This window comes from Cnephaeus nilssonii (assembly GCF_951640355.1).
Source record: "Cnephaeus nilssonii genome assembly, chromosome: 3".
In the NCBI taxonomy this organism is placed as follows: Eukaryota; Metazoa; Chordata; class Mammalia; order Chiroptera; family Vespertilionidae; genus Cnephaeus; species Cnephaeus nilssonii.
The window spans coordinates 17843300-17915388 of NC_137074.1; the positions used below are offsets into that span (position 1 = coordinate 17843300).

The window sequence follows — 72089 nt, forward strand, 5'->3', positions numbered from 1 at the left end:
TTTATTGTATTATGAAATGAGAATGCCAAAAGTTAATATTTATTCATCTCCCCTAAATGACTTAGCCACTGCCTAATCATACTAAACAGTGAAGCCCATTACTTGACAAACAGATTGTTTGTTTTAAAGCACGTTACTATTAAAATAAACAGAAAGAAAGGACATTTGAAAATCGAGGACATATTTCAAAAAGAAAAACAGACTAATATACAAAAGAAGAAAATCAAAAGGGAGAGATAAGGCATGGAGCAGGAAAAAGCTTTTCCAATCTATAATCAATAAATTCATTTCTATAAAAAAACTAACATCAGTAAAACAAGAACAGGACAACATGAACAGAAAGCAAGAAAAAAAATCTTGAAAAATAAATATATGGTAGCATAAGTAAAAATTTTAATAGAAATATTAGAATACAAAGGCACATAAATCTCATAAATATAGATACAGTAAAAAAGATAAGTAGAGAATAGGAGATAAAGACAAGATAACTTGAAGATCTGAATTCTGGAGTTTCAAGATCTGAATAAAAGCAACTACAAGAAAAAAAAGTAAATGGAGATATATTTGTTTGCTGGGGCTGCACAAAGTATAGCAGACTGGGTGGCTAACACAGCAGAAACTTATTTTCTCACAGTTATGAAGGTCTAACAGGTGTGAAATAAAGGTATTGACAGATTTGGTTTCTTCGGCAGCTTCTCTCCTTGGCTTGTAAACGGTTGTCTTTTGTCTGTGTCTTCATAAGGTCTTCCCTTTGTACCTGTGTGTCTTAATCTTTTCTTTTTATAAGATCAACAGTCATACTGGATTATGGCTTATCCTAAAAACTTCCTTTAACTTAATTTCCTCTTTGAAGACCCTATCTCCAAAGATAGTCACATTCTGAGGTCTTAAAGGTTAAGACGATAACATATGAATTCTAACTTCCATTATGTTCCCTCTAGACATAAAGCCTAATTCCCTTCACTCCTCACTCACCCTCTTCTGGTTAGCACAGTTGGTTCTTCACCCCGTTTATGCAATCACCAGGAGAAACCCAGGACTCCCCATCTACACACACTTCAGACTCATCCACTCAGAGCTCTGAGTGTTCCCTCATCTTATCACTCCTCCCTTCTTCCCCTTCTGTCCCTCTTGATTGTTTCCTCCAGAAATCAGGCCTGATCACTAGCAAAATCTCCTTACTTCAAATCTCAAACTCTGTTCTAAAAGTTTATTTTCTTGCTCAAACCAAAACCTCTGAAGGGAGATAAGGGGGCAGTTTCTTTGTAGATCTGCATTGTCTCTCTCAGGCCACTCTCCCTCCCTCTTCTTTAAAATCCCCAGTATGGAAGTTCCTGCCTCCAAACTTCAGTCACCCTCGTCCCCTCCTTATGGTTGTCATCTATAGATTTCTGAGCCATTACCGATTTTTCCTTGCAGACTTCCACTTGTGGGTTGCTGATAATTCTATCCACACAGTCCAGTCAGAGCTGACATTACAATATCCACCTAAACGGTCCATTCAACACTCTTTCAACTCAGGTTTGGTGTTTTTTTTTTGTTTTTTGTTTTTGTCATCCTCTCTTACTATGTTATTTTCTATACCATATCCCAGGTGCTCATTCCTGTAGTAGGTTATATCATAGATTTTGTCATTACCAATAATTGCATTTTCTTCATAAACTCAGTTTTTGATATTCCACTATCTGACCATTCTTTCTTATCTTTCAGATCATTGATATCTAACTTCAACAACTTTTCAAACTTACAAGGATATTTGAGCCATGAGAATCTATTAAAATTATTACCTATTTTTTCTGTCTCTCGCCTGCTTCATGCCTTTACATCTTGGCTTTCCCAGCTTAGATTCTATTGTAGTCCTTCTCTTTTAGGAACTCTAAATTACTTCCCTCTCACTCTCACTCCCACACTTAGTTGGCACAACCTTAATCATAGTTAAATCCAATTCTCTTGTCTGTACACTCACAGCCAAATGAGCCTGGAGAAAAATAACTTTGCCACTTCTTGGCAACAGACACAAAGTAGACCCTTAAAATTACCCAGAAATTCCATAACTATCCCTATTCCATGGGCATTCACTTGTATATAAACGCCTTGTTCATCCTCTTTATCCTCAGCTCTCCAACACATACTTCTCCTCATTTTCAGTTGACCACCTATTTCACTGAAGAAACAGAAGCAAATGAAAGAGCACTTCCCAACATTCCCCATTACCCTATCTTCCAATGTGTCTATGTCTACTTGCAGACACTGCTTTCCATTTTGTAACTGTGTGTTCTTATATAAGACTGACCCTTGTCTAGATCCCATTCCTCTTGCCTACAAGCTCATTGCTTCAAAACACTTATTAGAGAAATGTTAGAGAAATGTTCTTCTCTACTGGATTTTCCTCTTCAATATTCAAACATTATTAGTTCATCCATTAAATGGAAGGAAGGAAGGAAGGAAGGAAGGAAGGAAGGAAGGAAGGAAGGAAGGAAGGAAGGAAGGAAGCCCTGGCACAAAATCATGGTGTCTTCCAGCTACCACCACAATTCATTGTTCTCCTTTATAGAAAATCTTCAAAAGTATTTATACTAAGCTCCACTTCCTTTCCATGTATCCTCCCTTGTATCCACTGTAATCTCTGTTCTAATCCACCAATTTACTATTGGGAGTGTCACTAATGATTCCACACTGCTAAATGTAATAATTAATTCCCAAACAATTATATCTTACTTGTTTTATCTGCAGGAATTGTAGCTATTGACCATCTCCTGCTTTTGGAATGTGGGACTTAACCCTCAGTTCTGGCCTTCTCAATCTCCTTCACTAGTTACTTCCAACTCTTCAACTTCTAGTGTTGGCACACCTGAGGTTTCAATCCACAATCTCTCCTTTTTTCTATCTATATTCACTCCTTAGATTATTTTTTTTCTCCCCAGCTTTATTAAGATATAACTGACATATAACATTTTGTAAGTTTAAGGTATATAAAATAATGATTTGATAGATGTGATTTGATATATATTACAAAATGAGTGCCAGAATAAGGTTAGTTAAAATAGCCATCACCTCACATAGTTAAAATTTTGTGTGTGTGTGGTGAGAACTTTTAAGATTTATTCTCTCAGAAACTTCAAATATGTAATACAATATTGTTAACTATAGTCACCATGCTGTATATTAGATCTCCATGACTTATTCACCTTTTAACTGGAAGTTTGAACCCTTTGACCACCTTTACTATCTTTTCCTCTCTCCATCCCTTGCCCCTGGCAGCCACCAATCTAGTCTTTGTTTGTTTATTTGTTTATTTATTAGATTCCACAAGAAAGTGAAATTAGTATTTGTCTTTCTCTGACTGACTTTCTAACTTATTTCACTTAGCATAATGGCCTCACGGTTCATCCAGGCTGTTGCAAACTGCAGGACTTCTTTTCTTTTTTTTTTAAGGGCAGAATAATATATACATGTATATATACTCTTACGTTTTCTTTCTGTCAATGGACACTTAGGTTGTTTCCATCTCTTGGCTATTGTCAATAAGGTTGCAATGGATATAGGAGTGTAGATATCACTTTAAGATAGTCATTTCATTTTCTTCAAATATATATCAATAATTGGAATTGCAGGATCATATGATAATTCGATTAGATGATCTTTTCAGATGGCTTCATTTACTGTCTTTGTTCTGTTGGCTTTAGATGCATATCTCCCACCTACTGACCTTTCCTTGATCCCAGAAACATATATAGAATTGGCAATTTAACATCTATGACAGGTAATAGATAATAACAATAAAAAATAGCTGGTTCTATAATTTTTCAAATCTTGTAAATGGAATTTTTCCTTCAAATTAATTAGGCAAAAAATTATTTACCTTTTCTTTCTCTTTTCCTCATATTTCACATATATTCCATCAGCAATTTCAATTAGCTTTACTTGCAAATTATTCCAATTTAATCACTTTCATAATTTCTATCACTATAAATCTGATAGAAGCCATCATCACTCTTATTACAATGATGTTCAATGAATTACTGCACTTTGGGGAGTGAGTTAAAAATTACTTTTAAAACATAATTTGTTATTTCTTATATTCAGCACTATAGAACAATATCAACAGAAACAACTTTGCTTTTAATTAAGGAATTAAGCAGAATATTTCTTAAGTAATTTAAATATGTTTTGTTTTGTTTTTTACTACAGAAATTAGTCCAACACAAAATTTGTTTAGAATGTTATATTATGGTTGATATAAAAGTCTGAGTCAAAGTTTTTGGTTGGTTCTGTTTTTTTTGTTTGTTTGTTTGTTTGTTTGTTTGTTTTTGTGTGCTTTTTTTTAGAATCAATAGACAAAAATGTAGAATGCTTTAAGATCAGTATGATTTACTGGTAGGTACCATATGTCTCTTGAAACTCTTAATGAATATAGTCATGAGTTTAATTTACAAATTATAGAACAATGAAAAATACTTTTAAATTAGGAAACAGGAAAATAAGCATAAGATTCAATTAGTTGAATAGTACATTAACTTAGGTAAAGTTCATGAGCTTTAACTGTATGCTTTTACTATGAGAGGTGTTCTAGAACTTTAACAATGGAAAGAAAAGCTGACTATATTTACACAGCAGAATATGTTGTGTGTCATAACAAACATCTTTTTTAAAGCAGCTCGGGGAAGGCTAAGTTTTTTAATTGGTTAAAGGGAAGGAAGGTAGAGCACAGTACAACATAGTTGCAAATAAGGTAACATATATTTTCTCTAGAAAAACAAGTAACAGGGATTATAAATCAAGGTATTATGGTGTTGAATGGAAAAGATTTTGTATTTATGATTCCAACGGCCTCTGTAAATATATTGTTGTAAAATGAACCAGGAAGTGGGGCATGGTAAAATGGTTCATAGGTTTCTATATGAATTATACCAAGAACCAGCACCAAATAAATCATAGCTTTGGCCATCAATGTCTTAAGAACAAATGTACAGCAATTAGATGCTTATTATTCAAGTTAAGTTATCAGGAGTCCTACATTAGTTAAACAATTTATACTCTTTCCAACACAGACACTCATATATACAAACATATGCATGGAGATTGGGACACACAATTATCATGAACAAATATTTGTAAAGGATAAAGATCATTCCATTCTAAATATTGAGGAAAATATTGCAATGATTAATTGAATCTTCAATAGGACCTAAGTAAGATAAAAAAAAAAAAAGAAAAGAAAAAAAAAAGAAGTACAAATATAGAAGGAATGAATAGATACAATTCTCTAATCCTAAACCCAAATTTCCTTTAAAATATAAGAAAGGTTAATAAATTGTGCCTTTTCCTCTAAATTTTATTTCTAAGTAGTAGTACTGCTGAGTTTAAGTAAGATTAGATGTATTTAAACTTATCCATCCAATACCTTATACAGCAGATGTCCCAGCATAGAAACAAGCTGGACATTCTAGTTACCAGAGATGGTAGAAATTCTGGCTGGAAAAGGTAATGGAAGCAGGAAATAATACAGACATAAAATTGAATCATCATTGTTTTATAACTACCCAGCTAATTTTCTTGCAGTTGATAAAGGTAGAAATTAATCAGTAACTTTCCCCTATAGAAAATTAACATTAGGAGTAAATAATTATAGCAAGTGGAAGTTTCCCTGACTCTCCTGATTACTAATCTGTTAGACTAGGCAAAGCATTGCTTACTGCAGCGATATTTTCAGATTCAGAGAGCCTGAAAATTTCCATTCTGTTTTTTACATCTAGGTCACTTTGAGTAAGTTAGTTTATTGCTCCAAGCTTCTGTTTCCTCATCCATAAAATATGGGTACTATATTAAATTTGTGCTTTTTGATATTGGGATAAAATCCTATGGAATAAACAGGGAATATGCTAATTGACCATCACACCCTCACAAAGATGGTGGCACCCATAGCCAATAAGGAAAGAATATGCTAATTGACTGTCATGCCCTCAAAGATGACAGCACCCACAGCCACAAGATGGCAGCACCCAGTCCCCTCAGACCCGCCGGGGCAGCAGGCGCATGGCACTGCCAGGCTTGCCTCCAGGCGGGTCTGGCCGCTCCGTGCACCTGCCTCTGGAGTCCCCCAGTCCTCTCAGCCCCAAAGCCACCCAGGGCTGGCTAGAGGCACAGGCAAGCCTCACATGGTGGCTGCCCAGCTTCCCAGGGCCTCCCGAGGCTCAGGTACGCAGGGCCAGCCGAGGCTTGCACTGCAGGCAGTGGCAGCAGCAGAGGTGTGATTGAGCATCACCTTCCTCTGATTGCCGGGTTGCCTCCTGTCCCTGAGGGCTCCTGAACTGTGAGAGGGGGCAGGCTGGGCTGAGGGACCACCCCTCTAGTGCATGAATTTTCATGCACCAGGCCTCTAGTAATATATTAAGTTCCAGCGAGTGAATCGCAGTTAGGTCACAAAACCGAGAGCTGATTGGATATGTTGAGGTAGGAAGAAAAATTAATCATGTCTTTTATCTTTTTTGATTAAATAACTAGATAAATGGTGAAGCTATTCATGAAGATAAGGATGCAAAGAAGTCAAGTATAGTGTAGATGTGATGAGGAAGAATGTGGAGAAAAGAAAGATGATTTTAGTTTAGGTGTGTTGTTATTAACTTGCCTATTTATAAGAGGTGCCTTTCACTGCTTACTCTATCCATATCTCTTCCTAAGAAAAATTACACTAAACATGTACCATTTGACCCTATGCCCTGCCTATTTCTCATTCAAGACCCATAGACCCAACTGAAAAGCGTGAACTTGGAATGTTAGACCCCCTCATTTAAAAATTGGGAATAAGGTAATTAGGCTAAGGAAGTTGTACTGAAGGAATATGTAGTCTTCGTGACTGACTGACAATTTGAAGCCACACAGAAAGAGAAGATAATGGAGTACATACTGAGCGATGATAGAAGACAGAGACAGACACATAGACAGATAGGTATAGATAAATAGAAAGACAAATTAGCTTTAATTCATTAATTGCTGACTTTAAAAATTCCAAAATTGTAGGGAGGCCTACTTGTATTCCCATTTCTATTCTTACCTGCGATTATATCCTTAAAATAAGCTTCCTTTGCAACCAGATATGCCCTGACTAAAATACCGTGGGTATAACCATCTTTCTAGTTGGTGTTTTCTGTTTTCTATAACCCCCAAAGGACTCTAACACAGTCATTACTACATATGATCAATGAAAAAAATAAATCACAGATGCTGTACTTTAACAAGTAGGGTGATGCTATTTCAGAGACGTTCACATCGCAATCATATACTTAGGACACAAATATGTATGTTTCTCATTTCAGAATTGGCCTAACATGAAGGGCCATGTCTATTTCATGGATTACAAAATTATTTGTCACTTAACCTAATCCTCCTCCCTGAAACCAGGAAGAGACATCACTAAGCAGCCATTTGTTCTTCTCTGCTGCAAGGCCTTCTAACGTAATATGATAGAAAGTTTAATAAAGGAAACATATCAAAGTGTATACAATGCATTGTGCTAAGAAACCAAGAGCCACATAATCATTTCACATTTTTGTAACTCTCACATTTAGTATTCCACATGTCAAGTTGTCTTTGAGGAAAGGTGGAAAAAGTGAAACCTCCCATTAAGAGTCTAGATCAGCCTTAACTGGTTTGGCTCAATGGATAGAGTGTCAGCCTGCAGACTGAAGGGTCCCAGGTTCGATTCCGGTCAAAGGCATGTACCTTGGTTGTGGGCACATCCCCAGTAGGGGGTGTGCAGGAGGCAGCTGATTGATGTTTCTAATTCTCTATCCCTCTCCTTTCCTCTCTGTAAAAAAAAAAAAAAAAAAAAAAAAAAAAAAAAAAAAAAGGCAATAAAATATATTTAAAAACATTGTCTAGGTCTATCCTCAGTCCCATACCTCTATAGTTTCTGGATGGTAACTGATAGTTTCAAATACATTATTAAACAAGTTTTTAAGGCCAGGGCTTTATTTGATTTTTCTATCTTTAACTCGATACAACTAGCATAGCACTTAACGGTAACAGGGATAATTTAAACATATTATTAATTTACTTACATCTTTCAAAACATACATGGAAGGTGGCACCTTTCTACTTATGGAAAGTGGTGGGTAATGTTCTGTAATTTCTTTTGGAAAAGTTCATGTGATTTTTAAATCACACTTATTTCTAAAGACATTGCCAATCAAAATACAAATTGCCTACACTATACATCATTGGTTCACTGATTCAAACAAGCCATTCCATCACTTGCCTTAGATTCCAGAGGGTAACTGGAGCCATAGAGTTCATGGCCTTGGAAGGAGATTATCATTAAGTTGTGAGCTGTGGGAATATAAAGATGGAAGAGGTCAGGGAACCGTCTGTCTTAGGACATGGTGACATAGCAACTATGAAACACAAGAAAAAGCTTTGTGAAAGACAAACATAGATAGAACATAAAAATGCAAGTGACTAAAAGACTTTTGAAACCATCATGAAAAGTTGTAACTGTCTATGGATATTACTTTATGAGTGCTGATATTAAGAAAAACTCACTAGGGTATTCTACCAGTAACAATAACATGTTGCCCATTCCAAATCATGGTCCTCAGTGGGCCTTTCACATGGACATTACAAAAAGTTGCATTTTTTGAGCCTGTAAACATTGTATCTCAGATACCTTTAAATCTCAGAGGAAAAGATGCTCATCTAAAAAGGAAACATTCTGTTTAGTATAGTTAATTCCAATTTGAAAAGTGCTATGCCCATGGGGCTCCATCACTTTGGGTTTGACCTCTGGTACATGGGAATGGCCCCTGTTGCACAGATATGCAGACATTGTCTTAGAAGAATGTTAATTAGCTATTTTGAAACATCTTGCTGATTTGTTACAGATCTGAAAGTTCCTCTGTTTTAAAACTAAATATGATTTAATGTCATGTTTGTAACGGAAAGGTCTGTTGAGAAGTAGAGTGAGCACACGATTCATATTCTTACCATTGTCCTCACATGATTGCTTGAGTCCTTGTGGTGGTGGAGGTTACAAATGGCAACATTTACTGGGATTAGAAATCCCAGGCATGTATGCCCTTAAATCTGCCACAGAGGACATAGTATGGTGGAACTGCTCTCATCTAGAAACGTTTTTGGAATTAAGCATGAGTTTAATTTTCCCCTGCAAGGTGAAGAGGGCCAATTCTTCAAAACTGAACGTTCATATCTGTTAGCCCCCATAAAACCCCCATTATTCTGACTTCCTAAGATTATGCCCAATTAGGTTCCTGGATAAACAGGGACAGAGAAGAATTTTTAAGGCACATTTATTTCTCACATGGATGGGCATTTTTGTAAGAACAACAATGCAACATCCTTTTTCTACTTTATTCTAGTCAATCTTACATTGAAGTTATAAAGCATTTTTTGCCAAAGTTAAGACAACTTGCTTTATAGTTCACTTCTTTTTTTAATGATACTTGCACAGTTTGAAACGGGATGCATTAGAGTGGCAGAAACTTACAAACACAACCATATAAATGGCAGTCATTACAATAAACACTATCAAGAGAAATTTTATTTGCTCTTATGATTATATCTAACAGCAATATGTAACTTTAAACTAAACTAAAGCAGGTGCAAATCTGAGCTGTACATAATTTTCCCTCTGACGATTGTGAGACAATTATTTGTATGATGACAATAGGTAATACTCTCAAATTTCATAATTCAAACAAGCTACACAATTTCAAGTCATGCATCATGTAGCTCCTTAAAGGCAATAATAAGACACTGAAACAGAATCATTATCAGCTCAAAGCTAATGATCCTAATGACAAATCAAGTTTTCTCTTGGTACGATATTTTATTATTCTATATTTAACTGATAAATGCCTGAAGGAAACCAGGAATAAAATAAATCAACACACAGGATTTATTTCATGTAGCTTTCTCTCCTTTTAGACCTAAGCAGGCAGTTTAAGTCTTTCTGTATTAATAAATTAAAAAATGAATTTATTATAGTTGGGAGTGCAAGGAAGAATTATCTTCTTATTTAATGAACTGAATGCAGTTAAAGAATATATAAAGAACACTCAAATTCAATGATAATAAAAAATTACCCAACTAGTTCAGTTAGAAAATGAATGTGCAACACACTTGAACAGACATTTCAGCAAAAAATATATGCAGATGGAAAATAAGTACATGAACTGCTTTCCACATCATTGTGGAACAATCCACAATTAGATACCACTGAATACCTATAAGAATAATTAAACTAAATATAGTGACAACACAAAATGCTGGCAAGGATGCAGCAAAGCTTGAATTGCTCATATGTTGCTAGTGGAAGTCTAAAATGGTGTAGATGTGCTAGGAAAATGCGTTAGTAGTGTCCAAAAAAAAGTAAACATGCAACTACCACATAACTCAGCAATTTTACACTTGGGCATTCATCCTAGAGAAATGAAAACTTACACTTACACCAAAATCCGTATATAGATGTTCTTAGAATTCTATTTCTCCTAATAGCCAGAATTTGGAAACAACCTGATGTCTTTCAACAGCTGACTAAGCAAACCAAGGTATATGCTCACCACAGATTACTACTCATCAATAAAAAGGAACACACTATTGATACATGCAACACCCTGGATGAGTCTCCAGCGAATTATATTGAATGCAAAAGCCAATCCTAGAAGATATATATTGCATGAGTTCATTGAAATGACAAAGTTATAGAAAAGGAGGAGATTAGAATAGTGGTTACAAGGATTTAAGGAGGAGGATGTGGTTAAGTGAGGATGGCTGTTGAAGGGAAACATGAGGGCTCATTTGGTGATGCAGATACAGGTCAATGAGGGGGAGGAGGAGACATACGTAATACTTTCAACAATAAAGATAAAAAATTAAAAACGTGCACTGTGAATGAACTGAAAAGTGTGAAATACAAATACATACTCCAATATAAATTTAAACACGTTTGTAGGCAGTATTTCTATTACTTGCTTTATTGCCCTCACTTAGGTGGAGACTCTTATTGGTTCATAATAACCTTTACTCAATACATGTAATATTCTCCTGCACCCTCTTTATGTAACACAATTGAATCTTTGTTCTTTCTTTTAGTTTTACAGTTTAATAGTAGATGGTACATTATTGATTTTCCTCCTGGAATATATAATTTTATTGTTTTTTTAATTTCCTTGGAATGAAAAATAAATTTATGTGTCAATTTAAAATTTTGTATTGCAGAATATCTATAAATAAAATTTTAAAATTATGGTTGTCAAATATTTTCAACGTGGTAAAGGCATAGTGTGCAAATTAAAATGAACAAAAACATCAATTCTGGCAAAAATTTTTCCCATCTGTGTAAATAAAATTGGATAGTTGTAAGGTTAATGGAGTCAGCAGACTCTCTTAATTAAAATAAATGTGCAGCAGACCCATTTAAGAGAAAGGTAAGCCAGATTCTTTGCATTTTGCTAATTTTTACCATCCCCCATATATTTATTGCTTACTCGACGAGGTACTTCTTCCCATTAATTCTTGCCCTTTGACCTTGACATTCATGTATCTATGATTCCAAACATTCCCCTGTGTCAGCCCCATTCTTTGATGTCATGGATTTCCCCCTCCATTTCTATGATTTATTTTTTTCTTCATTCTCTTCTTGAACTCACAAAACATGGCGCTATGTGATAGAATTATTTTTCCTGCATTCTCTTCCCCTCACAGATTATCTAAGAGGCTGGGTTTTCATTTTTCTAGGAAACAATATTTAGAAACTTCTTGCCCCTTGTTCTGTATACATAGTTCTTCCTGCTAAAAGGAGGCTTGTGTAATAACCAAAGATAGACAAGGCCCTTGCATTAGTCACAAATCCACCTATTACAAAAATGAATTGTAAAAATCTCAAGCTCAATATGTTGGATTCTAAATCAGTCAGCACACAAACACTCTGGATTACTTAGGTTGAAACTGATACACTATAAGTCTTGAATAAAATTATAAAGATCATACAAAGAATAATCACTGAAACATTAATTCATTTATTAATTAGGAGTTGACATTTAGCAAAAAGTATTTGATATATTTTATAATAATTTTCAGATATAATAAAACCATTAAGACCAGATTAAATGAATCTAGGTACTATATCAACTGTGGTCAAACTCATACCCTTCCTAACCACTCTGAGTCTGATGTCCCTGTGTCTAGGATGAGGTGGCTCTATGCAATGATTTCTCAGCAGGTCTCCAAATACAAGAGGCCTTGTGAGGAGTTCTGACCAGCTAACAACTCTTAAATAATACAAACAATGGATTTAAAAGTTAGGTTTGCATGAAAAAAATACGACTTGTAAACACATAAATAATACAGGGTGGAGGGATATTTTAAAAGTGAATATTTTCTTAAACTTTTACATTGTTTAGTTGTAATTGTCAGAACTGTTACAATCTGAAAATTCTTCGTTTACTATCTAATGAAAGAGTAACATGCTAATTGACCATACCTTTGCCCACCAGCCAATCAGGAGTGAGCATGCAAATTAACCCAACAAAGATGGCGGGTTGATTTGCATACACAGGCACCGAGCGGCTGGGGTGGGGTGGGACGCAGGCATTCTGCACCACCCCAGCCGCTCCGGGCCTCAGGGCAGCGTAGGAAGATGGAATGGTGGCTCTGGGCCAAAGCGGAAAGGCGGCTCCGGCCAGAGCGAAGGCGATGCTGGCAGCCAGGGGAAGGAAGGCCCATTCTTTCACGAATCTTCATGCATCAGGCCTCTAGTAATACAATATTCACTTAACAGTGAAAATAAAATTTTATTACTTTTGCAGTATATATCAGCACAAAACATATGTTAATATAATAACTACATCAATAAATATGTTGTAGAAGTAAAGATAGTAATACAGAAGAATCACACCACTGAATGTTTTATTAATGGGGACAGGTAGTTTCCTTAATTTAATTCATAAAGCAGTCACAAAGCGTGTAGCTCTCCTAATGAACACATTTTCTGTTCTCCAGGGAATTTTGAAAACCTCCCAATTCAATTACCAAAATGCTCAGTGAGATTCAATCAGACTGACTTCTTGTTCTTTATTCAAAGGACAAATGGTATATTGGAGTAAGCCATGGGTACAAGATGGGGAGTGGTTAATTTGTATTCAGTCAAAAATGTTTATGTGTACATCAAAATGACTAACTAGCTAATTTTTGTTTTGTTGTGTTTTCATAAATAATGCAAAATGGTCTAAGAATCAAGCCAATTTGTACAAAATACAATAAATGTGACTGGAAAAGACTGAGTAGTTGAATAGCCAATTAATAAATTTCACTATTTTAGGCAAACATTTTAATAAAAAGGTTATGCCTTGGTCATTGACTCTTGAGAATAAAATTTATCTCCATAATTCACACAAATGTTTGAATTTCATATCAGGGAAACAAGGCAGCATTTTTTTTGTAGGGAAACACCTGTGATTGAGGTTTACCATATATCATTAAAAAATCATTTAGCTGTTGGTGTTTGAATATTAAAAGGTGAGTTTGTTGTATTTCTAGATTAACTATTAATCACTCAAAGAACTTAAAATATTTTCAGCGATAACCAGAGACATCCAACAATTAACATATATTAAATTCAGCATAACACACTTCCTTTGAATTGTGTGGAAAGATAATAAATGTGACTTGACTTTTTTTTTCAATTATGTGATAAGAGAAAAAAAAAACTTTGTATATGACAAGAAATTTTATATAAAGAGGGAACAGATTGCTTTGCCACAGCTTAAATGGCCATCTTGAATGGACAACTTTCCATTTAAAAAAAAATTTGGCCAACAGTTTGTTTGGATTCTAGAATCTGGAAGCTTTTAGAGACAATCACATGTATCCTCTATGCATTGTTTTCTCTTTTGCTGTTCTCTTAAAATTATTTTCCTATCTAAACCATTCTTTGGATAGGAAATTAATCATGTATCATTGGGCAAGTCCACTCAACACAGCAACACCAACGTATCATCCTCAATAATCTTAATTTATTTCAACCTCTTTGAGGGTTTATTATTATTATTATTATTATTATTATTATTATTATTATTAATTACCACCCTTAAGGTTTTAAGAGAAATTCCTTGAAGTGCATTCATTGCCTACCATTCCCTGGCCTGTTATTCCTTAAAGATCAATGTGACCCTTATATGGGCTTATTTGTGCTATTGAAAGAATTTGTCTTCTAACCATGCCCAGAGACTTTTTTTTAAAAATTACTTTATTGATTAAGGTATCACATATTTGTCATCAACCCCGTCCCCCCGTTCCCTTCCCAAGCCCCCCCCCCCACACGCAAGCCCCCCTCCCCCTGTTGTCCGTGATCACTGGTTAGGCTCATATGCAAGCACACAAGTCCTTTGGTTGATCTATCTCCCTTGTCCCCACCCTCCCCTACCTTCCCTCTGAGGTCTGACAGTCTGATCAATGCTGTTCTTGTTCTTCAGTCTATGTTGTTCATCTTAGCCCAGAGACTTTTCTAGCAGAACCTTCCTATGACTACTTTTCTTATTTATATCCAACATGTCTGGTTTCTTATCTAAAATGTTCTATTTAGTTGGCAGACTTAAAATAATTAAATTTAATAACCAATACATTTGATAACCAATAATTAAACTTTTTAAGTAGACCTTCCTGGGCAGCAAATATTCTCATATTGATAGCATTGGGCTGTCATGGTCACTCTGAAGAAGTCTGCTTCTTATTTGTTATAAACTTCTGGAATAGCGGGCATTTATTTACCAATTACTTTGGACCCCACACTATATAAGTAAGCTATGAACTTCTACTATATACATAGCTTCCATGCAATTGGCCTCCTTTACAAATAAGAAAACTGAGAGCTAGTAAGAGGTGAAGTCCATATTTGAAGAGGCAGTGTGCCATCAGTCCTGTGCTCTTTTTACCCAGTAAATTTCAACATCACGTTGTTTAAAGAAAAGAAAGAGAGAAGCACACCAAAAAATGAAAACTTTGCCCCATTGAAATTTTACATGCTGAATAGAAATCATTTTCTAGGAAATCTGTACTCTCCCAGGCACGAGAGTTACATAATTTGCACAGGCTAGTGCAAAATGAAAATACAGGGCCTTTTATTAAAAAGTTATTAAGAATTTCAATTAAGCTCTGGCCTGTTAGCTCAGTTGGTTAGAGTGTTGTCCCAATACACCATGGTTATGGGTTAGATCCCTGGTGATGACATATACAGGAATCAACCAATGAGTGCATAAATAAGTAGAAAACAATTCTCTCTCTCTCTCTCTCTCTCTCTCTCTCTCTCTGTGTGTGTGTGTGTGTGTGTGTGTGTGTGTGTGTGTCTCAAATGGAGAAAATTTTTTTAAATTATAAGAATTTCAATTAAACTTTGAGAGTAGAGCATTAAATCAAGTGTGTGGTCCTTCAACATGTGAGGCCCTGTGTGACTGAAGGATTGCACACCCATGATGTTGGCCCTATTCACAAGGTCCAGAATCCTGCATCTGTTCTTGACGCTGTGCAGCTATCTTTCTATAGACTTGAATGAAGTCTTATGATATGAAAAGAATAAAAGTACTGAAGAACTTTTATTAAATCTGTCCCAAAATCACTCTAGTTTCTCCACTGTGGGCACCCTGGGGCACTGGTGCCTTTGATGAATTAGGGGTGGGGCGGAAAGCAAGGCCACCAAGCCACAGGTCTGATGACTTGCACTCTCAGAAAGGAGAAGCATAGACCACTTTTTATCTTAGCAGTCCAGGGTATGATGGCAAGCAGGATGTGGGGGAAAGAAAGAGGAAGCCCTGGGGAACTCCCACCAACCCCATAAAGAGGGAGTTTTCCATGTCTCCCACCAGAATGGTGGCAACAACCTATGAAATACAGCCATGTCCCTGGGTTGTTTGGAAGGGGTCCATGTTAATTTATGCCTCAAATTCATAAACCTCGCACTGGTCATTCAAATGCTTTGCTTTGCCCTTTTATTTTTATTTATTTTATTTTTAAGTATATTTTTATTGATTTCAGAGAGGAAGAGAGAGGGAGAGAGAGATAGAGACATCGATGATGAGAGAGAATCACCTATTGGTTGCCTCCTGCATGTCCCCTACTGGGGATTGAGCCTACAAGCTGGGCGTGTGCCCTTTGACCGGAATTGAACCCTTTGATCTGCAGGCCAATGTTCCATCCACTGAGCCAAACCAACTAGGGCTGCTTTACCCTTTTAAATTATAAACAAAAGTGATGGTGTTGTTGTTGTTGTTTTTTTTTTTTTTTTTTTTTTTTTTAGTTTTTCCTCTAAAAGTCTAAAAGAACTGCATTTCTGAAAAAAAAAGTCATTAATTCAATCAGTGATGTACATCAAAGGTATTGTCATTCAATTTGTAAGGAAGTTAAGAATCAGACTGGTGCTTTTATAATCAAAATAGATAGATTTAAACTCAGGTCCCTCTCCTTACAGATTCTGTGATCTTGGGGAAGTTAATTACCCTCTTTGAGGTTCAGATTTTTAACCTGTCAAATGAAAAAAGTTTAAAAAGAATAACAACCTCAGAGAGTTTTTACAAGCATTTATTGCATGACGGTGCTTAGTGCAGTACCTGAAATATAAGAACTCAAAAAATGACAGATATTATTTGATAAATAAATAGATACACATACATTTCATATATTAATACATTTATATTTTATTCATGTATTATATATATATATATATATATATATATATATATATATATACACACACACACATACACATGTGTGTAGATAGATAAATATAACATAATTTAAGTTTCTAAAATTTGGGCTCTCATATATTGAAGAAGGGGAAATGTGACTAGGAAGACTGGCTAGAATACATAGAATTTCTTCTTTTTTCTGGACATGTTAAAATTTTTATTTTACTCACAATCAACAAAAGAACCATCTAGATATTATAACCAGCTAAAAAGAACATTTTTTGAAGAACAACCTTACGGAACAGGAATGTTGAAATAAACATACAAGTTGTGGCAAAACTGAGATCGAATTGAGGACATACTGGGGAGGACTAAACTCCCATTGCTTTCACTATTCTACAACCGACCTAGTTGTAAAATAGCTTCCCTACAACGGGAATCAGATAAAGTGAATGGGTGTGCCCTATGCGTAAAAAATGTGTAGTTTCCTATTAATGCACAAACATTTTCCTACACATGCAAAGCCTTATTTTCTGTTTAGTAACTATAAGATTAAAGTTAACCTTTGTTCAAGTATAATAAAATACACAAAATTAATATAATTAGAATGACTCTAAATCAAAATGTTATTGAATTACAGAGGGGGTGAAGCATTTGAAGATGTGGAGTTCATAAAAAAGCTCTTTCATAACCAAATCATTTATATCTTTATTACTGGCGCCTGATCTGCATAGGTGCTGAAGCCAAAAACTTCCTGATCAGGTCTTCTTCTTCATGCTATACATCTAACCTATCACCCACCCAATCCTTATGTTTTACTTCCACTGGTCTTAAATCCAACCAGTTCACTCCATTTTTACTGCTCCTTTCCTAGACCAAGCTTATATCATTTGCAGAGTTCTTTTTGGGCTTTTGCCTGTCCCTGCTAACTCAATGCTCAACTTTCATGTCATTCAAATTAAATTAGGGACATGACATCATAGACCCTATGGTTCACATCAAGTAGATCGAGTGTATACTTGAATATAAACCTAATATAGTCCTCAGAAAAGCCAGGTGGGATTCCTGTCTGAAATTGTGGTGATGTGCTTCCAAGTGCTATGCAGAACATTGACTCCAATGTATGAATTACCAGGTGCTGAGGTTATCTTACTTAGACACCACCTCTCTCACTAATCTCTAGCCACCTGATGTATTTTTTAATGTCTCTTGATTTTGATCATCTTATCTAATAAAAGAGAAACATGCAAACTGACCATACCTCTGCTATGCTACCAGCCAATAGGAGTGAGTATGCAAATTAACCCAACCAATATTGTGAGGCCCATAGTGGCCAGGTGGTGCTGGGGCTGCTGGGGCAGATGGGAGACACAAACCCGCAGGGAGGCCAGCACCCAGGAGCCCCAAGCCCCGCCATGGCTGTGCTGGGGCTGCAGGGGGCCGGAATGGAGACACAAACCCGCAGGCCTGGCAACCAGCAACCCCAAGGCCCGGGGCTGAGGTGCTGGGGCTGCTAGGGGAGTGGGGAGGGGAGCAGCGGAGACACAAACCCACAAGAAACCTGTGGAAAGGGAGATAAACTACATAACTTTATCTCCCTTTCCACAAGATGAGAAAACTGCCCCTGGTTTATTTAGTGATGTGGCTCACACCTTTCTACAAACACAGGGTATGTTATGACCACTCCCAGGAAGGTCTGGTCAGAATACTGTCTCCAGGGAATAACGCTACTGTGGCAAATCATCTAAGAGAGGAAACAAGCTTTTGTTGGGTTTATTCTGAAGGTCAGAGAACATGCTACCCCAACATATGCTGTGTTGTTATATTGATGATCTTGAGCTGCAGATGCTTGAAAAACAGCAAATGCATGCAGAGGCTTTCACTGAAGTCTTCTGATCTGCCTAAAATTGGACCCCCCAAAGGAGCTTAAATGTCATAGGTCCCCTTGATGGGAGAAGTGTCATCAGGCAGAGAAGACTGACTCCTGTCACAGGACAGAAGAGTAGAAGTTGACATCATACACAAACTTTGTTACAAACTATTTCCCCCCACCCCCATTCATCTTTCCTAAAAATCATTTACTCTCCTCTAAGAGGCCTACATCACCCGTCCCCTTTCCCTAGGAAGAAGGTATTTAAATCTGCATTCTAAGCCACCTTGGGGAGTTACTCATTTTTCCCTGGGATCTCCCACATACACATGAGGTACACATGTTAATGAACTTTTGTTTTTCTCTTGGTGATCTGTCTTTCATTACAAGGGCCTCCACTAAGAACTCAGAAAGGTAGAGGAAAACTGTTTTTCCTCCTCCATAATTGTATCTCGGGAAATCAAGTCCCCAGCTGGACAATGAGGTTAGCTCAAGTACCAAGCAGTCTTGGCTGATGGGAGGGAAGATTCTAGGGAGAAATCAATGATATTAGCATCAAAGTGGGATGGAGGGCACATGCATGGTTGCTGGTGGGAGTTTAAAATGGTTCAACATTTTTGGAGGATGATTTGGCAAATTCTATAGAAATGTTCAAGGTACATCCAAGAGTCTTCTTCTAGGTACATCCAAGAGTCTTCTTCTTCTGCTGAGATAAAGCACAAGCACGTAAGCCCTGGTCAGAACCCAGGATGCTACTGCGGGCTCCCCTTCCACGATAGGAAAACCTGGGAACAACCTGCATTTTTAGGACAAGATGGCATCTATACTAATAAAAGGGTAATATGTTAATTAGACTGAACATCTTCTGGACGACCTTCTGGATGTCCTTCCGGAAGTCCTTCCTGAAAAAGCCATGTTGGCAGGGCCAAGGCAGAGGAGGTTAGAGATGATCAGGCAGGCAGGTGAGAGCAGTTAAGGGGATCAGACCAGCAGGGGAAAGCAGTTAGGGCGAACAGGCTGTCAGGGGAGAGCAGTTAGGGGGATCAGGCTGGCAGGCAGGTGAGCGGTTAGGAGCCAGAGGTCCTGAGGGTTCCCAGATTGAAGAGAGTGTAGGCCAAGCTGAGGGGACCCCCTTCCCATGCACGAATTTTGTGCACCAGGCCTCTACTAGAAGATAAAATGGGAAATACCCTAGAATCCCTTTTGCTAGTACACTGACAGAACATATATTCAGATTTGCTTCCATAGTTTTTTGCTTTATAGTTCCATCAAAATTATTGATAACAGATATTTTGTTATTATATGCCCAATATAGAATTCACCAAAAATTATCAATTAAAAAAAAAAAAAGAGCAGAAGCTCTCCAGGTCCATCTATGCTGTCACAAAGGGTAAGATTTTCTTCTTTTTTTATGGTTAAGTAGTATTCCGAGGGAGAGAGAGATAGAAACATCAATGATGAGAGAGAATCATTAGTCAGCTGCCTCCTGCACACCCCACATGGGGGATCAAGCCTGCAACCTAGGCACATGCCCTGACAGGGAATAGAACCATGACCTCCTGAGCCACGCTGGCCAGGCTACCACTGCTTTTTTATCCACTTATTTACTGATGGACACTTGGAATCCTTCCAAATGTTGGTTATAATAAATAATGCTGCAATTGTGCTAAGTGAAATAAACCAGTCAGAGAAAGACAAGTACCATATGATTTCACTCATATGCAGAATATAAAGAACAGAATGAACTAACAAGCAAAACAGAGGCAGACTCATACATAGAGAGCAGGCTGACAGCTGAGGGTGGGCTGGGGGAAGAGGGAGGGATTGAACAAAATATAAAACAAAGCAGAAAAAAAAAACTGATGGACTTGGACAACAGTGTGGTGATTGCCAAGGATGAGGAGAGTGGAGGAGGGTATAGGGGTGATGGACAGAGACTTGGCTTGGGGTGGTGAACACACAATACATTGTACAGATGATGTGTTGTAGAATTGTGCACCTGAAACCTGTATAATTTTGTTAACCAGTGTCACCCCAATAAGTTCAATAAAAAGAAAAAAATATCAACATAAAAAAAACAGTTTAGATCGTGGTGATGGTTGTACAACACTATGCATTTACTACAAATCATGAATTATATACTTATAATGGGTGAATTTTATGGTTCTGTATGTTATATCTCAATACAGTCTTTTAAAAACTGGTTTTTAAAAAGCAAAAGCAATTGTATACCCAACATAAACAGTACTAACTTTTAAATACGCAAATAAACATAAAAACAACACATGCTTTTCTGTTGTTTTGATAGAGAATAAAAATATTTCAACGGCAGGCTTTTCAAGAGCTATTTGTGAAATGAGCAATTTGTTTTGTGTCTGGACTTTACAGGAAGTTCCCTTACTTGAACTTGGCTTGGAGGTTTGACTAAGTAAATTATTCCTTGACTTTTGAATTATTCATCTTGGCTGCATCATAGGCAAATCACACTGCACTCACTATGTCTAGAGGCACAGCACTGGGTCAGAAGCTGCATCAGGTTGCTGGCAAAGGATTTCTGTCAAGGGATCAGGACTTTCCAACAGAATGGTAAGTTGCAATGTAACTCATGTTGCCCAAGTATTTAAAGTAAATAAATACTGTTTGTTAGGGGTTTCTTTAAAAAGTGGCTTGTGTGCAATTAAGGTTTAATGCAATGTTTAAATGAACTGTCTGAACTGTTGTTCATATGTACATGTAGGGCAGCAAAGGAAACTGAAAGGAAGTCATATATTTTTCCTTTACATTTATTTTTTAACAAATGTAATGCCTTGTTTAAATGGCCAAATACTAAATTTATTTTCTCCTAAGAGGTTTATTGTATTTGCTTATGTCTTGGTAACTTACATTTCATAAAAAAAGGAATGAGAATTACTTAAATAAATATAACTACTTGAAAAAATGTAAAGTTTTTAATCATATGAAGCAAATATTGTATATATTATATATAGAAAATAATGTGCTAGAGGAAATATTAAAATTTAAATTTACCAATTGTGTTTGTAAAAATGGCATTATTCAAGAATATAACTCACTAAGGCAAAAGGGAAAATTGCAGAAATCATGCTATTATATATTTCAAAATGTTTTATAATTGGTGAGTTATTTTTAAGAAATTAAAAAAAAAACAATTTGACACCATACTTTAACATTTTAACCCTTTGACTTCTGGTGTAGTTTCTGCAATGTATAATATACCTCAAGTCATCAACATTAAATTATATCTTTTCAGTGTAAATATGTTCTTTATTCAAATGGATTATTAATGAAAAAACAATTTCATAAAAATATACTCATATTACTGTGTAAATTTGGCTTAATAAAGTAGTTAAGAATTAATATTTCATAAATGGTCTTAATATGATGAATATGAGGAAAACAATTTAAAAGTTATTAAATTATCAAATATGTTTTTAATTTGTTTCAAAAGCATACACCTTTAAAAGGCTGAATATAATCAAAGTGAAAGAAACATATTCTCAGGTTAAAATTAAGAACTGCTTATGTGAGTAACATTAATATTCCCTGTAGTTTAATAATTCTAACAGGTATAGGTATAATTTTGTATAAATAATTAAAAAGATTTTACTTTAATTGCCAATATCTAAAAACCTGTTAAAAATAATTTGTCCAAATCATTTATAACAATTTTTATTTTCTAAAAATTAAAAATCAACCACTAGAAAGTGGAAGAGAGAATATTAATTTTTCATGAGGAAATTTCCCTTCAATTGGGAATTTTCCTTAAAGGACCAGATTATTTCATCAACTTGTACAATTGTGATGGCCATACTAAGAACACATTTAACTACAAGCATCATCAAACTTGGAATCTATCATCCTGGAAATTGTGGATGCTGGCGAGGTTAAATTGGTTTGAAAATATTAGACAAACTTACATTTATAAAACCACAATTTATTAGTATTATGAATTTAGGAATAATACTTTTAAATAAAATAAATCTATCAAAACCAGATTGAAACACATCATACTTCTATAAAAATAAATTCAAATAAATATTAAACTGTAGGATGATATCCAAAAATTAGGAGTCATTGGTTTACAGAAATTTTGACTTCTTCTTTTTGCCTCTCTGCATTTTCTGAGTGAGTGTTACATAATAAAATGTTTTTTTTGTGTGTGTTTTTTTAAAAGAATGAAGGAACCACTCTGAGAAGCAGGTCAAAGTTGTCTAGCCATTCATTTTTCTTATTTCAGTCCTGATATTTTCTATCCCTGCTTTCTCCCTAATTTCCAATCCCAATGGACAACTCAAAAACAGAAGAATCCATGGCTTCAACTTGGCTGAGTGCTAGCTATTGGAAAATCTGCCTTCTAGTTATAGCTGTCTTTTTCTTTCATGGCAGCCAAACTTTTGTGCTGCATGCACGCTACTGACATAAGTCAGTTTAGTACGTTTAAGAACTGACTAGGCAGAAAAATAAGACTTATAACTAGAAGAAGAGGAAACTGAAAAATGAAACAAATACTTTTTTGTATTAAAAACTTTCTATTGTCTTAATATTCATTTGAGTGTGTACACCAGTTTTTTTTAAGTATTCCCCAAATAACTAAGTTGCCCAGAACTGAGCTTTGAAGAGCTACATTTAAAGGTCGGGCAAGCAAGGATTAGACCACAGAGAAGTCTATAAAGAGAGAAAGGACAACAGGAGATTGCCAGTCATAGAAGGCAAGGAAGAGAGCGTCCAGAATTCATGGAATTGAAATCAGCTAGGAATAGAGTTAGAAGTAATAGTGAAAACTTACATTGGTCTAAAAATTAAAGCCTATTGTTTAAAAAATACCTTTTTTTAAAAAATTAACCTTTTTCTTGTATTCCTAAGAATTTTTAATATTATTAAATACAAGCTGATAAGGGGAAAATAAAAAAAAACCCTAGATAAATAAAAAAGAGAATGCACACTATAAAAATCATCTGGAATCTTATCACTACTGATAAAAGTATTAATACTTTGGTACATGTCCTTGGCTTTCTAATGTTTATTAATTTCAGATGTGAACTCCTAAGTCTTTAATTATCCTTCATTTTCAAAAGTGATCCTAGAAAATATATATTCAATTTTTCTTTCTTCCAATGTGTATCTAAATCACACCTACCACCATTACAATTGCCATTTTTGAATATTAGTCATATTATTTGCAGTGTCAGCTTTTATAGTAAAATAGAGCAATGGGCTTAATTTGGTGGACTTAACTACAGATTTGATCATGGAGAAAATATTTACAAAAATATTTTCTAAACAATCAAGTGTTTATATTATCTCTCCACTCAGCAAGCATTTATAGGTCATCTACTATCTGGTAGTCACTGTGCCAGGTCTAGGAGATCCACTATGAGTAAGATAAAGTTGAGGGAAGTGTTAGAAAGAAGCTCAGTATAAAATGAGAGCATAAAATGTGCGGATCTAATTTAGACTGCTGGGTCAGAGAGGCTATGTTGGGAAACCCACACTTAAACTGATATCTGAGAGAAGTGTAGATGTAAGACAGGATATGTTATTGGGCAAGAACCACAGTGGGGAAGGTCAGTGAAAAGAAATTCAATGAACTGAATGTGAGGAATCTTCTCTGTGCCCTCAAAGAACAGGAAGGAAGATGAGCAAGGAAGTGAGTTATGCTAGGTGAGGCTGAAGTGGAGTACAGGAGCCAGTTCATGCTGTGAGGTCCCCATGAAAGGTTTTGGAGTTTATTCTTTTAGTGGAAAGTCATTTAAGCATTTTGGTTGAAGAGAGTAATGTGATCAGAATTTCGGTTGTAGTTTTTAAATATCGTTTAGCTGTCATGTTGAAGGCAGATTGAAAGGGGTACAGAGATGTGAGGAAACTATAGGAGGATATGATACAGTCCAAGATAGAGATGACGGTGGCCAGGACAAGGCTGGTGATGAAGGCGTGAAGCAATAGAAATGCACTTGAGAAATATCCGTACATTACAGACTATGAGACCTGGTAGTTTATTTGTAATTGAAGGTAAGCTATAGGTGACTTCAAGGATGTTTTTATATTTTTATGGTAAAATGGCCTGGGGAAATGGTGAGGTCATTGATGAAGTTAGGTAGAGGTATAACAGTATCAGGAAGGAAGTTGAAGAGTTTAGTACAGGATTTCTGGAGGCAGAGATGCCTGTAAATGATGTATCAGTGGCAGTAAGTATAAATAACTAACACTTATAAGACAGGCCCAGGCTTTGATATACATTTGAGAGTTGATATATGGATGATCATTAAAGCTAGAAAGTGGATGAGTTCATTCATGCAGCGTCCAGATAAAGAAGTTCAGTACTGAGCCTTGAGGAACACAACATTTAACACTTAGGTCAAGAAGGCTTAAAAAGAGCCTGCAAAGAACAAGGCAAAAAGAAGGAAAATTAGGAAATTGTCATTTCGTAGATGGTAAAGGAAGAGAGTGTTACCAGAAATCATGGTATAAAAAATGGCTGAGAAGTCAAGAAAGAAGGCTAGTAGTGAAAAATGACCATCGGGTTGAGCAAAGTGGAAGCTGTTCTGGTTATGAGGTGGCTCAGAAGCCAATTGGAGTAGGGAGAGTAGGTAGAAGTGGTTTGAAAAATTGGGAAAGATATGAAATTGAGAAATGTAATAAATTCCTGGAGATGTGAGAAAGCAGTAGAGCAGCAGAATCAGATACACTCAAAGATGGAGATAAGCCAACCTGCTCAGTTCCTCAGCAGTGTTCAAGTGCCTGCTGCCCAAGGAAGTTCCTATCCAGCTTTGTCTAGAGTTAGACTCAGTGGCATGTTGCCCTGGAAAGACTTGAAGAGAGGCTCAGAGGAACTTACGATGTTTTAAAGAGTGATTAAAATAACATCAAAATATTGAATTTGTCATATTGACAATTCCAATGAATTGTTTTCATAAATAAAACACTCTCAAAACACCAGCAATCTTTTACTGAAGAAGACCACTTAAATTTGACAAAAGATAGGAATTTTCCAGATGCTTTTAGGATAGCAAATTCTGCTCAATGTTTTCATGTTTCCCAGAAAAAGCAGTTCAGGTCATTTGACCTTATTTTGCTCTATTTACCATAATACTCATATTGAAAGAATCATTTGGTTGCAACAACTAGCACACAGAGTTCTATATGACAAAGAGATTTTTGGAAAATTTTATTTTCAATCTTGCTTTTTTCCTCCCTAGAAATAAGTAGGGTTCAATATTTAATAATGGCAATTCAGTATATTTTTAAGAAACTAGAGTTCTTTAAGTACCCTACTCAGCCAGAAACAATCTGTTCTCATTACAAGAGAAAACATGGCAGGTGAGCGAGATATATGTGGGTTGAATGAATCAGGTTGCTTATTTTCATGACCCCTATTTAGAAGATGCTACGATGGAGGTATTTTATTAGATGTAAGACCTGAGGAAGATACTTAATTTTCCAAGCCTCAGTGACTTCATGTGTAAAATGAAAATAATAACAGTCCCTGCCTCTTGATTAAATGAGATAGTTCTTGGAAAGTGATGAGTACAGTGCCTGGTACACTATAAGCTTTCACTAAATAGTGGCTGCTGTTATTATTATTACTAAGATTTTCAGCTTTATATGTTAGAATGTAAAAAATCATGTTTTAAAACTGGATTTTCATTTCATGAATTTGATAAAAATAAGCATAATACTTATAGAAACAAAGTAAGAGCTATTGAAAGGTCAAGACTGGAGTTATAACAATCCTTGTTTCCTCTTCTAGATTATGATTCAATCTAATGTAACTCAGCAGAATTTGTCAGACAACTACAGTGCACTGGGGACCATGGTAGGTCCTGAAACGTTCCTCTTCACTCACTTCACTGCACTTTTCATTGGTCTCTTTGCAGTTTTCAAATCTTCTATGTGTGTTTCCACTTCAGGGCCTTTGCACATGCCTTTCCTAAAGTCTGGAATACTCTTTATCATACACAGGGTGGGGCAAAAGTAGGTTTACAGTTGTGAGTATGTGAAACACAGAGTTTATTCTTGTATTATTATTTATTAACTAGTGGCCCAATGCACGAATGAAGATTCGTGCAAGAATGGGTCTTCGTTCCCCTGGCTGCCGGCACCAACTTGTCTCTGGCCAGAGTAACCTTTCTGCTCCAGCCCGGAGCCGCCTTTCTGCCTTCCCACACTGCCAGCTGGGTGCCTGTGTATGTAAATTAACCTGCCATCTTTGTTGGGTTAATTTGCATACTCACGCCTAATTGCCTGGTGGGTGTCATGAAGGTATGGTCAATTAGCATGTTACTCTTTTATTAGGTAGATTATTGTATTATTTTCCATATGAACAACTATAACCCCCCACCTTTTATTGTATGCAGTTATTTGTTTTTCAATTTCTAATTCTTCTCAAGATATAAGTTGTTTGAAATTAGAACCTTTCATTCATTGTTGTTATTCCCACTGGCTAGCACATAGTTCAAAGGTATTAATAAATATATTTTGAAACATTAGTGACATATACATGTATATACATGTGTACTCCTTACTAATGTAAACCACTCTCCATAGAGTCAACTTTTTTGAGCGTTATTTTAGTTATTATTATGTTAAGTGCAATTACGTCCTTAGCCATACTCTCGTGTTTCATCCTTATATTTTCTCTCCCTTCTTTAGGCCTGGAATGCATCTTGCAAAAACTGGCAGGCAGCAGAGGCTGCCCTAGGAAAATACTACCTTTCCGTTTTTTACGGGATCGAGTTCATTGTGGGAGTCCTCGGGAATAGCCTTGTGGTTTTCGGCTACCTCTTCTGTCTGAAGAACTGGAACAGCAGTAACGTCTATCTCTTTAACCTCTCCATCTCTGACTTTGCTTTCCTGTGCACACTGCCCCTGCTGATAAAGAGTTATGCCCTTGACACATGGACATACGGAGACATGCTCTGCATCAGCAACCGATACATGCTTCACGCCAACCTCTACACCAGCATTCTCTTCCTCACTTGCATCAGCATTGATCGCTACCTGCTCATGAATTACCCTTTCCGAGAACACCTTCTGCAAAAGAAAGAGTTTGCTGTTTTAATCTCTTTGGCCATTTGGGTTCTGGTGACCTTGGAGCTCCTGCCCATGCTTTTCTTTATAAACCCCGATCCAGGTGACAATAGCACCAGGTGCAGGGATTACGCCAGTTCTGGGGACGCCAAGAACAGCTTCATCTACAGCATGTGCCTTACCTTCTCGGGGTTCCTCGTTCCTCTTTTCGTGATGTGCTTCTTTTATTTCAAGATCGCTGTCTTCCTAAAGCAGAGAGTCAGGCCGCAGGCTCCCACCCTGCCCTTTGAAAAGCCTCTCAACTTAGTCATACTGGCAGTGGTGATTTTCTCCGTGCTTTTCACTCCCTACCACGTCCTGCGGAACCTGCGGATCGCTTCGCGGGGGTGGAACTGGACGCAGCCCCCGTGCACCGACGTCATCATCCACTCCTTGTACATCGTGACGAGGCCCCTGGCCTTCCTCAACAGCGTCATCAACCCCCTCTTCTATTTCCTCGTGGGGGACCACTTCAGGGAGATGCTGACGAGTAAGCTGAGGCAGCACTTCAAACCCCTCGCGTGCTTTAGAAGATGTGCTAATGGGCTCGTGTTTTCGTTCAGGAAAGCGTGAGGTGCCTGTGGAACAGAACGTTTTATGCGAGCAGCGGTGGGCCAGCGAGGGTTGGGTGGACTCGGACGTAAACCAGAGCAAGTCACAGATCCGCCCCCGATTTAAAGACGTGGTGCACCCAGAGCACATAAAAATGAAGAGGATGAGAAGAATTTATTTGCTCACTTTACAAATTGAAAGAAGTTGGACAAGCAGGAAATATTTAGTCATATAAATTCAAAATCCTAGAAGATGTAATACCCCAATCAGCGTCAGAAGAATAGAAGCTAGATCAAGTAGCAAGTTTGAATTGAATCATTGGTTGGACTGTAAAAAAGAAATTGTTTTGGCAAGATTCTCTATTGTTTTTCTTATTCATACTATCCTATAACTTTATGTGAGAATTGAATAGAAGATTTTACATACATTATTGAGTATTATTGCTAGAAGTTGTACTCTCAAGCAAATTTAAAGTAAAGAGTAACAGTATTGAGCAGCAAAGGAATAAAACAAGTTCAAGGATGCTTATATGTCCCTTTATATTGATCATGAATTGGCTCAACTCTCCTTTTTGTTGTCTGGTTTATCATGTAAATAATCATATTGAATAGAGATATTTCAGCAAAGGGAAAGGAATGTTTGAGCTTGATTGTTAGGGAATTGAGAGGTAAATGATTTTACCAAAATACTAGAAAGAGATACCAATGACAATTGCAAAAACCTCAGAGTTATAGAACACAAAGTGCCTATCAAGAAACCCAAAGCAAGAAAAACATCACAAAAGTGAGTAGACTGTGTGATTATTGTGCCATCTGGCATTTAATTATCACACTTTGATCGTCACTGCATGGAACTATATTAAAGTTCATTAGTCTTGCTGCTCTTGATTAAATAGTAAACCTTAAAGTATATGGGTATTATAAAAAACAGCAAATAAGAGGAACTGAAATGTTAATACAAGAATTTGTTGGCTTAATTTTCCATTCTGGAGGAAAAAATCATAGTTTTTCTCCTCCCCAGCCCCTCCTCCCCCCAAATACATCCTATCTAATAAAGAAGGAATATGCTAATTGACTGTCACACCCTCACAAAGATGGCAACACCCACAACCACAAGATGGTGGTGCTCAGTCCCCTCAGCCCTGCGGGGGCTGCAGGCATATGGCACAGCCAGGCCCGCCCCCAGGTGGTCCGGCCGCTCCGTGTACCTGCCTCCGGAGTCCCCCAGTCCCCTCAGCCTCCCAGCCACCCAGGGCTGGCACAAGGCACAGGCAAGCCTCAGATGGCAGCTGCCCAGCCGCCCAGAGCCGCCCAAGGCTCAGGTAACCAGGGGCGGCCGAGGCTTGCACTGCCAGCAGTGGCAGCAGCAGAGGTGTGATGGGGGCATCGCCTTCCCCTGATCGCCAGTTCACCTCCCACCCCTGAGGGCTCCCAGACTGTGAAAGGGGGCAGGCCGGGCTGAGGGACCCCCCCTCCAGTGCATGAGTTTTCATGCACCGGGCCTCTAGTTATTTCATAAGCACTAGGATAATTTACAAGGAAAATTTGATCTTAAAAAGAGTGACTCACATCTTAATTGAGCCTTGTTTGCATAGGACATTACTTAAGACCATTGGAGGAAATGTTTTAAACAAAATACATTTCATGAAATTATAGAGTAAGAGGAATATTTATGTACATATCAATATAGATTATCTCAGGATGGTGAGACACCATTCCATGCCACAAAACAAATTCAGGGGGAAAACGGTGCTGTTTAAAGTTAAACAAGTATCATGTAATAATTCACTTATTATATGCAACATGATGTGTCTATGGCCACAAGTCTCCATTTCTTTCCTTGACGTCAGTAGCTATAAAGGGTGAATAACAAGAAGGATAAAATAAGCATGAGTGCAGAGACATAAAATTCAATTTTCCTTCCTGTTCCAAAGTACTCTGGTCATATTGTATTCTGATATTCAAAAAGGACAAAATAATTCCAGTTAATTTCTTTACTTCAAGCAACTGAAATATTATAAAAGCACATTACTCCACAGGATTTATTTTCTAACCTAGTATTAGTCTTTTAGACTTTTATGCCTTGCCTTTGTTATTTATACTTTAAAATTTTCAATGCAATTTTATAACTGCCTGATAATAAACTGCAGACAGAATCTTCTGAATTTCCTCATCAGAAAAAGCCACGAAATGGGCCTCAGGAAAGCATTTGCTTATTTCTGCAACCTTTACAAGATATTTATGCCCAGCAAGGGTGGCTCAGTGGTTGAGTGTCAACCTATGAACCAGTTGGTCATAGTTCGATTCCTGGTCAGGGCATATGCCCATGTTGTGGGCTTGATCCCCAGTGGGGGGTGTGGAGTAGGCAGCTAATCAATGATTATCTCTTGTCATTGATGTTTCTATAACTCTCTCCCTCTCCCTTACTCTCTTATATTTTAAAAGATATAATTTAATCATAACTTGTATTTGTGTATCGGTTTTAATTCATAAATATGAAATTAAATTTGCCCCACCCCTACCCCAAGAAGTGGTGGGATTGGACTCTTTCTAATAGTTCAGTGAAATATTTTGTAAAACCATAAACTCTTGCAAATATCTTGTAACCAAAATGTTAAGTAATTTCATAGAAAATGTCTTCATTTTTTTCTTGCAAAAAAAACTGTCATGTGGTAAGTTAAGTGTTAGAAGACTAAACAGAATTTCACTAAAATTTTAAGAGGTATTCCATTTGCTTTCTGTACTACGTAATTGTAAGAAGTACAAACAATAAATTCTTTTTAGTTTTGTGGTTTTCAAAGGAAATAATGTTGGGTTTTTGTATCTTGTCTTTTAATTGATGCCTTAGTGTCTTCAGAATCACGTTTAAACTCTTTGGTCCAGCGTTTTGCCATCTTCATACATCATCTCTTGCCATTGTTCTCACAAACTATATCCTCCAGCCAAAGATTGCTACTTTATTTATTATGTTCAGAACTTCCTTCACAGTGTGCACTTGGGTGCTCACCCTTATCCCATCATGCCCACATATAAAAAATAAAGATATTTTAAGGTTTATCACATCTGCCTCTCCTTCATAAACCATTCTTTTATATCTTCTCCTCCCAAAATCTGGAAGTAAATCTGTCTACCTCAAGGACTACAGACTAATTTTAAGCACTGCTTTTATAAAACACATTATTTTTCACTTTATATTATAGTTGTTTAATTTCAAGTCTATTCTAAGGCCTATGAAGTTTTAAATGGTTGTTTATTATGAATGAGCATCCTACAGGACAACTTTGAATTCAATGTGCCTTTTGAGTGTGCATGAACAAACTATTTTCAGTCATCCCCACTTTTATAAGAATTGCTATGTTATATAAAAAATAAAGTATATGTACAAAAATATATGTGCCAGCTGCCATTGCCCAGTTCCTTATAATTTCATCTATACCTTTGAGCAATTTAAATGAATATTCATATTCTTTGTCTGCTAGTTCCAAATCTAGGTCATTTCAAAGTTGGTCTTCATTGATTGCCTTTTCTCTTAAGTATGGGTCATAATTCCTGTTTCTTCATGTCTAATAAATTTGGATTATGTTCTGAAAATCATAAACAATATGTTGTGGAGACTCTGTATTTTGTTATGTTCCACTGAATAATACTAATATTTTGTTTCATGGCTGAATTCAAACTCCAAATTCTGCAATATCAGTTCAGTTATTTTAACTTTGTGCTGTTTAAAATCTACCCAGATAGCCATCACTCAGAGGTCAGCTAAAGACTTAAGCAGAGTTTATTCACAAGATACAGGGTTCCCTTTCTGTAACTCTTCTTTTCTCCAGCTGCTGAGTTCACCCTTAACTTGTCTTTTGTTTTCTCTTGCTAGATAGACTGCAAATTTCTTTCTGGATTTCAGCACCCCTGCTAAGATGGTGACTTTTAGTTAATCCCTCACTACTTTCTACCACCTCTCCTCTGTCAAGTGTCATCAATGTGTCATATCTTCAGTCAGCTAATTAGGAATAAGAGCTATTGACTATAAGTATTGAATGTTAGGATATAAAACATTTACAAATATACAGTTGTATAAAAATAAATATATTTTTTCTTGCCCCTCTCCACCAATGAAAGAGATTCTTCTTTATGTCCCTGCTAGATTTAGTGCCTGAATCTTGAAATTCGTGCACGAGTAGGGTCCCTAGGCCTGGCCAGCGATCAGGGCCAATCAGGGTCTTCCAGCTGCCAGCCGGGCCTTCCTTCCAGCTGCTGGCCAGGGCCTTCCTTCATTCCACACTACCCCCCTGGTGGTCAGCGCATATCATAGCGAGCAATAGAACTCCCGGTCTCCCGGTTGAACTCCCGTGGGGACACTTTGCATATTAGCCTTTTATATATATTTATATATATAGATAACAATGTTGAAAAGACCTTAGGTTTCCCAGTTGTCATATCTCTGACTAAATTTATACATACAAATTAGTGGGGAAACCCCAACTTGGTCTTGAATTCAAGCTAAATCCAGGTTTATCAGTATTGAGTCAGGTGCTTTGATCTCAATTTGTTCTGGATTTCTGTGTGAATACTCTATATGTGAGAATCTTAGAGGGAAAGAAATAAGGTTGGTCAAGATTCAGGCACTAAATCTCATATTCAGCGGTCACCACAAATGACAATAATATCAAACACTTAAGTAGCATTTAAAATGTGCCAAGCACAGTTGCTCTAGCACAGTATTCAACTCTCACCAAGCCCACTGAAGGTTACAGATGAAGAAATCAAGGCATGGGAACTTGAATGGCTTGTCCAAGTTCATACAGACAGTAAGTGGTAGAAGTTAATTCAAGAAGCATTCTTTCATTAGAATCTTTATAAAACATCGACACAAGCAGCCTAGCTTTGTGAGCAACATTCTCCTCACACACACACATTATCCCAATCCCCCTTATATTTCAAGATAAAAATAGAGAAGAAAAATCCTCTCACAGTTAACTTTGGAACTCCAGCTATTTTGAAACTTGAGTGATAAAATACCCATTGGCAGTCTGTGGTGGTGGTTCCCATTAGAGCTCATGATGCCAGATCTAAGTGGGTATACCCATCAGTGCAAACTGTTAGTCAGATTTGTGTTCAGTAATCCCAGCAGGATGCCCTGAGAAACAATCTGTGGCAGGAGAAGGAAAAATGAGCATATTTATGAGCATAAATGAGACAGAACCCAGTGGCCTGGTATAAATTCATTTGTGGGCTGGATTTTACACATGCTGAGTAGATGGAACATAAGAAAGAACAAATGTTGGAATTCTGTGATTCTATTTGCACTCCTAAACTGGTGGACCTGGAGAAAACATACCCTGAGTGGCCAGATTATTATGATCTCTGAACACATAATAATCTGGCCACTCAGTGTGTGTGTGTGTGTGTGTTTGTGTGTGTATTAGAGGCCCGATGCATGAATTCGTGCATGGGTGGGGTCCGGCCAGCCTGGCCAGGGAGAGGGGACATGGGCGGTTGGCCGGCCTGCCTGCTGGTCGAACTCTTGGCCGAGGGGACAATTTGCTTATTAGCCTTTTATTATATAAGATATACACTGAGTGGCCAGATTATTATGCTTTCAGAGATCATAATAATCTGACCACTCAGTGTATGTATAAATTTTCTATATATAAAGAAAAATATACAGTATACATATTTAATACATTTAACAAGAAAGAAAGCTCACTATATCAATCATGCAAGCACTTGGTTCCTATGCCACACTTTCTCATTAAACTTTGTCTATAGCAGAGATTGATGAGACTTAAACTGAGATATGCTTTGGATTCTGAATACATTCAAAATAAAAGTCACATTATGTAAACAGGTAGAATTATGTGGCAGCCTACCACTTGTATATCAAATATACTTATTCAACAAATATTCATTGGGTGCCCAGTGTTTGCCAGAAATTGTGTCATTGATAAAGCTATGAATAACAAAAAGTTCCTTCCTTTAGTTAGCTTGTGGTTTTAGAGGGAAAACAGATGTGTGAACAGACATACATGAAGTGGTCAGGGAAAAAATAGAGATGTGCCCAAATTGCTAAAAGTGCGTGGTCAAAAAATCTGTCTCAGAAAATTGGGGAATGACTTGGAGTTTATGCTAATCCTACTGAGGGCTGGCACTGAAGTGAGCAGGGCAACAAAATGGGGAGCTGAATATAAAGGCATATACACTAAGTGGTCAGATTATTATGATCTCTGAACGCATAATAATCTAGCCACTCAGTGTGTGTGTGTGTGTGTGTGTGTGTGTGTGTGTGTGTGTGTGTATATATATATATATATATATATATATATATATATATATATACTAGAGGCCCAGTGCATGATTAAATCATGCACGTGTAGGGTCCCCTAGGCCTAACCTGCCATCCAGGCCATATCCACTGCCCCACAAAGCCTAGCATGCTCCACGGACACTGCTAGCAGCCTGCTCCCCGCTTTTGATGGCAGGGGGTCCGCTGGTGCTGGAGCGGACACACAGCTCCCTGCTTTCGATCGCGGGGGAGCTGGCTGTCTGTCAGCTGGTGTACCAGACCTTTCAATAGCCTCCGGCATGCCGGAGGCTTTTGAAAGGCCTGGTGCCGGAGCGGACAGACAGCCAGCTCCCCTGCTTTCACTCCCCACTTTTGATGGTCCGCAGCAGGACATGGGCTCGCTGCCCCAAAGGTCCCTTCTGTGCCGCAGCACAGCCATGGTTCAGACGCTGAGCTTGAGCCGCCACTGGCGACGCGAGCTCAGCATCCCACCGGCCCAATCGGCCACCCCGGCCACCCCAAGTCCCGCCTCCCTGCGCCTCCTGGCCAATCGTGGGCATAGTGAAGGTACGGTCAATTTGCATATTTGTCTATTATTAGATAGGATATATATATATATATATATATATATATATATATATATATATATGAGGCCCGGTGCATGAATTCGTGCATGGGTGGGGTCTGGCCAGCCTGGCCAGGGGGAGGGGACATGGGCAGTTGGCCGGCCTGCCTGCTGGTCGAACTCCTGGTATAGGAGACAATTTGCATATTAGCTTTTTATTATATGGAATATATACTGAGTGGCCAGATTATTATGCGTTCAGAGATCATAATAATCTGGCCACTCAGTGTACATCCCTGGAAGGTGGACATTTTCAGGCAAACCGAATGAGGAATCAATTCTTGTCTAAATGGGCATTTGTGAGATATATGATCAGTGTCTCTCTGGCAGTAGAGAAACCAGACACACAGACAATGCTGTACAGCTTGCAATGCAGGATACATGGAGCCATTCAAGAGTATTCAAACTAGGACTTTCCCAAAAGTTTACTTTTAGGGAGACTTGAGAAAAGACAGGCAATAAAATTTACTAAACCGTTAAATCATTCACTTTACCTACTTTCTTTCACTGCTCGGCCAGCTTTGTCCTCTGACCTCAGCCACCTCTTAAATATTGGTGTTTTCAGCTCCCTCTTATTTTTCACTCTTTTTCTTCCCCAGAAAATTTCATTCTCATCCATTGACTTATATCTTATCTCTGAGTTTAAATTGATTCCTATGGTACCTATACATGGAAAGCTGATTTTTCTTTTTAAATCTCATTTCAAGATTTTTATAGCCATCGTGTCAAGAAAGAGAAATGTTTTAGAGATTTTTGGCTCATGTTAATTATAGAATCAAATAATTAGGCAAATGAGAAAAAAAATGAGTGTCACCCTTTAGCTGTTTACAGCAGTATTTCTCAAAGTTCATGAAAAGAGGCTTGAGGTCAACACCTGAAAATCTTTCAAGCTATTTTTTCCAAATTTCTGAAAATGTTCATGCCCTTCTGAGGTGAAGGAATCACTGTGAATGTTCATTTCAAATGCAATATGCCAAAATATAAAAATACCTAACCCGTTTTCAATTATAGAAAGCATAATTTCTTATATTCAAATAGGCACAGATAGCCTAGTCAGAGTTCCTTTACACCACTTAAAATTATACAGGTGGAATGTCAGCTAACATTTAGAGTGCTTACTATTTACAGGATCTAATGGTTCTAATAGCTCCACATGTATTATCATTGGACTCTCATGGCAGACACCTGGGCACATCAAGGGTAAATATCCTTCCAAGGGTTACAGAGTTAGTAAAAGAAGAAGAAAGGATTTGATCCTAAATAGTCTGACTCCAGAATCCATGTTCCTACCATGCAATGGAGACAATGATGATGGTAATGATAGAATTAATAGCAGCTACCAAGAGCCAAATGTTTTCTGTTTGTAGCGCTAAATCCTATACTATGCTCATGAAACTCACCTCCTGGAATCCTATCCACAACTCTAAGAGATACAGCTGAGAGGACTAAATCATAGCACAGTTATATATCTTGTCTCCACAAATGGTAAATGGATGGGGATTTGAGCCCAGGGGGTGTGTATTTATACAATACCTGTCTTTATATTCTGTGTTCTTCATGCAATGTTGTGCAACTATGGTCTTGCCACCTCATGTCATTATTTCCTTTGGTGTGGTCCAACTCTATTTTGCTTTCCCTCTCTTCTTAGAAAACCTGTCTCAGATGGCCATTCATGCTGCTGTAAGGAACGGGCAGTTCCCCAAAGCAAATCAGCACATTGAACTTGAAAGGTGACTCTGCCTCCTGGGCTCACTCACCACACTGCTTGGGTTCTCCTGGAAGAAACTCGGGACCAGTTATTGTGCGGCATTGCCTTTCAGGGGGAGTTATTAGCATTTATTAGTGTTCAAAACTCTAACCTGAAGGAAAAACAAAGATGGTGTGTGATTTTAGGTATCATTTAATGTCTTGTTTGATTTTTCCAAGGCCACAGAATTTATGACAGGTTCATATTTCGACAATGTATTTTATATAAACTAGCTCTAACTGGAAAATTCCTTTTCACTGCTACCTTAATAAGACTTGATGATATGTCTTAAACTTCTCAGTCATTCTTTTTTCTTTTCCTCTTCCTTTAGCACTCTGTTTTTAATAACCAATACTTAGTCAAGATAATTTAAAGATTAGCTGTCCAAATGTTGCATTTCATAAAAAAATAATAATAAAAGGAAATAGAGTTCTCGTTTCTCTCTGAGTGTAATTCCAGAGGCCAAGGTGCTGAGAACTCCTTGTAGGACAAGCAGAGTCCATGGAGACTTTGGGGCTGGGACAGCGGTTACCATTATGTCAGCCATGCTGAGTACATAAGGAATACTGCTGAGAAGGCTTTCCATTTTACCTTTTAATTTGTTTTTCTACCCCCAAAAAAACTTGAGTAATAATCTGTTGGGTAATAATCCGTTGAGTAATAATCTGTTTTTGACAAAAGTTAATTATCTTTGCTACATTAACTCTTCCAGGTCATGACTAATGACTTTCTCATGACCCGAATTTCCTGGAGTTGTTTACTCAGAACAATTAAACGGGTCAGTTCTACACATATCTTAGAATCTTAAGAAGTTCAACTGTCTCAATGATCAGTGCCAACGATTATGAATAAGACTGATAAGGAATATAAAAGAAGTGAATATATAAGCGCTTGTACCATCTGTGCCACTAGGTGAAGCAATGCCACAGGCAATGCTGTGCAAATTGGATTCAAATGAAATCTGAATCACATGATGTTCTAGCAACAGCTTTTTCTTTCTTGAAAATATCATACTCCAATATTAAAATTAATTTGCATCCTTTAAAACAAACAGACTGGCATAGGCAGCAGTGTATTATACTAGATGAAGATAAGAAATTGCCCCAGGATTTCTAATTTCTCTTCTCTCTCTCTCTCTCTCTCTCTCTCTCTCTCTCTCTCTCTCTCCTCCCTTTCTCTTTTGTAAAACTCTTTTTTTAAATGTTTTTATTGAGTTCAGATAGGAAGGGAGAGGGAGAGAGAGATAGAAACATCAATGATGAGAGAGAACCATTGATTGGCTGCCTCTTGCACGCCCCCTCCTGGGGATCGAGCCCGCAACCAAGCATGCGCCCTTGACCGGAATCAAACCCGGGACCCTTCAGTCTGCAGAACTATGCTCTATCCACTGAGCCAAATTAGTCAGGGTTCTTTTGTAAAACTTAAGAAGTGCTGTACTAGTATGTATTTTTCTTAGTTTAGATATCATATATCTTCATTTCTACATTGTTACGTAAGTCCAAACTAAATCAATTATTTACATACACTAAAATCTCTAGCTTTAGGCACCACACCAAGAGAATAGCTAACAGTGAATAGCAGACATGAGGCTCAAATTTAAGACAAGAGTTAAGTCACCATATTGAAGAAAAGCTGAGGGTCAGGAGAATCTAGACAGGGTCAGAAACCAAAGGCAAGCACTTGATTATGAGCCAAGCCGGGGAGCACTGTCGCCTCTAAGCACCCCAGCTGTCGGAGAACAGAAGAGATCAGGCAGCTCCTGTGTAGGGTCAGAGGGCTTTTACATAAAATCCTGGTTTGATCAGATACACCTACGTAGGGACAAGTGGTCCAGCCTCTCTCAGCCTCATATTAAATAGGAACAATAACACATCTTTGCAGGTCATTGTGAAAATTAAGAGAGTACATGAGCTTCAGGTGCCAGCCACATCATGAAAACTCGGTAACAGGGATTTTCTCTTGCCAAGATCAAAACAGAAGAAACAAAACGAGTCCAAATTGGGATAGTAACGTACACTTCAGCAAGTTAGCGTGGGATATTTTACAATCTCCAGATTATTTACAACCACGTTTGCTCAAACAACTGAGTTGCTCAAGGTAGCTTGTGTTCTCTCAAAGAAGAGTTCCAAAAGTCAGGCCTGCTGCATGGTGGCACCCGGGAAGGGAAGTGATCTTGAAGCAGTATGGCCTGTCTGTTCTGTATGTTTTGCCAGCTGACGGACCCGCTCACAGCTTCCTGGGACAATGCTGTTCTGTCAAAAGTGTGGTTCTGAAAAAAGTTGACATGTTCAAGGTCCAATTAAAGGCAGAGCTGGGATGGAAACAGTTGTTCTCGAGGCATATGATACCATCTTCGACATGGATAACCATCAACTGTGATACATTTCTATAAAATCACAGAGCCACAAAATTTTAGAAATAAAAGTTGCAGTAATAACCACTCAGTTCCAAAAAGAATATCAATAACAACAAAGGTGTGGATAGAAAACATGGGGGTTTTATGGAAAGTAACCTTACAGATTGATCTGATCATAAATTCTTTTTTAAAATTAAATCTTTATTGTTGAAGTATTACATATGTCCCCCCCCCACATTGACCCCTTCTAGTCCACCCCTGTACCCTGCCCAGGTCTTCATAAACTCTTAACCAAGTAGTTCATGGTGGGTAGTCACACTCCAGGCATATAACTTTGAAAGGTTTCAAGCCAGTCCTGTTCATTATTCTTGTGCATGTAGAGTAACACACCTTTGAAATACCAGAAATAATGCTTCTAGAAATGGTTATTAAGCCTCAAGAGAGCACATAATCTTGTTCACTATCCAGTAATCCAACCCCAGCCTTGTTTGTTCAATCTTTATGTCCCCTCCTTAATTTCAAATGCATAAAAACTGAAAAAGAAATGTCATATTGCAGAGCATTTGAGATCTTGCACCCTGGGATATGTCATCAGTTTGGCTCAAATAAACTCTCATAAAAATTTTCTACAGGTTTGGACTTTCCTTATGGTGACAAAGTAACATGCTTACTTAAAATATGAATTATTACTTTAACACATAAAATATCAATAACTAAATTTTTTTTTAAGATTTAAAAGAACTAAAAATCCTAAATTTCTAACTACAAGTTAATTGTTAAGACTCTGCCGTAACCAAAGCTATGTCTTCACTTTTGCTCTTCTTGATTCAAACTTTTATTTGAATTCAGATATCACGATTTCTGGACTTTAAGGGAAGCTGGAGTCTGAAAACAGTTAATCGCTTTGCTGGCGAGAAATTCTCAGTCACTCACCTCAGCTGAGGGAGTCTAGATATGAATCCTGATATCTACCCATGTAATCAGGAGCAAAGCCTTCATAGCTCTGCAGCTGCCCTGACTTTTTATAGACAGAAACTTAGCATTTCAGCACCAGCCCCAGCCCAGCCCCAGCCCTAGCCCCAGACCTAGGCCTTGCTCCAGCTCCAGCTCCAACTCCAGCCTTATCTCTAGGCCCAGGCTTAGTCCAAAGCTAGATACAAATCCAGACCCAAGCCTAGGATTAGACCTTGTCCCAGCCCCAGTTTCAGCCTCTGACTCAACCCCAAGTCCAGCCCACGAGCCAGGCCCAGGCCCAGGCCCAGGCATAGGCTCCACAGGCTGGCTCCTGAGTCCCGTCTCTTTTCTTTGCCCTAGTGGCTGAGTAGTCACATCTCTGCTAACACTAACACTGTTTTTTAAACAAAGCAGAAGAGAATGGTGTAAAGCAAGGTGTAGTTGAATTACTTATATTTAAATTTTTAAATCTAATTTTTTTAAAAAAAGCAAAGTTTTAAAAATTTGGTAAATTTTGGAGAAAGATACATGGTGCCTTTCAGTCCTCTGTATTTTTTTTTCTATATTTGAAAGCTTCATAATTAAACTTTCCTCACAAATGTTTTAATGGTTTTATTCACCTCGTCACCTGACTGTCGATGTAAGCTGTGGTTGTTTTTGTGAGCCTGGCTACCCAGAGCACGTAGTTTATGTCACTCTGGTGACACTGATTCTGTTTGCCTGTACCTATTGCATAGAGCTCTAGGATCAATGGAGTGGGGAGGAAGGCTAAATGCTCCTGCTACGTCCTGCGCGACTCCCTCTCCTAACCACAGGCTCAATTTCTGTCCCTTCTGACTGAGAAAATTACCTTTAAGTCATCATGCATTCTTCCCCTTGTGGTTGCTAATCTCAAAACTTGATGTTATTTGCATTTTAGAAATTTGCTTCTTAAATGTACTTTATTTCTCATAACTCTGACTCTCACACCAGCAAACATTGGTTTTCTGCATTCCTTTTGTACAATAGAAAGTGTTGAACCGTGAGTGGTAACCACTTGGCAATTCGTTTTCAAATGTATCTACTCCCCTTCTGCAGCAATAAATGTCCAGATTCCATTTATTTCTTGGGACATCAAGACCTTTGTGGATGGGAAGAGGAGGAAGATTCAGATATCATCCCCAAATTTATCTCACCACATTTCTCCCGCTATGCTCTCTTCAAATATTGCTATTTTAGTTCATTTTTAACACTTCCTTAAAATTTGGAAACTATTGTCTTTGCTCAGAATCCATTTCTTCAAAACATCCCCTTGACTTGGCAACATTTTGTGGATAATTTCACCTCCCTCCACTGGAGGTCACTGTGTATTTATATAGAAGGTTTATGAGATTTTTCGCTGTTTCTTTTGGGTAAACAGTCAATTCCAAATTGTTTTCATTCCCTTCTCCCTTTTTCTCCAGGGGATGACATAAATTACTTTTTGGAAGGATTTATACATCGGCGTATGTTGAAGGGCTGGTGTTTCTTTTTCTTTTTTTCCTTAACTTTCAGTCCTATGCTGGGGTTTATTTGCTGGGGTCTATTGCTGTACATTCATCAGCCTCTAGCCCACTTGTACCAACTGCCAGAATACCTAGATCCCCTCTACTGTCCCTCAGCCATGTCTGAGGTCATTTTGCTTCCTGATTATCCCACCTATAAGGTCTGTTCAAATTCTCAAGCAGCTCTCTCGTGCCTTTCTTAGGACATGGAACACTTTTGAAAACTCATCCGTGCTTCTCCAAAATTATGAGAGTCTTGGGATAGGGTGTCTGTGGCCATCTCTGATGAAACATCTCTGATTCTGCTCTTTTATTGCTAGATGATGATGACTTTGGGTGGGAATGTGTACACTGAAAGGACTTATCTTCTAGGCTTGCATTCCCTCAGGCTTCAGAGATCTCCTCTGTTCCAAGATCCCTACCGAATGTGTCTGAGGTCTTCCTTTACCCCGTCCAGAGCTTGGTTGGGCTGAGAGTAGGGCACAATATAACATCTCAGTCACCCTCAGTTTCTGAACTTCCAGCTCCTTCCCCTCAGAGAATACTCTCCCTGCTCACTTATTAAACTTCATCTCCTTGTGTGTGGGAAAATACTCTTATCTCAGCATGCATTTTTCCCCCAACTTTACCCTCAAGACTCCCTGTTTCTCAGCCTCCAGAGGCTTAACCTTTTGTAACTCAAAAATCCTTTGTGATTCAAAAAGTTTGGCTCTTATAAGGCATGGCTTTCTAAAATGCCTGGTTCATAGGAATTTTAACACATCTCTTGAAGAACTTGATTTCCTCTTTCTCAGCTGCATATGCCCTCCCCGCAAAGGATGAAAGCCATTTATTTTAAGGGTGGGAATTGGGGCTGCAACCAAAAGTGTAGGAAGAAAAAGACGATGGACATCATACATTGATGCTGGCTCATAAGTCTTATAAGTGATAATCACATTTTAAAAATTTAAATAACTGAAGAAACAAAACTCTGCCATTTGCTAGTCTATAGCTAACAATTCAATCCCCCATTCATAAACTAGACATTTTAGCACTGAAGTGGGCTCCATGGTTAAATGCAAGGTGTGTATGTATTTAAACATCTTTTTGAGATTGGACTGGCAATAACTTTCACTTCTCTGTTATGTCCTTACTTATTCTAAATTGGGTAGAATAATACTATAAGGTTAGCCAGCCAAAAGAGAATAGTTTATTCACTTGTTACTGGCCAGACCTCAGCCAGAGACAGTGCTCTGTAAGGCAGTTTCAACTTCAGACCACTGACACCCCCGTTTGGGGGTATAAATTGGATGGGCCTCTCATATCTAGGTAGGCAGAGACGTGACTGACAATCTGGGGCTACCACTTGAGATTGTACCAATAGCAACTGAGGATGACATAATTTTAAATATAGTTTCTCACTAGATGGAAAGAAAGGACACAAAAATAGACCCTTTGGGCAGATTTGGAGGTACAGATGAGAGTGGAGTGAGATTCATGAGCACTCCAGGCTGGATACATTTACACCTTTCCTAAAAGTGTGAGAACATTATTCTAAGAATGGGAGAAGCTATCATCATTTAATGGCACCTGATATTGTGTACTAATGCCCATTGCGAGGGCAATGGAAGCAGTTGGCACTGCATCAGAAATATTGGTCTCGGTCTGAGAGTGATGCATGATGACTTATGTTCTAGGGAGGAGATATACCCAAACCAATCAGGAGGCATACTTTGACTCCACTATGGTATAGTATGTTTACACAAAATTTGATTCCTTCCGCCAAGAAAATATCACCCATTGAGTGAGCCTATCACCCAGTGTTCCAGCCAGCAAGCCTTTTAATCAGTATGCATTGATTTTCTGTCTTTAGTACCAGAAAGACAAAACCTAGACAACTTTTTCAAGTTATGAACCACGTTACAATTGCTATGCCCAGGAAATTCCAACCTGAAATCACACACCCTCGCCCGCCCCCCCTCCCCCCCCACACACACACACCTGCCTTCCCTTATTTCTTTTCCAATCAAGAAGGGTATCTTTTTGAGTCAATTAATCTGGAAATTTTTTCACTTGGTGAAGGATCTAAATGTCTTTATCATTCCCCAAAAGATTTAATACCTTTGTATTAGTTATATGAGGAACTCTCCAATGGGGCAAAAAGACAATGTATTTCCAAGTCAAGACATCCAACTTTCCAACTTCACTAAGAATGCTGCTACTGGCTCCCCTTTCCATCCTTTAATGGACCAAGCCGAGCGTGATGCCCAACATATCTTTGTGGACTGTTTCTCTTACACTGAAGAAGAAGCTGAAAAATCTTTGTCTATTGGCTCTAATATTGATTCATCATAGTAATAAGATGGGGGGAAAATCAAAATGCCTTGTGCAAAGCCTTGCTGTAGAATTTCATTTTTAATAGGCATAAAATAGTTTTTGTATAGACTGGAACCTCATATCTGAAAGTATGTCAGTTGGAATTTCAACCTGTATATATGGGGTAGCCAGAGATCTAGAGTTGAGGAGTACATCTACTAAAGAGTTTTTAAAAGCAACCCTCCAATCTAGAAGCTCCACAACCCCCAGTTCCATGGGCAAGCTTAGAAAACTCACACAAAGCATGACAAAACTTTATTATCATCCATCTTACTTCAGAAAACTATCTCTCTGTGTTCCCCAGTTTCTAACTGTGAGCTCCCCAAGACTGTAGAGCTGTCTTGTTAATTTGTGTATCACCAGAATGTATTACTGGTACCTTCATAAAGGAGCTACTCAAAATATTTTTTGAATGAAATTTCACTGTCCTACCAATAAAGGTATTAACGTTTTTACAGAGTTGGGACTATTTAAAAATGTTTCTCAAACAAATATTTTAGTTTCAACATCTCTAATTTTAAGTATAATGTTGTCATTACAAATAATGAGGCTGGGTGTTTCATTGAGACTCTGTTTCTGATGAGTTTCCTAAAGACTGAAAATAAAACAGCAGGGAGCAAAAACTTGCAATTTCCAAAGTGAGGTTGCATTCTCCGTGCAGACAGTGCATCATAGGTGGGGTCAAAAACTGATGTTTCAACCCCCGACACCTCATCCATCTTGAGAATATTAAAGAATTGAAGTAGAAGTCAGAAAGTAAGATGAAGAACTGATTTGATGACTATCTGGAGGAGGAAAGGATTCAAGGACTACACGGAAAGCCTAAATGAGACCCTTGTTGCTTAGGAACACAACAGAATCATCTGACTCATGCTGGAGAAAAGAGTTCTCTGGAGAGGTTGGCTGAGATGGCTTGTGGCAAAGTACAGAGGTTTACAATAGCTGGATCTCTGAAAGTATTTGCTTTTCTAGAGCCAAAGAACCTAAGCAAAGATACTGGCTTGTGGTCCCCATTCATGGGATCCTACCCAATGGGGGCTTCTGCCAGAAGATGTAAGCTGGCCCAGAAGGAGGCTGAGGAGAAGCACTGTCCTTGTCAGCTGAAGGGGAAGCACTGTCCATGCTGGAAAGATGCAATTGGAGGGGTGCAATCAGGACCAGCTTGGTAATTTGTGGGCCCCAATGACAAAAGAAAATGCAGGGTCTCTTGTTCAAAAATTATTAGAGATTTCAAGATGATGACACCAGAGCATTAAACCAAGCCTGAGGTCCCTCTAAAGGTGTAGTCCTGAGCATCTACACAGGTTTAGCACGCATGAGGCTGACCATGCAACCTGTGGTGAAAGCACACAGCTCGCAAAGTCCCCAAAAGTTGCCTCAAGAGAAATAGGCAGGTTTTAGCTTCTTCCACAACCAGAGAAAATCAATGTCAGATTACAGAGACGTCAATGAAAGAAAACATCACCTACTGTTTCTTCTTCTCTTCATCCCTCCAGGAATCAGAGGTAGCCTAGTGAGTGGGAGGATGTGTAAAAAAATAGGTAGGGAAATTGATCTAAATGTTTGTTATCATTTCATCACTTTCCCCTATTGCAGACTTTGATTGGGAAACAGAAGAAAAAAGAAAGGAAAATGTTTAACTTTACATGAAGGTTGGAATTTTAAGTGTCATACAAGATGGACTTTTGAATTACTGAAATGCAATAATTTGGGAGGGTGGAATAAAAGTAACTTGAAAACTTATTTTAAAACATCTGAGAAATTATGGGACTTGCCTGAGATTTTATCCAACGTGGTGATGATAAAGAAGCTGACATAGCCGCATATTGGGTTTGGAGGACAGTGATGGAAAAGAAAAAAGGCATTTTATGAATATGCCCCAAAGAATTCTGCTTGTTCACTTTAATGGTTACAACTATTTTTATTGATTTATTCAAACTTCTCTGGGTAAACACAGCCACATATGCCTCCCCACAGACATGGATGTACATTAAGATATCCTATCTAATAAAGAGGGAATATGCTAATTGACCATCACACCCTCACAAGATGATGACACCTACAGCCAATAAAGAGGGAATATGCTAATTGACTGTCACACCCTCACAAGATGACGGCACCCACAGCCACAAAATGTCAGTGCCCAGTCTCCTCAGCCCTGCCTGATCCAGCTGGAGTTCCCCAGTCCCCTCAGTCCCACCTCATCCAGCTTCAGTCCCCCAGTCCCTTCAGCCCCACTCACCCAGTCCCTGCAGCATCCAGCCTCATCTGGCCTCAGTCCTCCAGTCCCCTCAGGCCCGCAGGGGAAGGCAGTTGGGGGCAATCATACCGGCAGGGGAGCAATTAGGTGTCAATCAGGCCAGCAGGGGAGTGGTTAGGGGGCTATCAGGCTGGCAGGCAGAATGGTTAGGGGCAATCAGGCAGGCAGGTGAGTGGTTAGGAGCCAGCAGTCCCGGATTGTGAAAGGGATGTCTGACTGCCGGTTTAGGCCTGATCCCATGGGCCTAAACCAGCAGTCGGACATCCCCCAAGGGGTCCCAGATTGGAAAGGGTGCAGGCTGGGCTGAGAGACACCCCCCACCAGGCCTCTAGTACTTACATAAATCTAAAAAACTATTTGAGATGATGAAATTGAACTTAGGAGTTAGCTGAGCAATGTCTCAGGATTACATCAGGTATAAGCCACAGTGAAAATAGAGCTGATAAAAGAAATACACACAAAAAAAAGTATCTGTATTTAAAAGAAACTCTAGGAATCTGAACTATGTAGATGGGGAATAATAACTCTAGACCTAGGAAGAAGTATATAAAAAAAGCATTTTGGCACTGTTTAATTTTAAAGTTATAATTAAATCATCTGCAATGAATGTGCTTTTTACAGGCAAGAAATATGCTTTTACTGCCCTCAAGTGGTTTTAATTTATCACTGCAACATCTCTAACCATTTCAAAACAATATTTCAATCAAATTACATCTTAGAGGCGATTAAAAAAAAAGAAATTTAGAATAATGTACCTTTAATTCTGAAATATTTTCTAAGTAATAAAATGGACCAAGTAGCTTTATGTAGTTGTACTGAAATATCTCTACTCTACATATTTGCAAAATATCTTGTTTTTATTTTATCCTCACCCAAGGATATGCTTACTGATTTGAGAGAGAGAGAGAGAAACATTGATGTGAGAGAGAAACATCAATTAGTTGCCTTCTGTACTCACCTGGATCAGTCATTGAACCTACAACCTCAGTGTGTGCCCTGACTGGGTTTGATTCCCAGTCAGGGCACATACCTAGGTTGGCATATGGGGAAAACGTGCCAACCAACTGAATCACCCAGCCAGGGCCAAAATTGTTGGTTTTGTATTTTCTAAATTTATAACTTCTTCCTGAGCTCTGGGTCAGCTGATCAGTGTTTAGGTAGGAGAGAGTTTGGGGATAATTTCATCTTCCAAATTAAGCAATGAAAATACTCTCATTTCAAACACATATTCAGAGTCTATCCTTCACCATCTTCTCAGCACTGACCCCTCCCCCTTCCACCTCACGGGATGCTCACTGTGCCCTCCCTCAATGCTGGGTCTTTTCAGAACTGGCTGGTTGGTCCACCATGTTGCTACCTTGGCTTCTCCTTGGCTCTTTCTGTTGTTGCCCACCTATCGCGTCTCAGCCATGCCCTCCCCCACATCCCCGGGTTTAGGAAGTTGCTTATAGCTGCTGCTTCTAGGCCATTTATTCTTGACCATGGTAGGACCATTCCACATCTGCTGGTTCTCTACAGACTTCTTCTTCATACCCCCCAAGGAAGCACAAGAAGTGTCTAGATGCCCTAAAATCAGAAGAGCACCTGTGTTGATGCAAGGGATCTGTCTTGAGCCCTCTTTGGAATGAAGTCTCTTATTGCTCAAATTTTAGCTGCATCAGAATCTCCTGGAAGACTTCTGTAAGGAGGAGTAAACTTTTATCTACCCTCAGGTTCCCCTGGCTGATCTAATAATCAAATAGACATGAGACAGATTAGCAAGTGAAAATTAACAAATTTAATACATATGTATGGGAACTACCAAACATTAGAGCGAGGCATGCGGCCCACTGGCTGCGACTTTGACATGCTTGCATTAGAGAGTCAGAGATCCCACATGCAAGAGAAGTTCAGAGATAAAAAAAAAATGGATCAGGTATACAAGACATCCTGCACTAGGGATGAGGTAAGGTGGCTTGGGGGCTTCATTGCAGGTTGATAAGAAGAACAGAGATTTAGTAAATAGAAGTTTGCCCTGCCAGAAGATGGGTCAAAAGAGATTACCTCTGATAATAGCTGATTATGGGCAAGGCCACTAATGCAAATTCTTCTATGTAGCTGGGGGTGGAGGGCAGAAGTTTCTCTTGAGCCTGCTGCTAAAATAAGTTGTCTTTAGGTAAAAGTATCTGCATACCACTGAGCACATCTTTGGGAGACTCATTCTGGACCTTCAGTTTGTTAAAATCCAGGTATCTAGGTACACTGCCAGAGTTTGCAACCCAATAGTCTTGGGGTGGGTTCCAAAAATTTGCATTTCTAACAGGTTCCCCAATGATGATGCTGGTCCCAGGACCATCCTTTATATATCAGTATCCTAAACCAATACTTCCCCCAATTGTTCACATTATGGCACATGTAAAAAAATAAAGTAAAATTTATACTCCCCAAAGGAGTAAACCTAAGGAGTAGGCCTTTGTTATGGAAAATGTTCTCCATGTGTTTTATATTCATTATTCTTCCTCTCCGCCTGCCAGAACCACACAGGGATCTTTTTTAGGTCTTCATCATGAGAATCAGGTAGGGTTCTCAGAGATAAAAACCATGGAAGTGTTGAAGCCTGTGGCCCCCAGAACTTTCCCATTCTCAACCAGCCCACAATCCACCTCCAACAATTTGTTAAAATTACCAATTTTGGTGTTCCGACCGGCTATGGCTCTAGTGGACTCAGCTCCAGTTAAGATACAGTCATGACTCTGGATTCTCCTGTGTATGATTTTTCCATTGCTACTGTGACAACTTGCCACAAACATGATGTCTTAAAGCAATCCAAATGTATCCTATATAATAATCCTATATAATAAAAGGGTAATATGCAAATTATCCCTTCTACCGGGAGTTTGACTAGAGTTCTACCAGGAAGTGGGGCTGGCCCACCAACTGCCCAGGGCCCCTCCCCCTGGCTGGCCCAGCCCAATCGCCCCAATCAGGCTGGCTGGCCGGATTCCACCCATGCATGAATTTGTGCACCGGACCTCTAGTTTTCTTATAGTACTGCAAGACAGATGTTTGAAAGGGTCTCCCTGGGCTGACATCAGTGAGTTAACTAGGCTACATTTTTTTCTGGATGCTCTATGGGAGAATCTTTATCCTGGTGTTTTTCTACCTTCTGCAACCTTCCGGCATTCCTTGATGGTAAAGCCATTTCTGCATCTTTCAACCATTAATTAACATAGGGCTGAGTACTTGTCACATTGCCACATTGATTATTCTCTTCTACTTCCCTCTTCCACTTTTAAAGCCCTCTGTGATTACATTGGGGGCAACTGATAATCTCTCTGGTTTAATATCAGTTGACTAGCAACCATAATTCCATCTGTGACCTGAATTTTCCTTTGCAGGTTCCAGGAATTGAGATGTCAACTTCTTTGGGCTGCCATTATTTTGCCCACTACCTCCTGTATCTCAAGAATTCTGGGATGGTTTGTCCTACAACCTCAGTTCTCTGATGAGTCTAAATGTAGTTGCTGATTTTCTGTTTGTTCAGCTTTCTCTTATCCTAAGGGCAGGAGTGATAACTTCTACACTCTTTACCTCTGAGGCTAACACCAAAAGTAGTGAATCGTTTTTCATATTAGACCTATATTTCTTAAATAGCAGTAACTGAATCCCTTACATCTTTTGTCTCCAGGGTTAGATACAGAAGTTTTAAGAGAGAGGATATGGGAAGAAGTTAATCTCTCCATTATAAACACTTTGCTTTAGATCCAAAGAATTTAAAGCAAGGAACAGAATATAAAAGATGTACATTTCACAGACAGTGTTCATGTATTCTTTTGAAAATAAGTAAGAGGACAATTGCAGCTGACAAAGAGAAAACTTTTCTTGAATTATAATAGGAAAGCCAAGCCTTTCATCATTTGGGGCACATTTTGCACTTCAACTAAAACGTATATCCTTTTTCAATTACTTAGGTCTGTCAGGAAAATTTAAAAACCTACAGCACCTTATTCTAGGGAAACTAAAATATGTGAGCATATCACTTAAGTGACTTCCTTCCCATAGTCAAAGAGTATGTTTAAAAATAACTATACAAGACAAGGGTTAAATATTAATCTGTTAGAAATAGGAAACAAGTTTTGAAAATTACACACACACTGTGATTCCCTAGACATTGTTACTGAAATATACAAGGTAATTGCAAAATAACATACAGGTGTGCTAGAAGATTCAATATGACCTCATTCCAAAATTAAGTGCATTGGTGCATTATTATCTATCCATGGTTAATCACTAGAATCCATAATTTGACGATACTTATGTCAACTCTCACTTGAAGCTTTTAGACAAAAGTTGATGGGAATTTTTTATTTCCCTCTGGTAAAATGTCTCAAGGTAATGTCTCTTCCCCTCTCTTGTCTTTTTACAGCATAACCTCTCAGTTGGCTGAAGACTTAGGAAATGTGACAAGTTGTAAGGCATCTGGTTCTTTACTAGAATGTATTCCCCATCTTATTATATCAGAGTGTGCAAACTGGCAGCCACAAATAAAGTTTTTGTTGCAGACAAATTTTCTATGGGCCATATCTGTTTTTTTTTTTAATTAATCTCCAAAATTTAAAAATGAGAAGATTCAAAATTAAAAATTGGGAGTTGTTAGCTTTTTACTGGAAACATATTTCCATCAGTCAACAGAAGACTGATCTGAAGATAAATTCTCTTCTTGCGGGGGGAGGCCGAGTGAGGCAGAGGATGGCGTGTCTCTTCAGTTGGCAGAGCTCCTACCACTCTCTATTATATCACACGTGGTCTATGCATTAATGTCTCCAGTAGGCACTTGAGTTTTAAGTCCCTGACACTTTGTTCTGCCTCTTCAGTCATTGGCTCAGATCAGTAGCATTTAGAAATCTATAGTGAACATGAGGATAGAATTACATAGGAGGGTCTAGCCATAGAAACCTCAATGTTCATAAGCAGCTGAATCTGTTCATTAGAGTTTGTAATCATTGGTATGCTCTCAAATTTGTAACTCACAGTTGAAAGGAAGTCTTGTAGACAGATACTATCTGACTCATTTTTGTGCTATGATTAATTATACTATAAAATGTATTTTTAAAACCTAGTCAGATTCTTTGGGCTTATGAAATAGAAAAAAATAAAAAACACTCCAACCCAAATGGATCTAAAGCTAAAGGTCAATAGTGAGGGTTAGGATGTAGAAGACATTTAAGAAACCCATAGTGAGAGCAGCAGAATTAAAAGGTAGACAAGGTGCTGAGCACTCTGGGTTCTCTTTATTTCAACGTGTCCCTGCTTTTTAGTGCATTTCTCTTACAAAACCTCTTTTTCACTCACCTGTCTTTTAATTACTATCCCCTGGTAATTTTAACTTTCACATTTCCACATGCAGCCATCCCAGTCCATGACCATTATCAGCCACCATTGGTTGGTTCTCTGAGAAAGGGCTCTGAATGGTCTAATAAGACAATGCGCAGTTTCTAGATTGGTAGCTTTTGGCTAAGAGCATGTCTTGTCCAACCAGTCACAGCCAGTGATATTGTCAACATCATCATAATCATCACCACTCATCTCTTATCATCACAGTCAAAATCATTGCTAACATTTATGGGATGTTTACTACGTTCCAGACAATCTCATAAACACTGTAGACATGATTCATTTAATCCCAGTATTAACTTAGGAGGCAGACACTATTTTGACCATATTTCATGGATGAGGCCAGTGAGCATGGTTATGCATGCTCAACGGGGACTTGGAGGCAAGGGTGGCTTCCTTTCAGATCAACTGAGAATGAGACAAGCAATAAAAAGACATGTCTAGAACAAACTATTTTCCCTTTGGGCTTACAAAATAGGAGGTTCACAGAGAATGATGGGCAATTCCTTCATTGAGAAATTACTAAAACTGTTTTGCAATGTGCTTTACTTACACAGTTGTGTATCTCTCTAATTGTTTTAAAGGCTGGTACAGTCAGCATTTGGACCAGAACAAATTCATGGTGAGATAGTATAGTCTATAGAGTTCTTTCACCCCCATGATCCAAATCTGTGCTCCTGGACCCCATCGAGTCCCTTTCTCTCTACTCTTTTTCCCTTTCTTCAGTCTCTCCTACTGCCAGCTCCTCACAGATGTTCCCATTAGATCCCTCTCTGAAGACTTACTTTTACCCTTGGATTTAGACCACATAGTGAACACAGGACTTGACAAGGTTGGGCAGTGGCCAGACTGGGAACATACTTGAGAATGGGATCTAGCTGTTTAATTTGAAACACCTGGATAGTCATAAATTTTGTGCAGACTGAGTGTCTAAAGGCACTGTGGTAGATTCCAGGGCTAAAAATAGGACCTAGTGGACCAACAACCACATGCTAGTACAAGTCAAAGGGCAGCATGATGGGTGGTGCAGACACATGTGGGTGCTCCAAGAGGGAGGAACTAAATAGTGGAGATAGGTCAGAAGCGAGAAGGCACTTTGGAGAGAGTAAACATAGAGGGACAAACTTTGCCAAGAGGATGTTGTGTCAACTATCTTATTACCACACTTTCTTGAAGGTGTTGTAATTCCATTTGTACACAGCACAATCACACTTCTTAAAGATAGCTGCATGCTCATTGGACCACTGAAAATCATATCTTCCAAATTTTCTGCCACTAGGCAGTCTCAATGGGCCTCTGTTCTTTTCCTTCCTTCCTTCCTTCTTTCCTTCCTTCCTTCCTTCCTTCCTTCCTTCCTTCCTTCCTTTCTTCCTTTCTATCTTTCCTCCTATATCAAATATTTATTGAGTTCTTACTATGTGCCAAGCATTTATCAGGTTCTGGGATCTAGTGAATAATATTCTTTATCTCCAAGAAGTTCAGACTGGAGCTGAAGACAGACAATAAATAAAAGTCCTTCTGGGATTTCTGTTGCCCACATTTACCTGATGTATCCTTTGGGCATCAAGTCAGGCCTGACCAAGGATTCCCCATTAAAACAGAAGTTACCTTCTCTGTAACGCACTGGGTGAGCAACAAGCTAGCTCAGAGCTTCCTTCTAAATGTCTGCCTTCTCCATGTTTCCTTGTGGGTGAATTATGCTTCCTGACCAACTTCCAAGATTATATTTTTATCCTTAGTGTCTTAATGTTCTTTACTTCTTACCTCTTTTATTCAGCCTCCAGAAAATAATGTCAGTCCTGTTGCCTTAATATGAATTTAAATCATTGTACCACCTCTTCTTGGCGATACGGTCATTTTATTTCTCAGTTTGAAAGGTTGAACGAAAGTGGGATTTCCCTAGTTAAATAAATTTTAAAAGTCTGCCTCTAAATGAAGCACATACCAGGGAGAAAGCCTGTCCAAATACACACCTTCTTCCTTACATGTAAGGCTTGCCTGCATGCAAGGTTTCCTCTGGTTTTAATTAGAAGCAAAAAAAGTGCCTCACACCTTCTAAAAATGCTCAAGGCTAGCGCAGAACTAAGCTGCCTGTTCTCAATACTCCCCAGCTTCAATTTCCTAATTCCAGCTGTTTGCCAGCAGTTTCCTATTAGAACAGTGTCAGCTTCCAATAAAGGGAGGGCTCGTGTGGCAGCACAGCAGACCCCTTCAGGAGGAGCAGCCAGCTGGAAGTCTATCAGCCATTCTCACTAAGGGGGACATTGACTAGATAGGAAGAGAGTCCAATGTAAGCTTAAATAGCTGAAAAGAGTGTGTCTGCCATCGCCTCACATTGAAGTTAGGGCATAGCATACCTATTCATTTGGACAGTTAAAGACCTCATTGACTAGCTACTGCTTAGGGCAAATGAAGTGTCGAAAGAGAATCACTCATCAATGCATTCACTAAGAGTGTCCCTGTTCTTAGAACCTTTCTATTTTATGTTCTGTGTAGGGTGTAGACAAGGACTTGCTCTATAAATGATCAGGAAGGTGTTTCTTAGGTGTTTAAGTCAGACTAAAAGTGTCCAACGATGTGCCAATGGCAACCCAGGCTCTAAAAATAAACTCCGTGTCTGTTACTTACAATGCTGGTTTCACTGAGAGTCAGTTTTACATGGTTTTTCCATGCCCAGAAAAAAAGAAGAGGTGAGGTTCTTATTGCAAACACTTTTGAAAATCCATTTGATGATTTTGTAGGACCCATAAAGCTCCCAAGGATTACTCATACGTTGCTGGCTTCAGAGTAACTGAAATGATCACAATGATTGTTTTTTAACTCCCTACAGATGTTGGAAAATTACAAGTCTAGTGCTTTGTAAAAATATCACTCTACCTATGCCAGGCTATTTTATTTTAATGAATGGAATTCTTTAAAAACTTGGAATTGTGCATGTTTGGTTTCTCTATGCAATAATTAAGTTTAACTAATTGATTATGCAAAGCTCCAGAAAATTGAAACTGCATATATTTCATGAGCTTCTATCAAAAGAAAACAAGGTGGGTTTTCTTTCCTTTCTCTGCTTGTATTGTCCTTTTTTCTCCTTGTATTTTCTGAAAGGGTGGATAATGATGCTTGTTTTGGAGGGTTGGAGAGAAGGGAACAGAATAAACATTCTCTTGTTCCAACATTTTCTTATAGAATCGGATTTTGTGAGGCAAGAAGTGATACAGCCCACCTTTCTCGGGTTTCCTTTCTCACATTTCATACCAGGGAAATTGATACCCAGAAAGAGGAACTTGTGTACGAAAGTGACAAATCAATAGGAAAAAGAGGAATACTGAGGGTTTATGTTCTCCAGCCTTCTGCTCCGGTGCTCCTGCTACTTAGAAAGAACAATGGTGGAATATAACACAAATTCAGCAAGTTTTTTTAGGTCTTTACATGATACAGATCATTTTATTAGCACAGCCTTTGGAAAGCTTAACTAAAGGAGGAAGAACTGAAACCGCTATCTGAAAAAGAGGGGAAGAGAGAAACATATTTTATTTGTAACATTTTGCTGATTACATAGGGAGAATTCTGGAGGGGCTAGAGTGGACAGCCAGCAATTACTGGCCATTGAGAAATTCAACTGGCTCCCTGCTAGTGAAATCTAAGCCAAAGTAAGTGTATTCATTGGGTAGTCCCGGACCCAGAAAGCAAAACTTATTTTCTCTAGTTAAGTCATGTGACTATCAATGTTCCTTATTGGAAGTAATCAAAACAAACTCTGGATGGGTAAATCCAAAAAGAATTTTCCAAAAATGTTATTGGATATCACAGAATTTTCAGAAAAGCTAGAATACAGGAAAGACTGAGCTCCAGGGACACAGCTAAGATTACTCAGCAGTAAGCACCAGGATGGACATTATGGCCACAGTGCAGGATGTTAGATGTTGCCCCTGCCAACCTTGGGCATTGCCTGCCTTTGGCACCATTGCCAGTGCTGACTCTAAAACTGCTGTATCTGTTATTTGCACCAAGACAAAACTCTCCTTAGTCCCTGCATCTTTGCATCACTCACTCCAGGCTGGATTTACCAGTTGTGTGTATCTGATTCGCAATGTCAACATTATATGCCTTATCGTAGCTGCTGCAAAAACCGTGCCAAAGCAAACACCTGCCATTTCTTACTTTGCTGTACATCAAGAGTAATGGATAACCCCGACCCCATTCCTTGCCTAAGAAGGAATGGTATGCACATGTCAGCCAGCCAATATCACCAATGATACCAGCTTGACAGATATCCAGAGCTAATCATGTCTATTATATTCTGTCAGGAGGGAAAAGGTGGCCATGATTCAACACCATCTATGAAACAAACAATTAAAATGATAAAGAAGAGATATAGCTGCATAACCCAATGAATGTAATCAGAGTCTCTCCCACCCCTGCCCTCCAAAATCTAAACCAAGCCTACCACTACCTAGTAGCATTACATTGAACTGGTCCCTTTACGTCTCTGACAGTGTCTCATCATCTTACAGATGAGGAAGTTGGACAAATGTCCCTTTTTGTTGATCTTAATGTCCCTTTTTGCTATGATAGTGTCTCACTCAAACATGAGAGTATCAAAGGAGAGTGGACAACCTAGCCTTGTGGTCTTATAAACCAGATTCCAATTAAAAGAAGCAACCATAAGGTTGATAGAAGGTCTGTGCAGACAGATAAGAATAAAATCCAAGCTTAATTGTTTAAAAATTTTTATCACTTGTGCTCTGATGTAAAAAAAAAAAAAAATAAATAAATAAATAAAAGAAAAAGAAAATATTTTTTTTTAAATTCTTCTCAAGGGATAAAATATTTCTGTCACTAATTAGAAAGCAGGAAATCATAATCTGGAAAGTCAGCTGGAGAAGCCAATCTGGATTTGTTGGTGAGAATTTTTCTGGTAAAGCAAAGTGAATACAAGAGCACTTAAGCCAGGACTAAAGCTGTTTCTGCATCAACAACATTATCACTGTTGTCATTTTCATTGGTATCTTGGGCATCATCCTGCAGTTTTTTATTTCTAATGCTGACTTGCTAACTACTTTCTATAATAAGAAGCTTTTCTTTTAATTCCAAGAAGCTCTGAAGATGAGACCAAATTTCTTTGAATAAAGATAAAATATTCAGAAGTTACTTTCAAAGAAAGTAATAATATATCCCAGGGTAACTGGTTATGACATAATATTGAAGAGGGTCATTTTATCTTTCTCATATCTTATTTCTAGACATCTTTCATTATTTACTATAAAGTCCTGAGACTCTCAGGAGAACCTAGGTCCAGGAATTGTGTGACTATATTTTTGTAGGAAGAACATGATTTGGAAGACAAGACTCTAATTTTATCTCTGTTCCAAGTCCCAAAATTCTGAGTAGAGTTTGCTTCAAATCACAACTTATTGTGGGTAAAATAAAGAGAGAGAAAATTTTTAAAAAGACAGTCTTTAGTGGGTAAAATAACATGAGAGGAAAAAAAAGAAAGACAGCCTTTAATGACAATCCTTTCTACTCAATTCTTTAGAAAAATAACCCACCTGGGATTTACTGAGAGAACTTTCATTACTAGGGAAATAATTTTTACACCTCTGTAGTATTTATAGAATTGACTTCTGGACAATAATGTGTTTTGTAAAACACTCTTTGAACAGTATTCTACTTTTAATTTTCTGTGAAAAAACTCATCCTTGCCATCAAAGTATATTTCACTGTGGCTTTATTTTCTCCAAATGTGAAATTTACAAATTGGAGCAAACAGTCAACATACACAAGCTTTTATTATCATGTATTAGTATATTTGGGTTTTGTTGTTGTTTGTTTGTTTGTTTTTAGAGAGAGTGGAAGGGAGGTGGAGAGATAAAGAGAAAGAAACATCAATTGATTGCCTCCTGCACAGACCCTGACCAGGGCCAGGGATCAAGCCTGCAACCTAGGTACATACCCTTGATTAGAATAGAACCTGGGACACTTCAGTCCACAGGCTGACGCTCTATCCACTGAGCAAACCAGCTAGGGCTGCATTAGTATATTTGTAATCAATTTCATAAGATTGCAAATATAAATCAGCTTCATAGAAGAAAATCCTGGAATATGGTGGCATAAATTAGAAAGTGTGTGCAGAGAATGATTTATAGACATATTAACATTAAAATATTTGAAGAGATTACACTTTAAGTATGAAAACTCTCTGGACTACCTTATATCCCCTTTTGTACTTTTTTAATGCTAAATGTTCTTAATGGAAGACAAGGAAATAGAAATGTGAATGATCAGTAACATCTATGCTAATTTTGAGGTAATAAAACTAAATAGCTTCAAATAATTTTTGAGCAAAATGATTATGCTCTCTCAGTCATTAGTCATAGGTTAAGGGTAATAAGAACACTAGGGGAATTATTTAAACTGCACTTTCTATTCCAACATTTTAATTAAAAATCTATTAAATATTTAAAACCTAAGAAGTATAAAGTTTTGGCAATCTATGCTTTAGTCAACCAAAATTTGGTTATAGCAGTTCATATATCTGTCAAATTATATGTAAAAGCTGTAGTTTATCTTTCTTTTTTTTCCTATTCATCTTTGGCATTTAAAGTAGATGAGCTAATTATTGGGTGTGGATGTCTGTGGCTTGAGCTTTACCCTGAGAATTCAATATTCAGATAATGACTTTTTTTAAAGACAAAATTGTCATCTGTTTTTTTCAGGTTGGTCCTGGTACTTTCCAGTTGTAAAATAAAACTGGCAGAGATTCAAGAAGGTCACATCGGTTAAGATTAAACAGAGAATTTTGTTTTTTTTAGAATTGAAACTCAGACTGGTCAGAGCCTGTAATCATGTTTTTTTCCCTCTTAAACATAGAGCCATTTTATTTTGGAGAGTGATCACTATTGAATCTCTGAGTCATTCCAAGGCAAGTATTAATATGAGTCTTTATTTCTTCCCATTAAAACTCTAAGAGGTGTCATTGATTCTCCAATCTCCACTCCTCATGTAATATTATGTATTCTAAATCAAGATTAAGAAGGTGAATAAATTCCACAGTGACAAAATGAATCCTTTGGCCTTTGCAAAATCAAGCCAATTCATCCTGAGCCAAGATGAATAATATATTATTGTTCTGATATATTAAGCCAGCTTTTTTCAATTATTTAAAAAATACCCCTTTAATTACAAAAACATAAAATTCAACTGTAAAACATTTTGTTTTAAACAGTCAATTCATCTTTAGAAAAGCCCAAGAGAACATAAATAAGGATTATCATCCTCCATTTTACAGAGAAAAGTGATAATAATCATTCACTGACCCATTATCCATAAAAAAATAAAGCCCTGGAGAAAAGTTTAGAAGTTATACAATCTTGGCATCTGGGGTAAGTTTAGGAAAATAGGAAAACCACATTAAAACAAAAAGAAATAAAAGTTGTTGTTTTTTAAAGCTAAAAACAGACCAGATGTTGACTGCTGGAAGTCAATGGCAACAAGAGAAAATAACACATGTGGATTCAATGTTCTTTCCACAGACAGAATCTCAGAAAAACATATTCTCTGAGAGATCCAAGCAATTATGCTTAACTATAAACCGCTGTCTAACACACCCTACCACATTTCTATGCCTGGAAAAATAATAGCAATGGAGGTGAATAGGCTAAAAGATGGGTCCAAACTCCTCAAAGAGTCAGAAAATTACCAGTGATTGAAATAAATAAAAACTCACACTGCATGAATATAACTCAGCTCATTTTCATTTGCTTGGAGCAAATCCAACTAGATATTTCATGACCAAAAAATCAATTTGGGGAATAGAAATAAGAGAAATGAGTCTCATGTTTATGCATGTGATTTGTGAAGAATCATCCAGCTTGAAGATTAAAAGTAGGTTTAATATTTTCTGTGTTTATTTTCAGCCTCAGCCTGCCTTCATGGCTCAGTGGTTGAGCGTCAACCTATGAACTAAGAGGTCACAGTTGGATTCCAGGTCAGGGCACATGGCTGGGTTGCAGGCTCAATCCCCAGTAGAAAGCATGCAGGAGGCAGTGGATAAATTATTCTCTCATCATGATGTTTCTACTCTCTCTTCCTCTCCCTTCTCTCTGAAATTAATAAAAATATATTTTTTTAAGAAAATAAAAGAAAAGCCTGATCTCTCTTATATGATCCCTACTGTAATCAGAGTAATTCCTAGCCAACCAGATTCTAAAACCCACTTAGGAGATATAAAAGAAAATCCAGAATGGATTTTTGAACCTGAGACTCTTCATTAGATTTTTTTTTTATTTGTTGCTTTATACCTGTATGAGGCTCAAATTAAATTATCTGTGTCTTTTTGGTGTGTGTGTGTGTTTTTTTTCCAACATTCTTCCAATAACTGATAGGTATGGATCATGATGTTAGCTAGCAAATAAGATGGAAACAGAGTCCCTTCTTAGGAGGATTTCACAGTCTAATGCAGGAAGACAGAACAGTAATTAACTATGATAATACAGTGTAGGTAAGTGCTGAGAGTCAGGAATGCATAGGAAATCCTCAGAACACAAGTATGTTCATTAACCCAGCCTGATGGGGCAGTGTGGGGCCCACAGAAGTCTTCTTCAACAAGGAGACCATTTTACTGAATCTTGAATAACTGGTGCAAATAAATCAAGCAAAAAAGTGTGGGAAAAGGCATTCTAAACAGAATGAATGGCCTGATCAAGAGCATGGAGGCCTGAGAATGCCTGGGAATTCCAGAACCTGTGAGCTGTGACAAGAGTAACTTGGTTTTGTTCACTGGTGTTTCTCCCTCCGGTGCCTAGAAAAAAAGTGCCAGGCTCAAAGTTGGTTAAAGGTTATAAATCACTGAATGAAATCTAATAATTTATTAATAGCCATTTTTTGGCTATTGAATGGAGAGGCAGAAGTGGAAGCAGGAAGATTAGTCAGGAGACTTTCGGATTAGTCCAGGTAAAGATGCTGGAGGCTTGGACAAAGGGGATGATGTGAAGATGGAGGAGTGTGGGAGAATTTGAGGTGCATTTGGAAGTAGAATGAAAGAGACTTGGTATTTAGAAAAAAAATGAAAAGATCAAGAACTACTTCATAGCCGAAGGCATTCAGGAGTTGTATTCTCTTAAACTCTAATTAATGATGGGAGTAGTGGAGATATCCAAATAAGCAATAGTTATGGAACACTAGTATTTAAGTGAATTTGGCCCTTAACTGATGTCAGTGTTTCTTCTAATCTTACTCTAATTTTGTATCATTAGGAAAATATAAATTAATATTTTATTAGTAATACATTTTCTTATTTTTAAAGGCCATAATTGTATCACCTTAGTGTTAGGCTTATAGGTGATTTTTACATTCTTCTTTATGCATTTTGATTGTCTGCACATTTCACAATGACCATGTAATTTTAGAGTGGTCAAAATTCTGCAATGGATGAATCGCTGAAACTCTTGCTCAACAAATACTTGTAAAATTCAAGAATCAATCTAGGAAGGCAGAGCTGTTATTTCTGTTTAACACCCACATGGCTGTGACACCATCAGTACAAACACAGTTAACAATTCACTACCATTTTCAAAATATTATTTGGAAAGAGGGATACAGAGATTAATATTGTTTTATAATTAGTGAATAAGTACAAGTTTAAATTATTTTGTAATAATGAAAATTTCTACAAGTGAAAGACATAAAAGGCAACCACACCATACTTTGTCAAGGAAAATATCTACTTGCTTTTTGAACAATTGTATGTTTGAGTAAAAAATAACCTCTTATTTTTTATTTAGGATTTTTATTGCATGGTTTACACTCTGTTCAGAGAAGGATTCCTTATTCAGGCACCATAGCCACCTATTGACTGATATCAATTGTAGGTGTGTTATCTGAGAGAAAAATAAAGCCCAGGATCTAATTGGCAAGTCAAAACTCAAATGAATATTTGAGTCACAGATATTTATCTAAATTTCTAGATATTAAGTAACATATGAATTATGATTACTTTTGTATAATTTTCTTTAAACAAAAATGGAATTTAAAAGTTTATTGAGCTTTTAGTTCTTCTGGTTCCATCTCATTCAGTCTCTGAAAAGCCAAAGAAACTTATTGGATCTAGAATTTACAAATTCCAGGGTCATCTCAGTGGCTGTGTGCAGATCAACTGTACCTTCTGTGTCCAAGAAAAAATCTTGAGGGATCTTCTCTTTATCATCTGAGCCATATATATTTGTGTAGGGAGGTGCCTGTGAGAGATGATTTGAACAGTTTCACCAAGCTTCATTGGACACAACTGAAGGAACAAAATCTAAAAAAATAAATGTTAAATGAAATAAGAAGCATAGACATCTATAGGTCAGAACCCTTGTGGCTGACCACCACAATACCCTGACACACCATCTACACACATGTTTCTTCCTTTATTAGAACAGAGATGTACTCTTTCTCATCCTAGTTTATAATCATCAAAGTCTTTTTTGACTCTTTTCACTGGCATGAAGCCTCTAGAATCTCTCTGATAAACTAAGAGCATTTATTCTCTTTCATCTTCCAATATGATATCATTAGTTTGGGGAAAATCTTGACAGAATCCACACTCTACTTCCTAAAGTAGCTTATGGTTGGTCTCAAGACAGAAACACTTGACTAGAATCCTTCTATGAAAAGCAACCCCCTCCACACCCACACCCCTTAATGAAATGTGGGAAGTGGGAGTCAGGAGACTGTCTCAGAACCCTTTTTGTAAGATGGTTTATGGAATGCAGAATAGGTACACATAAACCTAGACAGACAGACAAATATATACTTGTTTACCCAAATCCTGGAGCGTCTGAAGTCCACCATTCATGAAAAGGTATTTCATTATTCATAGACTGGTTACAAAATGTGTACTTATTTTCCAGGAACTCTAAGTAGAAAAAAGACATGCCCCCAGTCTTAAATAAAAACCTATCTGTGTAGAAGACATATGTGCTTCCAAAAATATGACTTCTGTTCAGGTGCCAAAGCTGGTCAGAGGCTGGCTTACAAGCTACATAAATACTTTCTTCGTACACCCCCATGCTTGGATATAGTCTGTCCATGAGTATTAGCTCTATTATTGCTCATTATTTGGAAAATGCACATATTTTCATCTATTTGTTTTCATAGGGGATCTTATTTTCCTATATATCTTCCTAAATTTATCAAATTCTAAAATTTCAATATAATGTGGAAAATGTACATAAAAAGATTATATCAGAGCTCTTTGATGCTTCACTTCTGTTTGCAATCAGTGGTTTATAAGAAGGATTAATACTCATAAATACTCAGATTTGGCTTTTCAGGAAATATTTATCATCATTCCTGCCACAATGTGCTTTTTAGTTTCAGTGAATGAGGTCGATTACAGTAGTCTAGATTGATGAAAAGCATGGGATCTGAGTATGCAGACATTTTTTTTCAGCCACATAATTATTCTCTAAAACCCCAAACTCCTTAACTTTCCTGCAATAAAAAGTAAATAAATAAATAAATAAATAAAAATAGAAAGACTCACTAATGGGGCCCTTCATTGTATGCTTCCATGAGGAAGCAAAGGAGAAATGGTAGCATACATTTTTCTTATGATTCCTCAACTTCTCTACTAAAATATTTAACAATGGAGTTTGAAGACAGTTTTAATCGCATAGCACATGGTCTTATCACAAACAAATATAATTTATTAATAAGATGCCATGTTATAAGATAGACTCCAAATACTCATGAAATACCTTTTGGGATATATTGATTTGTAGTTTAAGATACTATATTTGCTTTAAATAAACAGAAAACTTAGCTTAAGTCCAATATTTTTACTTAGATGTACCAGAGAAAGCTAGTACAGGAGAGCTCAAAGGATATGCTAAGCAAAATAGTCCAGTCAGAGAAAGGCAAATACCATACATCTCACTAATATGTGGAATCTAATAAACAAAATAAACTGGTGAACAGAATGGAACCAGAAGCATGGATACATGGAACAGACTGACAAACCTCAGAGGGGAGTGGTTGGGGGTGACTGATTAAAGAAGGTGAAGGGATTAGCTAAAGAACATACATGCATATCCCATGGACACGGACAATAGTGTGCTGAAGGCCAAAAGAGGTGGAGGTTAGTAAATGGTTGGGAGGGGGAAGAGAAGGAGGTGTCTGAAAAAAATGTCAACATTAAAAAATTTTTATGGAAAGAATAAATAGGTACAAATAAATGAGTAACATTGTTCAAAATAAGCAAAGAACTTTTAAATGCACTTCCCCTAACATCTAAACCCCAAAAATCAGAGACCAAAAGTCTGTGGGAAACTGATAATTTAATAAGACAGTAAACCATTTCAGAATTATGATTACCAGAGTCTACCTCTTTAATGGAAGATGTAAAAAAATATTTTCTGTTACTGCTGTGATCATAATCATGTTTGAAATCCATGGACCTCTGGGGATATCTGCTAGGTTCTTCTTCTTCTTCTTCTTTTATTTTTTTTAAATCCTCACCTGAGGATATTTTCCATTGATTTTTAGAGAGAGTGGAAGGGCGGGAGAGAGACAGAGAGAAACATCTATATGAGAGAGAGACACATTGATTAGTTGCCTCCCGCACACACCCAACCAGTGCCAGGGATTGAGCCTGCAACCAATGTACATGCCCTTGGCAGGAATCAAACCAGAGACCCTTTAGTCTGTGGGCCAATGCTCTACCCACTGAGCTAACTGGCTAGGGCTCTGTTAGGTTCTTAGCTAGCAGTCTATCACCAGAATTCTCCAGGGGACCAGGAAATGTCTAAATAATAAGATATTTAAAAGTTGGCTCAAGTTATGCTACCATAGCAAGAAATTCACAATATGGTTTTAAAGAAACAAAGCATTTGAAAGCATTTCATTGATAATGGGCATGTTGATTCATATTCAGGATGAACACTCATGAACACTCAAGTTTCATGTTTTTAACCAGAATGTTATTTTTCAAGAAATCAATGTAAAATACTGCACAATTTTCCCTAGCTGGTTTGGCTCAGTGGATAGAGCATCCGCCTGTGGACTGAAGGGTCCCTGGGTTCTATTCTGGTCAAGAGCACATGTTGCAGTTGCGGGATGGATCCCCAGTAGTTATCAACCAATAATTCTCTCTCATCATTGATGTTTCTCTCTCTCTCTCTCTCTCTCTCTCTCTCCTTCTCCCTTCTTCTCTGAAATATATATATATATATATATATATATATATATATATATATATATATATATATATAAATATAATGCTACAATATTTTTCAATGCATATTTTAGTTTTGATTATCTAGATAAATGGTGTATCAGGTATGCTTTAGCTGCACTAATGTAAACACTCAGTGTTAAATCATAAAGAAATTGTATATTTTACCGACGAATGAATATAAAAACTGGTTCAGCACCACAATAGTATAATCAAAAGTTTATGATGGTCATAATAGTTTGGCCTGACCACTTTAGTGTTATATTTTCATGTTCATTATTTCATGTCCCAAAAGGGATGCTGAAACTCCAGAAATCATATTTAGAAGTAAGACAGGACGATAGGGAAAGAAAGACATTGATCACTTCTTAACTCATTTTATGTTTTTCTTTTTTGTTATACTTATTTTTTAAATTTCTCAGAAATTCACTGCTCCAGTACATACATAGCCCCTTTATGAGCATTGCTCATCAGAATGGTACATTTGTTATAATTGATTAACCTCCCTACACTGACACATCATAGTCACCCAAAGTCCATAGTTTTGGTTCTGTACAGGTCATGAGTTTGGACAAATTTATAAATGACATATATGCATCATTATAATATCACACATGGTATTTTTACTGCCCTAAAAACCCTCTTTGCTAGGCCCATTCATCTCTTCCCCTCAGCCCATACCCAGTAACCACTAATTTTTTTACTCTTTCCATAGTTTTGCCTTTTCCAGAAGGTTATATAGTTAGAATCACATGGTATATACCCTTTTTAGATTAGTTTCTTTCACTGAGTAATATGCATTTAAGGTTCCTCTATGTCTTCTGGTGGCTTTATAGATCATTTCTTCTTGGCTCCGAAGACTATCCCATTGTCTGTTGTACCATAATTTAGCCATTCACCTTCTGAAGGACATCTTAGTTGTTTCCAAGTTTTTGCAGTTATGAATGAAACCACTATAGACATGTCTGTGCAGGTTTTTAATATAGATATGTGTTGTTAGCTCCTTTGGGTAAATACCAAGGAGTACTTGCTGTATTGTATGGTAAGAGAATGTTTCCAAGACACCACCAAACTCTTCCAAAGTGGCTGTACCATTTTGCACGCCAATCGGCAATGTATGACAGCTCCTGTTGCTCCACATCCTCACCAGCACTTGGCGTTGCCAGTGTTTCAGATTCAGGTGTGTAGTGAGATTTCAATGTTGTTTTAATTTTCATGTTTCCAATAACTTATCATGTGGAGCATCTTTTCGTATGCTCAGTTGACATTTATAAGGTGTCTTTTAAGGTCTTTGACCCACTTTTTAATCAGATATTTATTTTCTTATTGTTGAGTTTTAAGAGTACTTTATATATATTGGGTACAGTTCTTTATAACAAGTGTCTCTTGCAAATATTTTCTCCCAACTTGTGGCTTGGTCTTCTAATTCACAAGGCTTTTTTTTTTTTTTTTTTTGCACAGCAGGAGTTTTTCATTTTATGCAGTCCAAATTATCTATTTGTTCTTTTTATGGATTGTGCCTTGGATATTGTATCTGAGAAGGCATCTCCATACCGAAAGTTATCTTGTTTTTTTTTTCCTATTTTATCTTCTAGGGTTTATAGTTTTACATTTTGCATTTAGGTCTGTGCTCCATTTTGAGTTAGCTTTTGTGGGAGGTCTGTGTGCTGATTCATGCTTTGCATGAACATGAATCAACACACAACTGTTCCAGCACCATTTGTTGGAAAGACTCTCTCTGCTCCCTTGTATTGCCTTTGCTCCTTTGTCAAAGATTAGTCAACTATATTTATGAGGCTGTATTTCTGGGCTCTCTATTCTGTCCCATCAATTTATACCACACTTTCATCAATACCACACTCTCTTGGTTACTGTAGTTTTTATACTAAGTCAGATAGCATCTGTTTCCAACTTTGTTCTCTTCCTTCAATATTAGCTATTCTGAGTCTTTTGCCTCTCCATGCTCAGCTCTGTAACAAATAAGCAAAGTATTTCCCAGAAAACTCCCTCTGAAATTTAATTGGCAGGACTGTATCACATAGTCAGTCCTAGTAGTAAGAGGGGCTGAGAAATATCTATACAGCCCTTTCAGCTTTTACATATAAGGACAATTAGTTTTAATGGTTATTGGATGAGCCAATCAAAAGGGTCTGCTACATTAGGAATAAGATAAATTCCAATAGCCTAATAATAGGAGTTTGCTATATTAATAGTGAAATAAAATCAGCTTTTCCTATACATATTGGAAGACTTAAAAAGAGCTCCTGCTAACATTCCTTTAGCTTCTTTGATCCCAAGCTCTATGCTTTGTTAAACTGCTAGGTTTAAGCCAGTAACCCTCAAAGTACTATGTTATGAAATACATCTTTAACATAATGTTTATACTCATGGTAGATGATGCTTTAAAATCATTGTTTTATACTAAACAACAAGGTGAAGGAGCAAAATACAATTACATAAAGCAGCATGGATAAATTTTACAAACATAATATTAAGTGGGGGAAAAAAGACACAAATGAGTACATGCTATATGATTCCATTTACATAAAATTTCAAGGCAGGCAAAGTTAGTCTATGGTATTAAAAGTGAAAGAGCAGTTTCCTCTGGGGACAAGGTATTGCCTGGAAGGGGGTATGAGGGAGATTTCTGGGATATGGTGATATTAGGTTTCTAAATATAAGCCTGGTTGCATCAGTGAGTTTGTTTTGTGAACATTTATTAATCTATACACCAATAATATATTATTTGGTCACAAATGTAATAATAAAGTCGTGTGTGTGTGTGTGTGTGTGTGTGTGTATCTGTATATAATTTGTTAAAAATGTAATAATAAAGTCATTTGATTTCAATTATCATGGCTTAGAACTTTCTAGATTACGTTTTGATTATTTTAAAATTCAGGCTTTTCAGGGACTTACTTTCATATATTACCTGTGTCAAATGAAAGCTGCATTTCCTTCAGAATCAGGTTTATTTCATCTCAATTACTGATTATCAAGGTGAGTAATTGGGAGTAAGATAAATTAATAAACAAACACAAACATATGTAGTCACTTGTGTGTGGGTGTCTGAATTACTAAAGCTCTGACCTAAATATTTTTAATTCCCACAAAATATTTATATAAAACATCTAATTTAAGGCGCTTGTTTTAAACTCCAGCTCCAAAAATCAGCAAGCTTGTTTTCTATGTAAATTTCAATACATAGTATTTATATCCTCCATTGAAGGACTGGTGGTTTCTGCCAAGTTGAATTAAGTACACAGAGCACTACTTTCCAGGGAACACTGTAACTATTGTATTGCTCAGTGAAAACACAGCTACTTACATTCTCACTGCAAAACAGTCTTAAAATATATTATGACTTTAACAGAAAGGGACTGCAGCTCACTAGACCTAGCCAGTGTCGAAATAAAAGTCCATTTTCTACCATGTTATGCAAAATAATGATTCATTTAAATCTTAAGATAAATGTGTCTATTTATAAATAGATATAAACTAGTAAGGAAAATGCTTTAAAAGATGTATCAAGCCTGGCTGGCGTGGCTCAGTGGTTGAGCGTTGACCTATGAACCAGGAGGTCACGGTTCGATTCCAGGTCAGGGCACATGCCTGGGCTACGGGCTTGATCCCCAGTGTGGGGCGTGCAGGAGGCAGCTGATCAGTGATTCTCTCTCCTCATTGATATTTCTATTTCTCTCTCCCTCTCCCTTCCTCTCTGAAATCAATAAAAATATATTTAAAAAAATAAAAAGATGTATCAAGGGGATCAAATCTTCTAAAGATGGTGTTTGATCTGTAATCTGCACAGAAATATGAATTTTACCTATTTAATCTAGAGAGGAAAAGTTACAGCTACTTTCCCAGTTTTATTTTTTTAATTATTTTTATTTGTTTCAGAAAGGAAGTGAGAGGGAGAGAGAGGTAGAAGTATCAATAATGAGAAAGAATCATTGATCGGTTGCCTCCTGCACATCCCCAACTGGGGATCCAGCCTACAACCTGGGCATGTGCCCTGACCAGGAAGCAAACCGTGACCTCCTGGTCCATAGGTCAATGCTCAACCACTGAGCCACACTGGCTAGGCTACATTCCCAGTTTTAAAAGATAGAGCAAAGTCTTAGAAATATGAGAACAAAAAGATGCTGAGATGTGAAAACAGTGGATTTAAGAGTCTTCTCTAAAAGACAATGTGGTGGAGAAGTGAGATTATAATTGGTTCCTATAAACTTTCTCCACTTGCCCACTTAAACTCATTCTAATCAACTGGACGAGAGCGCCCTTCTTCTCACCATAGCCTCAAATACATCCTTGACATATGTCAATATGCCCACAAAAAAGCAGTATTGTACTGACAACCTGGCTTCAAAAACTGATCATTTTGTGCCTCACAACTGCCCTCTCCTGCTGGCCATCTTGTAGTGGCCATCTTGTGTCCACATGGGGGCAGGATCTTTGACCACATGGGGGCAGCTATATTGTGTGTTGCAGTGATGATCAATCTGTATCTTACTCTTTTATTAGATAGGATAGAGGCCTGGTGCACGGGTGGGGGCTAGCTGGTTTGCCCTGAAGGGTGTCACAGATAAGGGTGGGGGTTCCCTTGGGGTGTGGGGCGGCCTGAGCGAGGGGCCTGTGGTGGTTTGCAGGCCGGCCACGCCCCCTGGCAACCCAAGGGGAGGCCCTGGTATCTGGAATTTATTTTCCTTCTACAATTGAAACTTTGTAGCCTGGGGCGGCAGCCATTTCTGGGGCGGCAGCCATTTCTGTGGCAGTTAATTCACCTTCTACAATTGAAACTTTGTAGCCTTAAGCAGGTGGGCCTGGCCAGGGTGTGCGGAAAGCTTTGCTTCCCCTGTTGCCGCCGGCAACCCTGGCCTGCTCTCTCAAGCTCCATTCTGCCCCCATTTGTTTGAATTTGTTTACCTTCTATAATTGAAACTTTGTAGCTTGAGTGGAGGCTTAGGCCTGCAACGGCTATGGAAAGCTTGGCTTGCTCTGTTACCTCGGAAACCTTGCTCTCTGTGGCTGTAGCCATCTTGGATTGCAGTTAATTTGCATACTCGCCCTGATTGGCTGGTGGGCGTGGCTTGGCTGGTGGGCATGGCTTATGTAGCGGAGTGATGGTTAATTTGCATATTACCATTTTATTAGAGAGGATTGTATTTCTTACAATGAAAGACCAGCACTCTGGTGGCGGTCTCTTGACTTCTGTACTAACAATATTCACTTCTCACCTATAAACCCAGATAGAGAGTCTGGTGAAATGAAGATCTTTCTCATATTATTTAAACCTATACAATAAAGGGCCTTCAGTAGGAGCAAATATACAATATAAAATTATGTTCTTCACCTCCAGCAGTTGGAAAACATTACATGCTACTACAATTTAATGATGTTTTTTTCTAACTGCTCATGGTTAAACAAAATACCACATTGTAATTATATTTGTCATTGAGGAAAGTCATGAATTCCAAACTTGAATATGTTAGAGTGAGCAAAATTATAACCAAACTAGAGGCCCAGTGCACGAAATTCGTGCACGGAGGGGGTTGTCCCTCAGCCCAGCCTGTACCCTCTCCAATCTGGAACTCCTGGAGGGATGTCCGACTGCCCGTTTAGGCCCAATCCAGGATCGGGCCTAAACGGGCAGTCGGACATCCCTCTCACAATCCAGGACTGCTGGCTCCCAACTGCTTGCCTGCCTGCCTTCCTGATTGCCCCTAACCACTTCTGCCTGCCAGCCTGATCACCCCCTAACCACTCTGCTGCCAGCCTGTTTGCCCCCAACTTCCCTCCTATGCCAGCCTGGTTACCCCTAACTTCCCTCTCCTGCAGGGTTGATCACCTCCAACTGCCCTCCCTTGCAGGCCGGGTGCCTTCCAACTGCCCTCTCCTGCTGGCCATCTTGTGGTGGCCATCTTGTGTCCACATGGGGGCAGGATCTTTGACCACATGGGGGCAGCTATATTGTGTGTTGCAGTGATGATCAATATGCATATTACTCTTTTGTTAGATAGGATAGAGGCCTGGTACAGGGGTGGGGGCCAGCTGGTTTGCCCTGAAGGGTGTCCCAGATCAGGTGGGGGTTCCCTTGGGGTGTGGGGCGGCCTGAGCGAGGAGCCTGTGGCGGTTTGCAGGCCGGCCACGCACCCTGGCAACCCAAGCGGAGGCCCTGGTATCTGGAATTTATTTTCCATCTACAATTGAAACTTTGTAGCCGGGGGCAGGGGCCAAGCCTGGGGCTCCCTCCGAGGCCGGCAGCCATTTGTGTTGGGGTTATAATTGAAACTTTGTTGCCTTAAGCGGGTGGGCCCGGCCAGGGTGTGAGGAAAGCTTTGCTTCCCCTGTTGCCGGCGGCAACCCTGACCTGCTCTCTCAAGCTCCATTCTGCCGCCATTTGTTTGAATTTGTTTACCTTCTATAATTGAAACTTTGTACCTTGAGTGGAGGCTTAGGCCTGGCAAGGGCAGGCGGAAAGCTTGGCTTCCTCTGTTACCTAGGAAACCTTGCTCTCTGTGGCTGTAGCCATCTTGGTTTGGGTTAATTTGCATACTCGCTCTGATTGGATGGTGGGCGTGGCTTGTGGGCGTGGCTTGTGGATGTGTCGGAGGTATGGTCAATTTGCATTTTTGTCTATTATTAGATAGGATATTAGATAGGATACCATATCAGGATTCAACTTTTTGAACAAGCACAGTAATTCACTTTAGAGATCTCATAAAAAATTACTTACTTTACTCTGCAACTTTCCACTTGTTTTATTAAAATCATACCATGCGGAAGAGTGTATAAGTGGCTTAAAGAATTCTAATAAACTATGCACTTCTGTGTCTACTCCCAGATGTTTTGAAGTCCCCTGTGTGCCACTCCCAGGTAATACTACCTTCTCATCCTTCATCCAGAGGTTTTCATCATTCTGACTTATATAATGATTATCCCATTTTCTTTTAATTTTAAATAAGTTTATCTCTCATTAAGCTATCTCTCTTGTTTTTTACTTAATATAATTTTCTACTCTATAACATATCCTGTGTCTAGCTTATTTCAATCAATATGAGATTTAGAGAAGAGTCATTGGTATTGCATGTAGCTTTCCTTCATTCAGTTTCCCTGCTGAATAGTATCCCATTTCACTCTATAATGTATTTGCCATTGTACTATTGATGGACATTTAGTTTATTTGCTGAAATTTGTTATTCTT

At 38.0% G+C, this 72089-nt stretch overlaps 1 protein-coding gene across 1 annotated transcript; it reads left to right on the forward strand.

The window, feature by feature from the left end:
* Positions 1-21080: 21080 nt before the first annotated feature.
* On the forward strand, positions 21081-28730 carry SUCNR1 (succinate receptor 1). Its single transcript, XM_079766611.1, has 3 exons — positions 21081-21150; positions 26330-26395; positions 27232-28730. The coding sequence occupies exons 1-3, from the start codon at positions 21148-21150 to the stop codon at positions 28219-28221; spliced, it is 1059 nt and encodes a 352-aa protein (XP_079622737.1). The 5' UTR covers positions 21081-21147; the 3' UTR covers positions 28222-28730.
* Positions 28731-72089: the final 43359 nt, after the last annotated feature.

Bases quoted from the DNA above. Each gene is read 5' to 3' on its own strand.
- SUCNR1 (XM_079766611.1), top strand. The intron at 26,396-27,231 runs GTAGGTCCTGAA...TCCCTTCTTTAG, and splicing joins ACAGTGCACTGGGGACCATG to GCCTGGAATGCATCTTGCAA.